The 58,519-nt window shown below is 42.2% G+C and overlaps 1 protein-coding gene across 2 annotated transcripts; it reads right to left on the bottom strand.

Moving 5' to 3' along the window:
• Positions 1 to 9,967: 9,967 nt before the first annotated feature.
• On the bottom strand, positions 9,968 to 46,848 carry LOC109530240 (leucine-rich repeat transmembrane neuronal protein 4-like). Of its 2 annotated transcripts, none has more exons than XM_019893857.1 (3): positions 46,696 to 46,848; positions 32,372 to 33,996; positions 9,968 to 12,213 (listed from the first exon to the last, which is right to left on the bottom strand). In XM_019893857.1, exons 1-3 carry the CDS (start codon positions 46,697 to 46,699, stop codon positions 12,148 to 12,150), a joined length of 1,695 nt encoding a protein of 564 aa, XP_019749416.1. In that variant the 5' UTR covers positions 46,700 to 46,848; the 3' UTR covers positions 9,968 to 12,147. The 2 variants fall into 2 exon arrangements, 1 of the variants encoding a protein (XP_019749416.1); XR_002170984.1 differs by having other exon boundaries at positions 12,145 to 12,213; positions 32,303 to 33,996.
• Positions 46,849 to 58,519: the final 11,671 nt, after the last annotated feature.

The following is a 58,519-nucleotide window of genomic DNA, read 5'->3' as shown; positions in this document are numbered from 1 at the left end:
TATATACACACACACACACACACACACACACACACACACACACACACACACACACACACACACACCTGTATACAATGCTCTGTTCAAAAGAGCATCAAGCAACTGCTCCTCATTCGGAATGCGGCACCTCTGGTTCTGACCAGAATGTTTTACTCCAGGTTCTAAAGACTATACACTGGCTCCCAGTAAGCTGCACCATCAACAGGGACACATTGCTTCAACGATGGTGGCGGGGGGCTGCTTCACAGCCTTTACCGGGGTGGAGAGTCTTGTCTTGAAGGTTTACTGACCCGGTCAGTTGTTTTTTAGACATGTCACAAGGAAACGGTGACAGGTCAGACGAAGGCTGAAGTAACAGCCTGAAACTCTCAGCTAGGTAAGAGTTTTTTTTTCCTTCACTAAAAAAAGACCATCGCCTGATAGCAAAGAAACCTTCAACCTATTTCAACTCAACCTATTTCAAGACAAGATGAACTACCCTTCACCATGTTTTCTTCTCAAATATATCCCTTTCATGCACCCTGTAACCCACAGGTGTCAAAGTCAAGGCCCCGGGGCCAGATCTGGCCCGCCACACCCTTTTATGTGGTCCGCCAAAGCAAATCAAGCATGTCAAGTTCCATGATGCCTGCTCAAGTCTGAAACAAAATTTCAAATTGCCATATGTAATCCGCAATAACAGTCATTATTATTGACTTCTAGTTGTAAAAATAATTATTGATCAATTTGTTGTGTGCTGTAAATGTAATATGTGGAGGGGATTAAACATTTATATGGTTTCCCAAAATTCATTCGTGTTTGAAATGTGCAATACAAATTAGGTTGCCTTGCCTAGACTTGCCTATTCAACCGGGGTTCCACCTGTTTTAAAGAAAAGCTCATCAATCACAAATATGTTGTTATGCAACATGGCCCCACATAAATAATTCGATCAGCAGAATGTCTAGGAGGCGTGGACTTGAACAGAATTAAAATTTGGCTCTGATGAATAGTTGAAAATCCATGACTTTCTCCTTTCTAAAAATCTATTCATTTTGGATTTTACCTCAGGAATAGTGATTATTCACGCAACCATGAAGCGAGCAAGACAAGACATTGCTGTTGGCTGGTTGTTTAGGTTGAAGTTGACTTTTTTTTTCCGGTTTATGCAAAGCTAAGTAGAGTATCAATAATTAATTTCATTTCAATTCACTTGTAACTTTATGCCATTATATTGTTGCATTTAGTACCAACTGAGGTGACAAATGCTTGCTGTGTGTGAAGTTTACGACAAGCTTGAGGACTCGCAGTGAATAGAGTTTACAACCTTAGCGCTTGTAACACTTGCTACTGGCATTCTGCAACTAAAAATAATCATCATTCAAAAAGTTTATTTTGGTCTACTTGTATCCAAAGCGAATCGTGACATTTGCGTGTAGAACCAAATCCTTACCAATAGAACACTAATTAAATGGTTGGAGGAAAAAAAAAAGGTCGGCAGTGGCAATCACCTTTCTAGTTTGAGCCTAATAAGCCAAAGCGGAGCCAAGTTCTTTGGAAATCAATTTTGTTCATACACCATTATAATATCAAGACTGCCTACTGGGAAATGTGATTAAAATGACAAAAGCACTGAGGGTTTTTAATCGACACAGGTGAAATCATGTCTCATTCCCTCCGCATGATCATTCGAGGCTATCTTAATTCACACTTTTGCAGTTCGGATGAATCCCATAATTGTTCACGTCTGTTAGTACCTAATTTGCAGTTAAGCCTTTGCGTCACTGTATCTTCATGATGTGCCGCTCTCACCGTACAGAAAAACAAAGCGCAGATTCAGGTGTGTCATCACATTTAAATGTAGCATGAAATTAAACAAATTAGTCCGATTGTCATCAAAATATAGAGGTGAGCACACGTCTCAGGTGAACTTCGGGCAGCAGGCGTGGTCCAGCCTCATTTGGTTGCCAGCCAGTCACAGGACACACAGACATTTGCACACTCAATAACACTGACGGACAATTTAGAGGGATCAATGAACCTACTATAGCCATTTAGCTATGTCATATCACTTTTAAACGCCTAGTAGAAAGTAGGTATGATGGCCAGTTCCTTAGGTTCGTCTCGAGGAGGAATAAATTTGGTAATTTGGGACAATAAATAAGTACACGCACAATAAGCAACTGGAGCCATGTGGTAAATGAAAAAACATATTTACAAAAGTGAAAAAAGGCCATCTCCTTCGTCAGGGACAACTCAAATTCCAAAATCCAATTGCATTTCTCTCTCTCTCTCTCTCTCTCTCCTGTACAAACAAATACACACACACACACACACACACACACACACACATACATACATATATATATATATATATATATATATATATACGGTATATACATGTATATATGTATATATATTTGTGTGTGCGATATTCAGAGACTTAACTATGGAGTAAGGCAGGGGCTGTCAAACTAATTTTCGGCATTTTAGTAACCATACTGTTTCCCTTGTAGGGCCGTTATGACTGAAACCATATAAAAAGTCAATAATTACGGTTTATTCCACTATAGTTTAAGTTACTGTCATGAGGGGTTTGGTAACAAGAAAATGCTTACACTCTGCCTCTTATTTATTACAAATGAGAATTTAAAATTTTGGTACCGGTAGAGATTTTAGCAAGCATCATGGAAGTTGACATGTTTGCTTTGCTTTCGCGGGCCACATAAAATGATATGGCGGGCCAGATCTGGCCCCTGGGCCTTAAGTTTGACAACAATGGTGTAAGGGAACCTAACATAGCACTGGAACTGACATTTCAAGGTTACCCTATTTGCTCATTCCAATTTTAATGAAACATTTACCCGCAGAAATACTGAAACAAATCAATTCACCAAACATTTGCTTTGTAACATTTTTTTTTTTTTTAATTCCATGAACCACGAATCTAAAATATGTTTGTAGTAGCTTAGTGATGCCTTACATAGGCGTCCAGAGAGACATATAAATCTGCTCGGAGCCAAGCCGCATGGGTAGCCACAGCAACCATCTATTGAATGAACGCATGAGCAAAGGATGGATGAGGCTCGTCGTATGATGATAATGTCCTGAGGACAGTGAGTTAATCGTTATCACTTGCAGAGTTGACTGAAAGGATTTCGATTTTCGACTGAGGCGGCGGGTTGAGATTTGTCTTTGTTATCTCTTGTTCGCACTGAATCAAACGCCGAGTCTCTCTGGTTTCATTTCAACCAATCTAGGCTGAATCAAAGCCAGCAACCTCACTTCTCTATAGCGGACACGTGTTGGGTTAGTTATTGCACCATTTGCTGCTCACTGGCTGATTTTGTTCCAACCTCTCAGGAGTAATGGTTCACATGGATCAGAGCGTTTTAAATACATCACACCTAATTGAGAAAATAACATCTATACTTCCCCTCTTTCTCCCTTGAGAGGAAGGGTAAAGTGAATGAGTGTGCTATTTCAGGGACTCAGTACTGCTCGGGGGTTACTTCTCACGTTACACATCATCGCCAGCTTACGGCATCTATGCAGTAATGTGCCATCTAGGGGATTGGCAGTTCGTGGTGTCCGTTGCTGTTGAGTCTTTGTTTCATGTTGTTTTTTTTTTTTTCCCAAGTCTGCTTGAGTGTCGTGGGAAAAGATTTTAACACCAATATGACTTGCAGGTTGCTGTTTTTTTTCAAGGCCACAGTCACCACACAGCTCGCCATGTTGCAAAGACACGAGGAAATCAAAACAGACCAATACTGTGAAAAACACATGCCTTGATTAAATTGGAGCTGCAACTGAATTCGTGAATGTTTTTTACACTCAGGCTTTACCTCATCTCTGTCAGTCTGTCTACACAAGTACACTATACGGTACATTGGTGTATGGATTTTTTTTTTCATGCAAGATGTTAGTTTCAGGCAGCATCTCTAGTATCTTTCTAAGCACTTTTAATTCTACTTCCTTGAAGTGCCATTGTCACGATTTCAGGGCACAAGCTTGAATTGGGGAAATTTTGAAAAAATTGGGATTAAAATCATCATGCCAGATGCGTAGAAAATGCATCTGGCATGATGATCCACGAGGAAACACCAAGAACAAAACTTGACCTTCTTGCCAGTAACTTACTATTGTTAAAATTAGAAAGTGTGCTGATTTTATTTACCGTATTGGTCGGAATATAAGACGGCCCTGATTATAAGACGACTCCCTCTTTTTCAAGACTCAAGTTTGAAAAAATACTTTTTGAACACCAAATTAATTTTTATACAGAAAATAATTACAGTACATCTGAAACAAATGATTATAACAATATATTTGAGAGAAAAATCATGTTATTTTGCCTCATTCAAATCTTAATATCTGAACATTTAAATATGTAAACTAAAGTGCAATCATATTCGTAAATGAATGGCTTCTGGTTTTTGAAATGTAAATTACATCATAACTTGTCCTGAGCTGCCGGTTAACCTGGCCGATCTTCGACCCACTTTTCTCCAGATTGTCGCTACGTTTCTCCATTTTCTGTTATCTCTTCGATTATTTTCTTTCTTACTGCTATTTTTATTTTTATTCTTCGTGCTACCGCTATTTTTATTTTTATTCTTCGTGACAGGGGTTCACTTTGGCCTGGGGATTCAAGTTCAGCATTCGCTTCAATGATATCTGGCGCCATCTAGCGTCGTGAATGGGTATAATGTCTAGACTCCGAATATAAGACAACCCCCACTTTTTCAGTCTTATTTCAATGCAAAAAAACACTGTCTTATATTCGGGCCAATACAGTATTTAATATAAATTGAGATAAAAAAAATGGATCAAGAAATCAAGTGAGAAAGCTCTACACAAGTCTGATAAAACATCCTGAACAGTCTGGAAAGGAGCTCTCCATGGATGTGGATGGCCGTGTTCTTCACAAGGATACCAATTTAGCAATAACTGGACTTATTGGAGCAATTGTTCACATACTTTCATGGTGTCCATTGTGTCACAGTAAACATTCTGGTAAAACTGAGGTGGAATGCAGAAGCTGCTTTCAGACGGAACCTTGAAAAGAAGAAAAGATCCCCTTTTGTCCGTCTCCAATCCATTATTTTGTGTGCTGCTCTCATCAACAGGCACTGCTCTTGACTTGAGAGGGCATCCGTGCCCCTTCAGCTAACTGTGTTTTCATTTCATAGTTGTTCACAGAACTCCTCGATTGTTCAAAGATGTCAACCGTGATGGCATCAGTGCAGCTGATCTCAAAGGTGTGTTTGTGCTGGATTTGTCGGTGTGCTCCGTGAGTGTTTGTTTGCTCTGACAGTGACTTGCACGATGGGTCTCAAGCTTTGGGCATCTCATGGCTGGGGCAGAACAGTAAGTAGCGACATGATCAGCAACTTAGTTTGGCAAAATGAAACTTGCCAGTGAGGTCGGGATGTTTCGGAAGGAGATACGGATTTGCCATGATCAGCAATTTTCACAGAGAGACAGGCACAGCAACAACTGACCAGATATAAGATCAGCGTTCCAGTTTTTTATGTGTACTTTTTCTGCCTGGTCCATTGTTACTGTTATATCCGGATATCCAGTGAGAAATATTGAGGTGGTTAAATATTCAACTTTCAATGTTCAGCGTCGAGGGAGCAGAGGCATCCGACCCCACCATGTTCCTGTCGATAGGATAATTGACTTGAAAACTATTACCCCCCACCCCCCCCAAAACAAAACAACAAGAAAAAGAAGAGCATGTACAGTCCTTTTTTTTATTTAAGGAGAAGGCACAAAAGTAGGAATTGGTGTTGAGGCTCTCAAACGGAATCCTGTTGGGAGCAGATGGGGAAAGCAGATGATGCTCCTTGTGTGGGTTGCAAAGAAGTTACATCACTTAAAAAATGCGATCATCTGCTGCTTTTGCGGAGTAGAATTAAGCACACGCATGCACACACACATGCACGCACGCACGCACACACAGACACAGGCACACACACACACACACACTCATATTTTTTGCCCGTCATATTCCATATTTAAAAAAAAAAAAAACTGTGATCTCACACATGACAACAAAAATATTGGCATGCGGCTCTTATCATGTATAGCGTAGTCAAGATGACCAACACATCACTCTGTGGGCCCTTGATTTATATACAGTACATTAGTGTACAAAGTGCAGTCTTAATGTGTGCATGGGTGGGGTTTTTCGTTCTTTAGCCTTTGCGCTGTTGTTGGAGTCAACACGGCCAACAGTGCATCAAGACTGCTTGAAAATTAAAAGAATGAGAAGCAAGGACAACTACTTTTGGGGGTGAGGGGGTTGCTTCCCCTTGCTTGTCATTGTCATCATGGTGGTGAATGACACATAAACATGCAACACAGCCACACGCTGAGTTTGTGAATCATGTTGTTGAGTAGGACAAGCATTGTAAATAATGATATGGTGGAATATTTATGATGGTCATCCCCAAGCGTTTTCCAAACAGAGGGTGCTGGGTGGTTGGTGGGGCGGGGGTACTCAAACCCTGGTAATGACTAAGGATCATCTTTCAGAGACATTATTAATGATCGACTTTGATCGGAAGGGATATAGGGGATGCTCCAAGTTTTGGATCGGGACCGGGTTGGCCCTCAGTTAAGATTAAAACCTGGTAAGCTTCAAAGCTGGAGATTACACAAGTTTCCAGGGGTAACGCCCTCTCTGAGACAAGCAGGATGCCGTCCCTAAACTGAAAGAAATGCCACATTTAAGTGTCATATCAAATTAAGCTGCTTTCTGTGCGGAAAAAAAAATGACGGTGAGTCAACTCGTGCGTTCGGCAAGTTGATGCAAATATGAAGCAAAGCCCAGAAGCAGAAAGAGGAATATAGCAAATGTTATTTTTACATGCAATGATCTGTTTCTGCTGCAGTCCTTTCCTTGGAATATTAAAGTGTCGCATTTTCAATCACATGGCAGCTTGCATTTCCATTTAAAATATGTATCTTTTTAAGCAACACATTACTTTTGTAAGTGGTATGCATTTTTACTGGTCATAATTTTAGCTGACTGCACCTTTTTTTTGTTAGATGAAGAGCGCCCGCCCCCAAATTGTCACGATCCCCCAACATGTTACGATGCGAAATTCGATGTCACCATTTAGCTTAGAGCTTAACATCCTCTTCCAGGGGCATCTCTGTTGAAGGGCTTCAGAGCGGCAATGGTTATTAGCCGGGGAGCGGAAGCCCCATGAATAATGCATCGTATCTGCTGTGAGGCATACAGCACTGTCTGCTCTGCCACTTCACATGCCACTGATGGCGAGTGAGTTGTGGAGATCATTGTGAACAGCAACCAATCTGACAGTGACACAAAAAGAATGAAGGGGTGTTGATGCGATACGAAGCAAAGGCCTGTATAAAATGTCAAAAAGGTAATGTTGAAGAGTATGTTTCACTCAGATGTCACATGATCAGCGAAGCTACAATGACCCCCAGCCAGGGAGGAGAACATGATGTGTGCCCGGAACACTGCCAGGATGGACCCCTGTAGTGGAGGGGGGCTGTGGCTGAACTGGGTTAAGATTCGCTCTGGCGCGCAGCCCGTCGAGATGCCACTTTTTGCTTGGCAGCCATGAAATTGAAAGTATACACAGTTACATTTCACTTACTTTCCTTTCCCTTTTGTGCAGTTTTAACTTTATGGGTTTGCAAAAGACTGTAGAACTAAAGTGCCAGATCTATGCATATGCATTTTTCTCCAAGCAGGAGAGTTTCGGTCATTCAACATTCGTGTGTGTGTGGTTTTTTTTCTCATTTCTGTCCTAAAATGTGCTCTTCATTTTACCGAGGCACAATAAAGATTTTTTTTTTCGCTAATGGATGAAACTGACAGCACTTCACCATCAAGCGCACACTTCTCAACATGGTGTGCAGGTACATGCTTCTGAGAGGTCAGACATCAAATTTCAGCATCATTCGTCATGAGAATCATGAGAACATACCATTTAAATCTGGACAGCACCTCTTGAAACAAAACGTACGGTTTCTGGGATCTGTTTTTTGTGCTGCAATGATATCAAGTTGCAGTATTTACATACCAGTGCCATATTTACTGGTTTGCTCTTGTAAAATAATGAGTTGAGTCAATGGGTGAACCTGGTTGGCTGAGTGAAGGTACAATTGACATTCTGTGAATAGGTAGTTCCACCTTTCATTTAAAGAGCCGTCGTTTGAGAATACGCATCGCCACAGCCACTTGTGCTCTCAAGCAGTATGGTGGGTGTCCCCTGAATGGTGGAAAATCATATTTGTTAGAGTTGCAGATAATACAATGTACAAGTCACTGTGGATAATCCAGAGACTTCACGCTCAGCACTTGCATTGGAGGCAAAATATTTTTTGTCTGCTTCCGGCACAAACACAACACCATCCATTCCCATTATAATGCGGTGGCAGAAATCCCTGTGCACTAAATGATAACACAAACAGAGTTGTTACTCTAAAGGGTACCCTTCACTGAAATTGATGTCGCCATTCACACGGCCAGATGTTATTGCAGAGAGGAAAACTTTCCATAAAGATTGGAACGTAGTAAGAAAGCAAAATGGAGGTCGTATCTTCAGGATAAGAATTTTTAGGGTTCCCAAAACTTGGTGGCTAGTAGGGATTGAACTGATTAGTCGCCTTATCAACTTTTATTTTCCTATTTTTATTTTTTTTTCCAATTGAAAAGCTGTTTGGTGAATGCAGGAATGTAAATTGCATGGTTCAGTACCTCCAACATGGTGAAGAAACACCTTTAAACGATAGCCAATGACATAATTGTGAAATCTGTGTTCCTCCTTCACAGTCTGTTTTTTTGGTGCCACAAAAAAGGACAAATTCCGACTTCAACGGACAGTTACGACTGTGGAAACAATTCATCGGTACCCCTCAAACCACTGTTGGGGACTTCCATGCCCTAAAAACAATGACGAGGGCAAGCAAAATTCTCTCTGACCCTTGACATCATGGTCACCACCTCTTCCATCTCCTCCCTTCAGGTAGGTGCAATCAAACCATGCACACAGACATTGAAATAGCTTCTTCCCTCTTGCCATTAATTACATAAATAGTCGACTAAAAATTCCACAGTAGCACTTTGCAAATGTTGGCCAATTTTGCATCTCCCTGTGTGACAGTATATTACTGTATTGATCATTGTAGCTTCAGCTCTCTACATATTCGCACAAGTGCCATTGATCAATACTTCACAGCACTAGACACTTGCTCGCTGCACATTCAAAAGTGTTTCGTAATTGCTGCGCTGCTGGTCTCTGCATTGTTTGCACAGCTGGCAGTGGTTGGGACGACCGCAAAATTGGTATCCTTACATTATGTAAAGTCTCTCTATACTTTTGTTGGACCATCTTTTGCGCCTGTTTAAGAATGCTCTTGCTCCCTCTCCAGATTTTCGTTGCAGTTTCAAGGACTAAGATGCTTGACAGATTGATACTATCTTTACAAGAAGCAACTTTTAGAAATGTGGGTTTGACTTTTGAAAATCACATCACAAGAATCTACTCTTAGCACTAGAATATTTTTTGGATCCGGGCCACGTAATGCTGATGAAACCAGGGCCAAAAGTGAGTGACAAAACAAAGGAGAAATGCAGTAGAAACTAGGGAGGAGGCGATCATGTCATGTCGGCGAGATTATTGAAGAGATACCTTTGGGGGCATTCTGAATACCAACCATCTACTCTTACAGCTTGATAGGTTCCGAGCACAGTGAACATGGGGAGGGATCAATAATCACGAGCCCCTCTTGAGTTATCCACCAGAAGCATAATTAGTGCCGTTGCAGCTCGCGACGGGCGCTGCCGTGAACAAGAACTGTTGAGCAGGGATCAATGTTCTTCCCCTCTAAATTAATGAGGCTAATGCTGATGTGACAGCTTCGGCACTGCGAATCCATCGGGAATCGGGTGTGCATACATGTGCAATGCTGAAAGGCCTTGACAATTATGGAGCAGGTACAGGGTATGGCTAAGTCATATTTTATTTGAGCACTTCATATTGCTGACCAATCAAGTCGATAGTTTCATTTTAAAAAAACACAGAGTTGAATGTGAACAAAAACATACAGCCGCTTACTAAACATCAACAGTAAGGAAAGCAGAAATTTACATTAGAAAACAGCGATTTTTCAGTCTAGAAAGAGGGACACATTGAAGGGGTTTGAGAAGCATGTCACAACGCAATATACAGTACCGTAAAGATGAAACACAAGCACACAAAGAACAGCGCGCAGGATGTCCGTCTCCGGAAGGGAGAATGGGATGGCGATTTGAAGGAAAGTGAAACAAGTCATTTGATGTGAAAAGGGCTCAGTTATCTCAACAGGACAGGTCTGAGTGAATGCCATCTCTGCACGAGTCATAAGCCGCTTTTGAGAATCTGTTCTTGGGAAAAAACTTGGTAGAGTGTCAATTTTCGAGCAAATGGGAAAGGAAGGTAAAAGTAGAAAGAAGAAAAGCAAATGGAAAACCAGATGGTAAGCTGCTGTGCGATTTCAGACGCGTGGTCAATTTTCAAAACTCAAGGATGGGGCCGCTTGCGACAAGGCAAAGGGGGGACAGTTCACACACTTGCAAGAACTATCTAGGTATAGACTGTTTGGATGAAATGTTTTCCTTGCTCAAATGAAACAAAGATGGGGCATGCACGTTTTTCACTGTCGAACAACACTAAAATGTCTTTATTGTCCTGTTAATATGTCTGTATACTGCTAACATGTCATGATTGTATAGTATTGCCAGTTTCACTGATGCATGAGCTACTTGCCCAAATCCAAATACAAGACTCCACATGCAGCGGGCATATTCTGCTAAATTTCGCCGCAAAAACTGGGGAAAATTAATAATATTGAATTGATAGTTTTTTAGTGGGTGTTAGGGAGATGAGGCACCAAAACAGAACAGCCTGGCCTTTCCATTGGCATTCAACTTTTGCAAACGGAAGCATGTCGTGTCCGCATGTTAAGATGTTCTAATTCCCATTTGAAAACATTGTGTGTCCACACAAATCAATACCAAGAAGTTCAAGTCTCGCGTTAGATCAACGCATTGATGCCTAGGAAAAAAAAAAAAAAAAAAAGGGAAATGCACTGAGAAGAGGAAGAAACAATTATTTCTACTTCACACATGATATGTTCATGAGATGTTGCCTGATGGCAAAGGAATCGAACTTGTTTTGTGGAAACAGATTGCTTCATTGACATTTGGGGCGAGCGATGGAGCCATGATCAGGAGAGGCCAACAGCAAATTGGGGCATTTGGTTAAGGTTAAAAATGGCAGAAAAACAATAGCCTTAAAGGATATCATTAATTACATTATACGCTTAGAAAAGTACATTTCATCCATTTTCTTTTTTTTTTTTTCTTTTTTTTTTCCCTCACTACTTCGATTGCATTTTCAGTTCATTCAATCCAACCAGGCAAGGTCCGAACGTCATTTCAAACCACACTGAAAGTCAAACGTACAAAAACAAATCAAATAAATTACAAACACACAACATCAAAAGTCACGGGACTTGGGATAGTCTCAGCTCTGGCTAATTTCCTTTCTTTTGACTTGTCTCTTCTTACGACTGCCTGCAATCGGTTCATCTGAAACAACAGGTTGCAAAAAAAAAACCAAAAAACAAAAACAGATCCCGTGAGGCACATATACACCACCCAAGCCTTGATCGGAGAAAAGTCAGTTTTGTACGATGACATCCTGCTTTCTTAAGGAATCAAAGTGGGCTTTGAAATCGCATACTGTCACTGTCAGCGAGGGACTCGAAGCTCATCGATGAGTGCGTGTTCTTCAATAGGGTTTTAAAGCAATCTGGCATATGTACAGTCTTGATCCTCGAAACTAACCGCGTTGTCCTCATAGAGACAATAAGCAAACGTGGTTGAGATCAGCCGTTGCTGAGTAGTTATTGTGAGGTTTCCTCCATTTTAGGCCCTCAGTACAGAAACTAGTATTAAGTAGATGGTATCACAACCTTTGATTCTGGTCACACCGTTTTCCAGTAAGTTCCAGCAAGGTTTTTAGTGAATAATTTCAATAGGATCCTTATGCTGTTCTCCACATACCACCCTCTGTAATTATATTTTATATGTTGGGCGATTAAGTTGTTCCCAGCACGATCCATAAGCAGTTCCTTCTAATGGATGGTAGGCAGCTCCCCCAGCCACGTGCCAGGTAGTGGGCGTCGACATGTATACTCGTTCTGCAAGGACACAGATGAAAAGATTGGGTTAGAAACATTTGACAGCGGTTCTATGCCTTTCAGCGGTAGATGCCAAAGTGTTCGAGTAATTGCAGTGAGTGGCGATTACATTATAGCGCGGTGAAAGCAATGCAAGACAGGCAAGGTTAGTCAGGCACCGAGTAGAGGCACGCCGAAAAAGGGAGAGAGAGGGAGAGAGAGAGAGAGAGAGAGGGAGAGAGAGAGAGAGAGAGAGAGAGGGAGAGAGAGAGAGAATAATAAGTAACTACGACAAAACTATAAAGTTCTGCAGCATAACAATAGTGCGAGCCAATGCACGTCAACATGCCCGCAACCACCTCTGTTACAAGAAGACATTGTTTGTCATACCATCCACAGTCAAGCACATATATCCAGAACCATCCTCAATCCATTCAAAGTTCAATTATTTTTTTCCAAATACGAGCTCGCAGAATCCTGAACAACGGTTTGGATTCTCGGTGTAGATTAATGCTTCCAAGTGGAAGAGCATTGATGCAGTGGCGCCACCCTTAACTGACATTGTGTTGTTGCGTGGATTTTGGCATTTCACTCTCATCTGAGAGACAAACAGAGGGCTTACTCGACCCGCATACCAATATTTGACGCTGAAAATATCTACTCGTAGTGCGTCTGCATTTGGCCCTAACCTTTAAAAAAAGCCCACTTGGGACTATGCAGGGGGTAATTCCACCATTCAGTCATGAAACAAAGGCTGAGAATCTTTTAATGTCCGCTTTGAATGATCCCATTTCAGCTCTTTGCTCCACCAGCGGAGATTATTGTCAGTAAGGAGCAGTGTAGATTAAGAAAGAAGGGCTCTGACGTGATGCCCTGAGCTGAACTTTGATTTGGATTTATCACACGGCCGAGTCTTCATCTTTACCTTACCTACTATGTAGGCTGTTCTGAGTAAAGCTAAAAAAAAGCTGTGATATTTGCCAAAATATTGGATCATGGACAGATTATAGCTAAATACTGCACAGAAAAATAGGCACAAGCATTTAATAATGCCACGATGCCATGATTACCATGACGAGTCTTGTGCTACATATGAGGCAAGGCATATCAACATACTCATTGATACGTGTACACTTAATAAATGTACAGAGAAAAAAAGTAAGTACAGAAGTCAACCTTGTTTTTGCTCAGTAAATATATTGCTAATGCTGCTTACCAAATGCTATTCATACATACTAAGAAATGCAAAGAAATGGAAACATCCTGTATATGTCCGAAAATTATGTTCCTTATAAAAAAATGCAACTTCTGGAGAAACTGCATGTGAATGTAGCACGCAGCCTTCTTGATCTAAAGCTGATCGGGAAGGCTGTGGAATTAACTGAAATGTTAAGTGGATGAGACTTATGTATGTACTTATATAATACTGTATTTAAAAATGTCTTAATTTAGGAATTTTTCTGAGGTGGGTTTGGTGATCATGAATGAATACTTTATTGTCATTGCACACTTGTTACAACGAAATTCTGCAGGAGCCTCCACCCCCAAGTGCGTCGCAAAATATAAAAATATAAAAAATATATAAATACATTGCACTCCCCTAGACCCACACACAATCACACGCACACGTTTAAAATTGATAGTCAGCGTTATGGAATGGATTTTTTTTTTTTTTAAATTGTGATAAGAATAAGAAATTGTTTTCTTGATGGCTTGAATAAGCTTAATAGGATTAAAAAAAGCGGAATGTTTTAAAATGGTCAAGAAATGTGGAAGGAGGAAAGAGTAATGCGAAAAATCTTGTAATTTGGGAATTTTTGTGAAAAAAATAGTGGAATGGGAATCGTTTGCAACATTTCCTGAATGAGCTGAGCATTTTGAAGTTGGAATAGTTTGGAGCAGTCAAAAAATATGTATGGTAGAGAGAACAGGCAATGCAGCAAGGAATTCCACTGCACACGCTCACGCACTACCTCACTTTAAACCACAATAGTCACAAGTGCTGTTGTTATATTGTTTAGATTTATATATTTATGTCTTTTTATACAGTGTAGTTTGCTGCCTTATCTTTAGCTGTGTGTGTTTTAATGCACAGTGTGTTTGCATGTTTGCACTGAGGATTGAGAGGAAAGAAATTTCATCTGTGCTGTATGTTGTACATGGAGCATATTTGACAATAAAGATGACCTTGACCTTGATTTCTTTATTTGAAGTAAACAAGAAAGGCCACCGAGATATAAAAATACAGCATATACAGTACACCTATACTTTGTTTTACAACAGTACAGTACCATTTGCCTAATTTCATATCTACCAGTGGATGAAATCATGACGCTTGTGCAATGTGCATTTTTCAGCACTCTTCAGTATTTCATCCATAGGTGAAATTGTAAATATGGTTAAGTGTTGTTGTAAAATATATGTGTGTACTTGCATAATTTAAGCCTTGGCTGCTTAAACCCAATAATTGATGTTTTTCTTCTTCGTGAATATGTGCATTATATTGGCTATAATTTTATACGGTGTCACTTGATGCAACTGTGATTCATATTTTAAATTGCCATAATGCCAGTGGCTGAGACTCGGCCACTCATGAAATCAGTGGCAGAGCCCTGCATGCTGCGGGAGTTCATTGGAGGCTCGCACAGTTCAATTAATCCTACTCAAATGTTCATGAACATTTACATTGTCTTCTTCTGTAGTAATTATCTTGTCTTGCCACTATAGTTAAAAATTGATATTAAATATTAATATTCTTCTGGCCTTCTTTAGATTTAGTCAGTCTGCCGCCTTGAATAAAAAGCTACCATCATTGATGAGGTCAGGGAAGCCTGCCCATTATTAAAGACGTTTTTTGCATCCGTCACTAGAGATTAGCTTGACTTTTGCTATCTTTGCATAAGTAGATGATGCATTTCACTTTACTTTAGCATTTAGAGTCTAGCTTCCAAGCTGGCAAGATCCCAGGAGAAACTCGGCAAGGCAGATGGGCTTGGACCCTTGAGTTACAACCAATGCAAGGTGACAGCTGGTTGGCCATTGATACCACTGATGATCTCAGTAATCATGTTATCAGGTCGTGTCAGGGATATTTTGCCTCGAAGCACAGCAAGGCATTTAAAAAGGAGTATGATGTCCGGAGACAAGCCAACAGCCGACATGATACATCGATCAAAAATTTGAGTCCTGGAGACTCTACTGACCGCCTGATCCTTCCCCCTCCCCATGTTCATATGACATTTTCCCCCCGAGTCTTGGCTTCAAGTAGTTGTGGTTCAAAACAAAAGATGCTAACAGAGATCATGGTGCTTTCAATTTAAACTATTTTGAAAGCGCCAGGATCAGTGCCTCATTTATTCAGTGATGACTTGGCTTATGCAGTACTGTAACACTTCCAATTCTCGAGCGCAACTCTGTACTCTGCGATGAACCGTTTAAAACGTTTAAGATGAATATGGCTAAAGTCATGCGCGAAACAGTTTGAAGACCAGCACACCTAGAAAGTTAGGTGATACTAATAAGGGGCCTGGCTTTGGTCTGAGACTCAACAGGGAGGGATTGGTGAACTGAGGCTTCATTCAAATCTTGCTACCAGCAGCCTCCCACTTTAATGAAACAGAATATACAAAAAAAAGAAGAAAAAAAACAGATTCCTAAAACAAATCAGAGGTCAACTAGCATCTGAAAAAAGACTGTTTTGAAACTTTGCGATTCTCGTAAAATGAAAATACCTAAACTAAGATTCAATTTCAAACCGGCTCCTCATGGAGACAAAAAAATATATCTTTAAACTTCTGCAGTTCAGTTCAAAAACTGTAATTGTTGATTTAGGGACATGTTTCTGTTCTACATAGTCAACATCTTTTTTCCCCCCCTCTCTCTTGGGATCCATCCAGTATTTGTGATGAACTGGCACGGTTGAAATGACGTGTCATCTTTTGGAGGCATCTATGCAAAAACAACTTCTGTCTCAATCCACCACAATCGAAATGAGAACAAGCTGACATTTGAGAAAATTCTCAATTTTTTTCCCACTGCGTTCCGGTTTTCATTAGACCAGTACAAATGACATTTAAAACAAAAGCAAAGACTACAAATGAAATAACATTCTGATGCATTATTATTTGCGATTGGCTGGCAACAACTTGAGGCTTCAGCACGCCTCGTGAGGATAAAGCGCCCCCGGTAGGCTAATGGAATGGATACATTATCACTGACGCTGACATACCTGGACATCAATACGATACAACCAATAGACAGACTTCATTCGGTAGATAAAGCTGCTAGCGTAACTACTTTTTGATAAATAGGCGTACTAATCACATCTGATCTGGAAAGCCCAGTGAGCCAATTGCTTCATGTTAGTTTTTCCAAGTGAAACCAAATCAGAACGTTGTCCTCTTGTGTATGCCGTCCTATCTTCTGATTTCGACAATATCTTATGTGATCACTTGAATAGACACAAAAGGCAAAGAGTGTGCGTGTGGAAGCACAGATCTTTAATCTTCAAAAAGAGTTGTGGTTTTACAGCTAATTCCTTTTCAAACGTTCTTTTATCTTTGGGCCAAATATCTGATAAGAAGGGAAATTAATGAGCCAGGGCAACAGAATTGAGCGTAACATTATGATCATAAAAACAAAAAAAAGTGGTGAATTCCTTATCAAGCAAAAAAAAAAAAAACCACACACTGAGGATTATCACTGGTCAAAATATTACGGGAATATCGCACCATGTCATCGAAATCAAAGAGCACATTATTCACCCTTGGAGCTACAAAACAGAGTGGAATATCTGCCACTAAATCACTGCAACATCATTTCCTCCGTTGCTACGATGGTTTAAGTTTTGATCATCTTGCAAATATATAAAACATGATCTGTTCATTTGGTTCATAAAGGGAAAGCGTTCAAGCCCTGGCATGTATTGATTCAAGAAATTCGGGGAACACTAATTCAAAAACCATCAAACAACTCATTGGGTTGAATGGACATGATGGATATCGTGCTGGGCTTTCTGAAGGATTCTCAGTATTCTGTGGTTTCCAAGATGAGAGGCATCCCTACTTTCAACCACTTTAAGCATTTTTTTTTCATCTTAGAGATGATTGCAGTGAGGTTTTTTTTCTAGTGAAAAGCAAAAATATATGCATTAGCGGTATACATATGTAGTGTGCATACACGGTCCAAATAAATCATGCATGCCAGATGAAGGATGAATGACGCGTTTACAAACTGCACCTAATGGACATGATTGATCTATGCCGGGGAGTTAATGGAAGACACGGGTTGGTCAGTTATTTCAGTGAGACCTTGACGTACTGCGAGCCGCACTGAGCAACTGAGGTGGGGCCATAATTTGTAAATGTGGTACCTTGTTATTGAGCCGATCTTCTCACTTGGGAGAAGCAGGGAAATAAGCATCGTATCACATTTGGAAGCATCCATGTGCTTAATTAGCACGTGTATTTGCACATTGCATGTCTGGCTGTTGCGAAACTCAAACAGACAACCGCTTTAATGTCATTGCATAAGGACAAAAGACATCAGGTTTAAGCTCTACTATGAACCATCCGTTTGTTGAAGAAACCTACATTGTTTTACAAGAAAAAAACATAAAAACAGAAGAGCCTGTATCAGCACTTGTCGGATGGTACACAGCAAGTCACACACTCTCCGGAGCGCCCGCTGCCAGATACACAAGCGCTCAAACCTCCGATTAACAAATGACCAAGATGCATCAACATACTTTTATACATTGGTAAACAAGGCCATATCATCATAACATGGTGTGAAGTAAATGAAATTGTCCTTTTGACAACAATATTAGTTATAAATGAAAGAAACGCTAATGGCCATTTCACAAATTATGTGGCTTCAAATTGGATTACCAGTTTTTCTTGATTTGTTGATATAGTGTTGGATGCGTGCCAATTGCAGTCTGGAATGGGCCTCCCGAAATTCCCCACGGCCAACCCGCCCCTGCACACGAGTGTCAATAATTGGTCTGGAGAAGTTGAAAATAAAACAGCCATCGCTATCAGCGGTGGGCCGGCAACGCTACATGCATAAAAAATGAGCATACTATACAGTACAGTAATATGAAGACTATAATTATATAAGAAGTGGACCTCAGTGCATATTAAAATATAGTATGTACAGCAGGAGGGCCCATTACGTCGATCGCGATCCACCGGTAGCTTGCTGGCTAGTCCCAAGTCCATCGCGAGGGGTTTAGAGGAGAAAAAAAAAAAACATTTGTGTGTCTCTGTGCACGTGAGTAATATATTTTTTGTGTTCATGCAGACTGCACCCTAATCATACTATCAGTCTCACTTTCACAAAAAGTATTAAAAAAATAAAAGAAAATGAAGCAGGTTATCTTTAACCTGCGGTGGCGTGTGACTTGCGTCACCGGAAGTTGTTTGCGCTCAGCAGTCTGCAATTGCAGCTTGTGATCAGAGCTGTTGCACTACATCTTTTATCATTATCATTACTCTCATTCAGAGTTTGTTTCGTGTACAATTCACCGAGGGCGTGGGCAAAGAATGGGAGTCTAGAGGGCCGTGAGAAGCGTTTTAAAACGGTACACGTGAGCTACAATAGCTAACAGGCTGCAAAATGTGCGTCGCATGCCTCCGCGTCTGGCTGTTGCTCATCATGCCGCACGTGTCTAAGTGCGTGCGTATGCGCGCGTGCGCGGTAACGAGTCGCTCGCGGGAGGTTGCTTGATCGAAAAGTAGATCTTCGGTCAAAAACGTTTCGGCACACCTGATGTTCAGTAAAGTGGAGTGATTATCATGTGTGGTATTAAACAGAATATTCCCCCTCCCAAAAAAAAACAACAGCAATGTTGTGTGTTGACATAGCTCCCAGATTTCCCAGAGGACATCATACCCGACGGGCTTTGGATAAGAGCAAAGCCAGCATGTCTGTAAGCAAGTGTCGTAGTGTGTGCACTTATTTATCCAACGTGGGTGAATATGTGCATGTTTTATCTGCACTTTGGCGTTGTGATTTATGGTGCTTGTGATTTATTGGGGTGATGGATGAGCGCATTAAGAGCTACAGCTATGCCAAGCCTCTCTAAGTCTCTGTCACCGTAGATTGTGTGGTAGCATAAAAAAATAAAAGGAACTCAATGCAATATTTGGTTATTCTCAAAAGTTAAAATAAATATGAAATAAGGTGGTACCTCTAAAGTCAGTCATAATCCATTCCGGGATGCTGGTTGAGCTCCCATTTTTTTTGGAATCCCCCATCCATGCATATCAAAGGAGGCACAAGATCTGTTCCATCCAGAAATATTCATTCACTCAATGTTCACATTCTTTCAAAGAGGCAAGCTGCTGTTCAGAAACACATGGAATAATCAGCCTTATCATTGCTAAAAAAAAAATAAAAAATAAAAAAAAAGCTGGATTCTGTTCTCCATTTAACAATGTAGCTATATTGTGCTGACCAGTCAGGACAGAGACATATGTTCTGTACTTGCTAGCGAGCAAAAATAATGTGGCAAAACCGCATTACCCAGACATCATAGCTGGTAACAATTCACCAGAAAAATAGCAGAGTGCATGACTTTGGCACATTTCTCCAACGAAAATAAGAAATACATTCAGACATCCATGCAAGTATTTACTGCTAATGATCTAAAACCAAAGATGTGCCTGTTCAGTCTACAACCTTATCTGTCGACAAGCCAGTGTGTGCCAAATTATTCTGTGCTGTTAGTATGGAGTGTGTTGTTTTAGCATAATTTGTGTCTTCTGTTTTGAAAGACTGAGGGTGACATCAGACAGGTTTGATATTAATTGGTTTCCTCGGTGAGCCACAGTTAAAGAAACATTTCAGAAGTACAGGATAAGCAAGTCATCGTTTGTTTTCAGCACATGCTGGGGGGGCGGGGGGGAAGAAGGTTGTTTCTGCTGATGAAAAGTACAGAATAGTCCAAGGACTTGTGAATGGAACGAAAACACTTTTTCAGAATAAAAAAATATTTTGTGTGGGAGAGCAAAGAGTCTCATTCTGCTAAAGGTGTATTGATGAAATTTTCTGTCAGGTATTTGAAGATATGAAAATGACAAAATCTCTGAAGCCTCTTGACCCTTTCTAACCATCCTTTCAAAGTCAGTGAGACTTCTGCGGTAGAAAAAAAATCCTGCAAGGCAATGCATTCTCCCATGCTGCAGAAATCAAAAAATAAAAAAATGAAATTGTAGTTGCTATGGTTATAATCAGAGAAAAAAAAGCATGGTGTGCCCAGCGTATTATTGACGCTAATACATGCTGATGATCAAAATAAGTCAGGAAATGAAAAAAACAAAACAAACTAAAAACAATATAATCACAGACAGAGGGGGGCGCCAGAGAGGAATCTTGCCTTTGGTGCTACTTTGCTTTGGTTATTTTTTTTTTATTGTGAACATAAATCCATCGTGAAGGTCCACTGTTTATCTGCTTTCACATCGTTACTGTCATGACAAGAATACAAAAATACTGTCTCTTCATCGAAAACGGGATATGAACAAGATCGCTTCCACTGAGATATGTGTCAAATCTGCTCCCTTCATATACAAGTGAATGCTAATGTCTTTCCCTGTCACACGATAGATATCACTCTACCTACAGCATGAGGGCCTTTTCCATCGCTTCCATCTCAAGATAGCGAATGTACTTTGACCTCAACAGTGGCCAGAGTCTCTCTTGCTTTTCTCCTGCACTTCTTACTGTCACGTTGCAAGGTGGTGGCGGACCCCAAAAAGCAGGCAGGAGGGAGGAGCAGGGTGTATTTGAAAAAGTGTATTGATAAAACACAAAAAACTAAATCCTAAACAAACAAAGTCCAAAGTATCAAACAAAAAGCATGACTGAAGCTCAAAACGATCAATAACAAAAACATGACCAAAAACATAACCTAAACATGACAGACAAACAAAGATGCCAGCAGCAAAGAGCAACAAACAATGACCCGACCCTGAGTGGTCGGGAGGGAGTCCTTTTATGCTACTAATTACATAACGACCAACAGGTGTGCAGCTGCAGGGAGAGCCCTACAGTGCCACCTGTTGGTCACAAACCGAAACATGACACTTTCTGTGGATTAAGCAGGATATCTGGACATTAAAGGTGTGTTTGTGGGTTGAATATTCCTATTTGACACGCAGCATTCATTACTTTAGCTTATCTTTCCACAGAGCCCCACCAGATCAATCTGACGACACTGTTTTTCTTTCATTTCAATGTCATACAATTTAGTAGGATTCAAACAGAGTAGTGCTGCAGTCGCATAGCTAACATGTTTAATGTGCTATGTGTGTGTGTGTGTGTGTGTGTGTGTGTGTGTGTGTGTGTGTGTGTGTGTGTGTTTGACTTTCTATTGCTCTTCCAGTTGGTTGATATTTATGGAATAGCCCCCACAAATGATTGTCAGAACTATGTGGAAATTCAACAGTACTTCTGTGGGGATGCTTATTATAGACCTGACAACAGATGTGAATGCAGGTGGCAGCCCCACGCCTGCTCCTGGATTTGTGTGCTCACGAATAAAACGGAAATACGATTTAGGTGAGATGACAGCACCTCAATTTATTTTGAAGGTGTCTGACATTAAATACAAGCAGCTGTTCCAAAAGGACAGACATGATGAAAACATAAATATGCCAAGTAAATGAATCCTCGCTGGTGTGCAGGAATGATGAAGGGGAAGCGGAAGCGCTTTGCAGGGAGTAAGCTAGCATGGGAAAACTGAAAACGGATTTTGTGAAGAGATATGCAACATTGTTTTGTTGTGTTATCGGCATGAGCAAAACAAAAGATCCAAGACTCGAAGAGTCAAACTTTGTGACCCTGGGCAACCCGCTCTGTGAACTGAGTCATAGCCACCTTGAAAGTTCGGCCTGTTACTGGGGCCTAGTCAAGAGCTGGTGAGAGCTGGTGACCAGCCGGTTTTGTTGGTGTCCCCAATTATCAGCAGGGCAACAACAACACGTTGGCGTTGCTGGGTGGCTGTGATTCGGGTGCCAGAGCGGGTTCCCTAATGACCGACGATTCCGCAGTTCGAATCTTAGCTCTTTAATTTTGATTTTGCAACTGCTGCTGTTTTGCTCTTGCTGGGGACACAAGCAAGACCGGCATGCAAACTTAACAAAACCTTGCTGCTCAATGCTGTTTTTTCTAGCAGGGGAGATACAAATAAGACAGATATAAAGCACAGAACATTTGTTCTCATTCACATTGCCATCCATCATTCTATTTTCTGTACTGCTTAACATGTTCAGGGGGCGAAAGGCAGACTACGGTACGCCCGAGTCACCAAGCAGCTACAGAACACACAGAGACAGAAAAACTTTCACACTCGTATTCCCACATTTACTGAGTGGAAAGCCATATGCAAATCAGTCCAGTGAACCACTACATAGTCAGTGACTTTTTAGCAATAAGCCATTATTCCAAATGGTTAAACATATGGCATCAGTTGACATAAGTCTCATTTTAGAGGGGCGGTGGGGGGAGTTCGGGCATTCAAAATCTTCGACATCTTACTGAGTCAAGGCTTTGCGACACTGAGATAAAGTCATGCCCACAAGTCTAATGGACCAAAATATTTTGTTTTCCTGGAGGATTAAATTTAGTGGACAACCAAAGGAGTTCAACGCACTCCCCAATGAATCGATTGCCCAGGTGCGCTCTTTCAAGAGTTGTGCTCCATGTAGTTTAAGAGATGTCTCGCTTTATACGAAACCGCACTGTCCTGTCTCCACCATGCCAAACCAGACGTAAACTCATCCTGTTCCCAATTAACCCACCCCTAAACACACACACACACACACACACACACCCACATCCACACCCACACACACGTCTCTTTCCTGCTGTGGGATTTCAACCAGACAATTTGTGCTTACTGACAGCTCACCTGGTTGCTAAGCTTTCAGGATTTCATTTTCAACCGCAAGTCAAGCGTACAGCCCCGGGAGAAGTTCCTCCGACAATTTTAGACAGAGCAGAACACATTGAGACAACCGTCCACGCTCACATCTTCTGTTATGGAGAAGTGGGAGACTTCAGTGAAGAACGGGGAGGACAGACAACATTTTTTCAGAGATGGTGTTGGATCTCCTAACAGCGAGGAAAAACATGCTAATCACTAATCCACCAGGTTGCCGACATGGAAGTAACTAAACTCAACCCTGACCCACAACGTTACTCGATGTAACTGTGTTAAGGCGTGTTAGTCATTCGATCGTGACTCACTCTCGCTGTCACGTTAAGTGGACTCACATTGAAGCAAATATGACGGCGGTGTCAAAATACTGAGTGTTCCAGTGTCATGATCGTGAGAGATGTAACCATGTGGATGACTGAGCAAAAGCGGCTCTGTTAAATGACATTCAGCATGCGCATAGGTATATTTTTTTCTTTGTTTTTTTTTTTTTTTACATTAACATTGGTTTGATCGGAATATACTTTTTTCAGTGAATCTATGCTATTTGCAGTCTTGCAGCTGTGTTTAGTTTTTTTTAATGTAAATTTCCACAGTGATTTGCAGAAAAAATGAGTATTTCTTTGGTGCCATGTTGTGGCGTGTTGGTATTTACAAATTAGTTGCATTGCTATCTTTTGGCATCTATAGGTAAGGATATATATATTTTTTTCACTATCCCCTGTGGGTAGCGAGGAGGGCACACTGCACTGAGCAGTTTTTTTTTTTAACCCTTTCATGCACCCTGCAACCTGACAACATGATAAGCTGTCACTGTTGTTACCGCTGTGCCTGAATTCATTTGCGGTTGATTTTCTTTTGTACTTGTGAGAGTATGGGAAAAAAAATATGCTTTGCAAGAAAATGTTGGTTGGTTTTACGCCTTCTTTCGATTGCTTAAGGTCTGCTGATACTGTTCTTCATGATAACATGCAAATAATGTCACATTACTTCAGACGTTGCGTGTACAGTGCGTACATGTTTTTACTGTGGTGGCTATGTTGACAGTTTGGACTCTGGAATTCCATCTAGCAATGCATTTTCTATATTTGGGTTTACTATATGCTTGTCCTTCGGAAAAAGGTTGCCGGCTATTTGCTGAGTGACTTTGGATTTTTTTTTTTTTTCGCTCAGCATTTATGGGGACAAAAAGTTCTGCAAAAATGACAAAAACAGCTGGAAATGCATAGCCAAAGGTCAAATTAAATTGTCCTGTACAGGTTATAGTCTATTAGAGGTTCATCCTAAAATTGTGTTGTTTTGAATAACAACCAGTTAGTTAGCTTCCATGAAGAACCCAGCCACTGGGGAGCAGTGCCCTCCCCTGGGGGTGCACTGTTCCCCAGTGCCGGTCCCAAGCCCGGAGAAATGGGGAGGGTTGCGTCAGGAATGGCATCCGGCGTAAAACTTTTGCCAAGACGACCATGCGAGTTGGTAGGACGGTTTACAGGGGCGGATGGAAATTACTGACTCGCTGTGGCAACCCCTGAATAGGGACGTGCCGAAAGGAGAAGAAGAAGAAGTTAGGCTTTCCCACCGGTGTAAAGTGTGAATGATACCTCACGATTATTCTGAAGAATAATTGATCGTCGTCATGGTGAAAAGGGCTCAGTCCCACATCAATAAAGAGGCTTACTACATCATCAATACATCTTTGCTAGGTCACAGTCACCTGCATCCTATCCAAGATTGACACCGGCACGAAAATGAGTTTGAATTGGGTTCATTAGTATTATAATCACGAACATACAGTAGCGCTAGCCGGTGGACCGTGCACTCAATTTCCCATTAATAGTCCAGTCACAGTCACCTTGTGTGACAGTCTAATCCAAAATGTAGTGAGTGACTGACTCCTCAATGTTCCATTTTTACCATTTTAATCCCTAATTGATATGAAACACATTTCTGCTCGCAAATTATTCTCCTCAGATGATTCAGTATTTCACCACTCACACCATGTGCATGAATATTTTGTCTTCTCCCTGATTCCTAATTGGTGTGATTAGAAAAAAGTGTGTTAAAAGTCCACGGTATCTTACTGTTACGCTACTACTGTATCCCATTTGTCATCATATTTTTCCACAGCTTTACGAATGACATAAACGCCAAAGTGTGCTGGTGATGATGTGAAAAGCAGCACGAATGGGCAGAGGGCAAATAAGAAGTGATTCAGTTTCCACCGCCCTTGTCATGGTTTTGCTCTGTCTGTGTTTTTTTTTTTTTTTTTTTTGACCAGCCGGAGTAGGCAGCCCTGTAGTCCAGTGGTTAGTGCGTCAACCTCACGGGTTCAATTCCAGCTCCGGCCTCCCTGTGTGAAGTTCGCGTGGGTTTTCTCCGGGTCCTCCGGTTTCCTCCCACACTCCAAAAACATGAGTGGCAGGCTGATTGAACACTCGAAATTGTCCGGAGGTGTGAGTGTGAGCGCGGCTGGTTGTTTGTCTGTGTGTGCCCTGCAATTGGCTGGCAACCGGTTCAGGGTGTCCCCCACCTACTGCCCGAAGACAGCTGGGATAGGCTCCACAACCCCCACCCCCGCCACCCCGTCTACCCGCCCCGCAACCCTTGTGAGGATAAGCGGATCGGAAAATGGATGGATGGATGGACCAGCTTGAATAGAAGGCGTGCCTCTTGAGCAGTGTACCTGTGTCTGCTTTGCAATCAAACCTTGCCAAGTATTTATGGACTGCCAAGTAGGCAAGTCTCTCTCGGGTTATTGACCTTGCTCGCCGTTTATGCGAAGTGGTGTTTTCTAGACCGCTTGAGCTCGTTCATAGTCTCGCTCTCGTTTGTCAGCATTGGTATTGTTTCGTCTTTTGTTGTGTAAATTGGACTCTTGTCATTTTATTTGTATTTTCACTGCTACTATTCCCTTGCCTTTTGCAGGTGCTTTTTATCAATGCCTTGTTTTTCCTGGCTCCTTGACACCAGCGATTTCTGTTTCGACTTTGTCGGTTTTGTGTTTTTGATCATAAACATTTTTGTTGTTTGTGTTTTGTAGGTAACTGCATTTTGGGGATCCAAATCATTATTCGGTTCATTCCTGAAGCTGACAGCCCTCAAATCTGAAAACCTGCTGACCTTTTCGCTAAAAGGCTGCTGTGAGTAATCAATTAAATTTCCCAGAATGCTATTCCACTCCGATCCATCATTTTCAACTTGGTTTGAAGTCACTTTAAAATGGGCGCCCCACTGAATGAACAATAAGTATCAATACTTATTGTTCATTCAGTGGGGCGCACAATCGCATATAGCATTATTAAATAGCACATTTAATCACATTTTTTTTCTTTTCATGTACTCAGATGACACAACTTTTCTCACTGTCCACGCTATTGGCTCAGCGAAAAATTTTGTGTGTCCATCGTCACATATTATTAGCTGTGTGACAAACATCAATGATGTGTTTTTCACAGGAGCTGCTTCAGGGCATCTGGCGCCATGTGTAATCTGTGCTGTAGACAATGAAGTCTATAATCACAACAGCATGTTCGGCCAGGTCAGTTTCATAACTTTATTTCTCGAATAATTATCGTGAAAGACATGATTTTTTTTTCTCAATTCTCAAAGTTTCAAGGCATTTATATGACTACTGAGGGTCTTTAGTTCTTTCAAGCAACAGTGTCAAACCCATTTTTGTTGCAACTCACTTTCTCTTAGAGGGCCGCGACTGTGAAGCCAGATAAATGTTTCATCGCCTCATCATACACTGAAAAATGTATTTGTTAAATTTACTCCATTTTATTTCGTCAAGGGGCTGCACAAAATAAAGTAGTCTGGATTCTGACATTTTTTAAAGTCGATGTTAAAAAAAATGTACCTTGATGATTTCATTTCCCGCAACCACTTGACAAAATAAAATGGAGTCAATTTAAAGAACACCATTTTCAGAGTAGTTGCAAAACTACGCAATGAATTGATGGATAATGAATTTTGAAATCCGAAGTCATTGTTCAGGCTGCTGTGAAAGGGGGCTTGCCCACCCACCCCCCCCCCAAAAAAAAAAAAAAAAAACAAACACATTTGCTCCATTAATTCGTCAAGGCTGAATTTTAAAAAGTCCTTCTCGTGTGATGGCCGGTAGGGAAGGTTTGGTTGCGCGTCATGACTTTGCGCACCAGTGAAGAAAACAATTACGTGGTTTCAAAGAGGTTAAGTTGAACGATGACATATTGATTTCATAAAACATGTTGACAAGAAGCCCAATAGCTGCAGGAGGCCTTTTACCACCACAATGGCAGTTGACACTTGCCCAAGGGTGCAGCAGCGCAAGTCAGCCTCCAATGAAACTGTCATGCGAAACCTTGGATGCATAACAGGCGGGGAAATGCATTTAGCTGGAGGAAAATTCCAACATACCCTTCAAATTCAACTTTACAAAGCGTCAGTGATCAAATATTAAACTTTAAAACAGCCACCGCTCTATACAAAGTGCTGTACATGGAGCAAAAAAAAAATGCACACAATCAAACAAATTAATAATGAAGACAGTAGAAAGCACAAAAATGGCAATACTGTATTAAAAATCAAGTCTCATGCTGCGTCAAAAGCCAGAGAATAAAATGAGTTTTAAGATGAGTTAGTGAGGGGGCTTGCCGAATGTTCAGCAAGAGGTCATTCCAAACGGAGGGACCAGCAACGGAAAAGTCTCGATGCCCTCAGAACCTCCGCTTAGTTCTTTATTCCTCTAATAGTGTCTGGTCCGCAGACCTGAGGCAGGTGCGAAGCGGGGGAGGAGCTCAGAGAGGTAAGGTGGGGCGAGGCCATTTAAAGATTTGAAAACAAATAACAGGAGCCTAAAAAGAACTCTAAAATGTATCGGGAGCCAGTGAAGGGATGCCAGAGTCGGAGTTATGTGCTCCCTCTTTTGAGTACCAGTCAAGAGGCCAGCAGCAGCATTCGGGACCAACTGGAGACGCTTCATGGAGGACTAGCTGACTCCAAAGTAAAGTGCATTACAGTAATCCAGCCAGGTTGTGACTCAGGCATGAATTACTGTTTCAAAGTGCTCTTGGGAAAGGAGAGACTTTACTTTAACCAGCTGCCTAAAAGACACTGTGTTTCGCAACGGCACCAATTTGCCCCAAGTTTGAGACTATTGGTTTTAAGATTTCCCATAAATACAGTCGCACCGAGGCTCTACATTATGCTGTCTTTTCACGTGGATTTTTTTCACATTTTGCGCAGGCACTTCAGTTCGTCCTCTTTTGAAATCAGTTGGCCTTCTTTCTCACATTGAGAACATAACTGTAAAGCAAATGAGGAATGCAGAGTCCGACAAGGGCATATTTGAAATGGCAAAATAAAATTGTGAGTAAACTTTTGGCCCCGCGGGAATATTGTTCCACTTGATTTACTTTCGAACCATTTGGTGTGCCGCTTGTCCTCATTCGGGTCACAGGTGAGCTGCGGCCTATCCCGGCTGACTTTGAGCTAGGCGTGGGGTCTTATCACTGCGCTGCCTTTCATTCAAATCAATTACACTGGTCTGCAATTTTTTTTTCTTTTTATTCAGCAAAGCAAATAACATTTTTATCTATATTTTTTGAGCTGATTCTGAACCCGCACTCGGTTTTTACTCGGGCACATCATGTTTTCACAACAATAATAAATAACAAGAACATAAAACGAAAGCTAGTAAAATGTTTCGTATTTATGAATTCAGCAGCAAGCGGACTTTTTCGGAAATGCCATCGCTGTAAGTTATAACGCCACAAGTTTTTATTGGGTAAACTTAAAAACAATACCCTGCGACTGACTGGCGACCAACTCAGGGTGTAGTCGCACAAAAAAAGGTTGTCTTTTAAATGAGGAAACTAGAGCTCAATATTATATTTGATAAAAACTGAGGTTTTTTTTTTTTTTTTTGCGCCACAGTCCGGTTTCATAGGAAGACATGATTTGACAAGCCTATGGATTATTTATTTATTTCTTAAATATGAGCTAACCCTAACCCCAACACCACCAATGTATAATCTTACCACTGCACGTGAAGTTATTAGCAGCATGGCGCATTTGAGAGTCAACGTAAACAGTAAATGTGTGTTGGCAATATCATTTTGTACCACATCAAAATGACTTTGCATGAAAGGTGGGTGGGTTGATGCTTTGATCCAAAGATGAAGAACACAATTCTACCCCAGCCGGAGGCAAGAAGGAACATGGGGGTAGGTAGAGGATTATAAAATTCAATTTAGACCAGTAGCGGGGGTGGCTCTTTTGTGCAACTGAGCTGCTTCCCCACATATATACACTTTGAAAGGAGATTAATCTTTCTGTTTTGAAGGCACCACATTCTACAGACACAACTCCAGAGGCTGCCAATGGTACACTCACCAGGGTTTGTTTTGAGTGTGACAGTACTTCTGCATGTGCAATAAAGGCAACTTTGGGTAAAAAGCAACAATTACAACACACCACCGCATGCATCATCATTCGGCTCATCCTCTCCGGGGACTTATTTTGGAGAGTGACCTAGCAATCGAGAGACGAGGGCATGAAATTGGCCCTCGGTTATGGAGAGAGATTGTTGCGATGAGTAAGTGGGAATCCTTCTCAACAAGGGGTAGACGTGCTTTGTCGCCCGAACAGCTGCTCTCACCATGTGCAAACATCTGCTTGCGGTTGTTATTTGCCGTTTGCTTTGAGAACAGCAACAGCACAACAATCACATTTTATTGACGCGGACCAGATGAGATACCGAAAATGTAAGGTTTGATGGATATCGGTTAATCTACTGGGTCGCAGGAACAACCGATTTCGGCTTGAATAAAGAGGTGTCTTACTTGGATGGAAAATGATGTGAAAATTCAGCGATGAAATGACGAGCTTCAAAGTCAGGATAGCTTAGAGCGGTTGCGCGCCTGCTTCCACCTCGGCTCCTAATCCTTCTTTAAAAGTGACACCGTACAGGGGACAGGGAGCGGAAAATGAAAGCGTTCTTCTAAATGGCTTGTGGAGTGATGCCTGTCAAGTGGAACGAGTCTCGCGGGGAAATTAGCCAGAAAACATGCCAAGCGAGCACTGCGGTTGGCTGTGTGGCATCGTTTCCCCCCCATCAAAGGGGAAGAGGCTACAGAGGCTACACTCACAGGATTCCCAAACACAAGGAATGCTTAATGAAGCGACCAAAGAGACAAATGTTTTCTTTTCCATCCCTGACAATTCAAAGCCACAATGTTGGCGACCATGTGCTGAATTATTTTCGACTGTCATTTGCATTGTCTCATGCAACTACAAAAGTTTCTTGAAACGCTTTGGAAACTGCATTTTGTCTTTGCGTGATGAAAGCTTTGTCACGTTTCTGTTGTCTTTCAGTCACAGTTTTATACAGAGAAAAAAAAGTTCTACCTGTCGTCAAGCATTTCATGAAAATGCCCAACACCAGCAGATTATTCAAACACGTTTCAGCACCACAAATTTAAATTTACACCATTGCGACCCTCACTGTATTTTCGATGGGAATGTTTCATTCTTCAAGTAGGCTTTTTTTTTTTTTTTTAACTTTGGAGGTATTTTTCTTTCTAATTTTGTGGGAATGTTCATAAGCTTCGAGTACATTAGCGCTGGCTCGAATGCATCATCCAATAAGCCAGAGAAAAATTAAAAATGGTGTTGTCTTGTTCAAACACAGCAACTTGTAATCACTTCAAATGCGAACATCAATTGCACCCAAAGCATAATTCTTTAGACCTGAGGCACAAAGCCATAAATGGAGGCATTGTTCAGCTTTGCTGGCGAGCAAGATACCACTTAGCCTTTTCAATCATTAAACATTCAACACTTACTCAAGGCAATTGTCAGACTATTTGTCCGTGTTATTAAATTGTGAATTCACTCAGACATCGTCTTGAGAAATCTACATCTTTCATCCCATGGATAGCCTAGATTTATGTAACCTGCCGGAACAGCTACATTCCAGCAAAACCACTTCATCAGAAGGATTCACTTTCCGACATGCTACCTGTGTGAGGCGGGGCTTTTCTGCAGCAACGGCGACTAAACCAAAATTACGAAGTAGACTTGACGTAAAACACACACTTGAGGTGTCATTGTCTCCTATTACCCCAAGATGGGACCGTCTGGTGGCAGAAAATCAAGCTTGGTGCTGTGGTGAGTCGTCATTTTCATGCACTTTGAATTTGCATTGTATCGTATTTTGAAGGCATTAAACATTACCATAGCGATCAGAGTGTTGCGGCCAGATTAGACGCTCCTTGTGTTTATTATTATATTTCGAAAACACCACAGTTTTCATGCAGCTCATACCATATTATTTTGTTGTATTATTTCCGCCACACCTTAAATGCCGGTCCCTGAAAATATTGTCTGATATAAACCGGTCCGTGGGGCAAAAAAGGTTGGGGACCCCTGCTGTAGCCTATCCCAGCTGTCTTCGGGCAGTAGGCGGGGGACACCCTGAACCGGTTGCCAGCCAATCGCAGGGCACACATACACGAACAACCATTCGCGCTCACACCACGCCTAGGGACAATTTAGATTGTCCAATTAACCTGCCACGCATGTTTTTTGGAATGTGGGATGAAACTGGAGTACCCGCAGCAAACCCACGCAGGCACGGGGAGAAGATGCAAACTCCACAAAGAAAGTCCAGAGCCGGAATCTTCCCAGAAACCTTTGCACCGTGAGGCTGATGTGCTGTCACAAGGTGTTACATTGTTGCTTCATATGCTGTTGTGTGATGTGAGATGAAAACATTTCCTTCAAACTCAAAATTTTAAAAAAAAAAAAAAAAAAGGGTGTAAACATGTTGTCAAAGCAGTCATCGTTACTGAAATTGTGAGTCATGCAACACTGATGCGGTATAATTTCTACTAGTGTTAGTGTCCAATTATTCATGGTTCCCTTAATATTAAATAAATCCCAAATTATTTTTAAAAAGGTCCTCGATGACCTCAATACATTAAAACAATTACGCACTGATCTTCTTTTTTTGTATTCTAAGCTTACCATGATAATCGAAAAACCCTGACTTTTGAAAACAAATTTAGAAAGATGATCTTAAGGTTAACTCCTGAATAATTGGAGGCATTAAGCAAAGTACCAAGTCAAAATGTGAGTCAAGGTGAGTTAATTAGTATTTTTACAGGGCATATTTGCTGAAATATTTACCTTTCTGATGAGCCTTTGTATTTTCAATTTGATTTCTAGTTTTTTTAAGGCTGATGCGATGAATCATACCTCACACTCCCTGGAGCTAGACATTGTGCAAGTGCAGGAGCCGGTGCCGTTGCCAAGCACTTCCATTGCCTCCGGAGTGGCAGCGGGGTTGTAGCTCATGTAATACTCTTGCAGCTGGGTGCTTAGGTCCTGCTCGGGCTCGGGACTCTTTTTGCGACACTTTCTCCCCACCATGGATCGCTGGTGGAGCAATCTGGTCGCACCCGGGTAGCGCCGCCACAATACGTAGATGATGGTCAAAATTAGAGACATGCTGAAGAAGAGCGCCACACTGCCCACCACCACTTTATGTAGCGTCATATGCTCCATCTCCGGGGGTAGGACGTGAGTGGGCCGACTACGTGCGACCGAGTCGCGTGGATCTTTGCTCATATGCCCCGGGAACGTCGGATGAGGAAGAGGATGCGGTCTGAAAGGTGGCTGCGGACCGAAGGTTGGCGGTGTGAGCGGAGACCCGCTTGTGGGGGCAAATGTCAGCTCGTTGGTGGCTTCAGAAAAAAGCTCGGACATTGGTGATGGTGTCTCAGTCAGAACGTAATCGGTTTCCTCGCAAATGCCGTGGTTCCTTGTGGCCTCCATGATCTTTTCTCCTTGGAGATACTTTGGGCTGCTGCATATCATCGTGGTGTCTTTGGTGCCGCGGAAATTTCTTAGCCAAGCCACGAGTGGACATATACCGGTGGCACAATCCCATATGTTGCCAGCGAGGCTGATGGAAGTCAGCGAGATCCACGCCAACACCGCCTCCTGTGACACGTTGGACAGTTTGTTGGATTCCAGATTGAGCACCTGAAGGTTGGGCAAGCAGTGGAACACTGCCGGATCCAGGCTCTGTATTTCATTTCCAGACAAGTCAAGTTTCTGCAGAGTATACCATGTCCAGGGAAGTCCCTGGTTGACCACCTTGATGCGGTTCCACTGCAGATAGAGTGATCTCAGATTGGCCAAACGAGGAAACAGGAAAAAGTTTATCCGGGTGAACTGGTTGTGCTCGAGATGCAACTCCATCAGCTTCTGTAACCCCAAGAAGGTGGTGCGCGTCAGAGCTTTCATTCGATTGTAGCCCAAATCCAGAAACTCCAAACTTCGGCACTCAAGGAACGCTCGTATGGGGATGTTCGAGAGACCGTTTGATCGGAGGTGGAGGTTTTGCAACTTTCGCAAGCCATGGAATTGTCCCGGCTGCAGGATTTCCAACTTATTGTACGACAGGTCTAAACTACGAAGATTGGGAATTCCGTGGAACGTTGAATTGTGCAGAGATGTGATCTGGTTCGAGCTCATGATCAGCTCTTTAAGTCGACGGACTCCCTGGAATGCCCGACTGTCGACGGCTGAAATCTGATTGTGATCCAAGTATATCCAGAGAAGCTGACCCAAGTGAGCGAACTGATACGGCAACAGGGTGTGCAGTTCATTGTAGCGCATGGAGAGGCCCTGACACCCAACTGTAATGTTTTCTGGGACATCCAGGAAGCCGGATGAATCGCAATTAACAGTTTTCCCTTCGCACCGGCAACTGTTTGGACAAGTGCGCTCACCAAAGCTGAACAAGAAGGGAACTCGCAAAAGGAGGAGGAGCGGAAAGAGGAGGTGTGTCACTCGTCCGTCATTCAGCATCGGACCTAGAACAGAAAGAAATACATTTCAGTGATTACAATTTCATTCAAGTCACATCTATGACTCAGGATGCATAAGACCGAATAAGGATGATACCAAATTAGCATGAACCTTTGATTTTGTCATTACCGAAGTAATCCAATGTCAGAACATATGATCAATGTGCTAAACTCTACTTCAAGATGAGAGTGACGTAAGCAAGGCGATGTCAACAACGCTACACCGGTAACATCTTTTGTGGAATTTACTCGCCTTTATTTCGTCAAGTGGTTGCATAAAATAAAATAATCCCGATCCGGGTCATTTTTTTTTTAAGTCAACTATCGATCTAAAAATGCATTTAGGTCCTTATGATTTGAGTTTGCCCAGCCACTTGATGAAATAAAATTGAGGTAGTTCAACACACCATTTTTTTTTTCAGTGTGCAGTTGACTAATGATTTTCAACACACATTTGATATTTGCTAATTGACGTCGATTGTTTCAAGTTTTTTTTTTCCTGAAATAATAAAACATTAGTATTGATTAATTATAATGGTGAATTCCTGCAAAAAAATATCAAACACACACTGCACGCAGCACAAACAAATCGCTTTAGCATCGCCGACCGCAAGAACAAAGAAGCGTTATTACTGTTAAAAACCATTAAAGATGATGCCGGGATTTTCCGATGGCAGTGACAGAGATGTAATCCTCCTCATTACAAAGTAGAGGACCGCGTAATATGCAGCAGTTAGTTCTGGTCGAATGACCACATATTCTCCGGATAGATTAAATTGTGGCATGGTTCTTGAACAGTTTCCTGATTAATATTTCATCTTTCTTTTGAGAAGTACAAAATAGGAAAGAAAAAAAAATGACACGCAAATACTGTGCTCGTGATGCGAAGTGATGGTGAGTAAATGAGAGTAGAGACAACGCGCCGTGTGAAAATGCGTTCTATTAATAAATCTCTTGACTCCTCCAAGCCATAAAATGCAGTGGCGGCTTCCATCTTATCCATTAGCTGCTCTGTGAAGTGGCTAAGGGTTCAATGCGCCGGACCCATTCATTAGTTTTCTTAAAATGATATTCTCATTGGAGCAGTTACAAGGGTCTTGCTGTGCGAACCGTTTTCCATGTCCTGAAACCTTAGGCTATATGATGTGCATGAGCGCTATGGCACTGAGCCATTTTCTCATCGGCGTCATTGCTTGACAGCATATTTAATTAGGGCACATTAACTCGGTATAGATCCCCGCATAAACAAAAGAGGAAGAAACAAGTGTATATCAGGTCCCCATGAGAGGCTTAACGGAGTGGCAAATGATTTTGCCTCCTGTATGGCTATTTTACCCATGATTCAGTCTTGTTTTTTTTTTTTTTTCATGATGCAAGGATTAGAAAACCTTAACACCTCTTACTGGCTGTTATGCAGTATCAAAAGCTTCATCTCTGTGGAGATGCACATGAAAACAGAAAAGAAAAAAAAAGGGCTATAAAAAGTGGAAAAAGACTGGATAGTTTTAGCAGGCAACCCAAGAGATTTAATCTAATCCACGACACGAACATCTGATTATCTCACTTTTTTTTTTTTGCTTCTTAGCAAAGCTTGACCAATTGTAGCTGGAGGCGTCTGAGGCTTTCTATACAAAATAACCCTTGAACATCTTGACAAGTGTGAGTCTTCTTGCATTAAAAACATCTGTAATATCGGAGCGTGTAATTTCCACCGGTTTATTTGCGCGTAATTGTCAGCGAGTGGGTACGCAAGTTAACGCTCTCTAATCTAGAGAGGAAGTAGAAAATAACCAGATCACATGATATGACATTGTTGTCTGTTCTTAGCGTTGGGACAAACGAACCATTTAGAAATGTTTGTAATTTCATCTCTCATGGTTCCCGGGTAGATCTCACACGAAATGTTGCCTCTTGTCGTCTTGTTGTCTGGTTGAGAGGGATAAAGTTGTACTTGACTTGAAATGGTGCTCAGACGCTAGCAGCTCCGTTCGTGTAGCTTTGAAAAATAGCGAGAAGTCAGCATACCTCCAAAAGTAAAGACAACGATTTTTCAAAATAAAGTTTTAAAATTTTGTTTCTATCTTTTTCCATTTTTCAGCAATCGGCATTACAAAATGGCTCGGTTTCATGAAAATGGCGATTCCTGGGCAAAAAAACGGAGAAAAAGAGCATTTTGTAAAAGCATGCATTTCAAGCACGTGAGTCACCACTGCCACCTACTGGTCGTTTTTTTACATGATTTACAGTGTAAACGACTTATTCTCATTCACAGATTGCATCAGACCCTCCTCCTCTCTATGACGCAAAAAAAAAAAACTTCGACGTACAAGTACGTCCTTGGTAGGCAGGGCCTAATTTTAAAAAGACGTACAAGTACGTATTGTGGAATGAAAGAGTTAATTAGGATTAACTACACAGAAACTATAAAGTTAATGTTTTGTAAAACATGATGAGCTTTATGTAGAAAGATTGATTCACTTGAATACTGGTCATCCCATCCTGACGCTGAAGAGACTCAAAACATCCCTGGGCTGTTCTGCTACTGTGTGCGCATGTTTTGGAGTGTCTGCTTGAGCATTTCAAAACAGGTACACATTTGCCGCTTGTTGTGATCTTAATTGTGTAAAAATCATGAAAATATTATCATGGACGCCACGCTATGATATATCCATCCATCCATTTTCTGTTCCGCTTTATCCTCACATGGGTCGTGGGGCATGCTGGAGCCTATCTCAGCTGTCTCCGGGCAGTAGGCGGGGGACACCCTGAACCGGACGAACTACCATCCGCGCTCACACTCACACCTAGGGACAATTTAGAGTGCTCGTGCATGTTTTCGGAATGTGGGAGGAAACTGGAGTACCTGGAGAAAACCCACGCAGGCACGGGGAGAACATGCAAACTCCACACAGGAAGGCCGGAGTCGGGATCAAACCCACGACCTCTGCACTGTGAGGTCGACGCGCTAACCACTCGTTCACTGGGCCGCCCCGGTATGATGTAGCACAGCCCAAATATTATGTGTGCCTCATTGATTTGTAAGCCTGACACTGCACTTCTATACTGCCATGTCGTTGGTGTTGGTTTTTTTTTCGTTGTTTTTTTTTTTTATTCTGCCTGCACGATTTTAATTAACAAATGAGGAATGACATTCATTCATTGATTCAGTGTGATGTACTTGTCAGTCTGCAGTATTACTAGTTAGCCTTGGCTTTATTTAATTAATTTTGAATTCTTTTGGGACTCCTTTACCTATGTGTTTCATAAAGATGCCATTTCATGCATCCCTCCATCCATGTTGTTGTCACGTTGCAAGGTGGTGTTGGACCCCAAAAAAGCAGGCAGGAGGGAGGAGCAGGGTCAGGGTGTACTTGAAAGATTGTATTAAAACTCAGAAAACTAAATCCAAAACAAAGTCCAAAGTATCAAACAAAACACATGACCGAAGATAAAACATAATGACCAAAACCCGACTGAAACAAACCTGACAGCAACAAACAAACATGACAGTAGCACAAAGCAACAATGACCCGACAATGATTGTTTGGGCTGGGAGTCCTTTTAAAGCCACTAATTACCTAATGACCAACAGGTGTGCAGCTGCAGGGAGAGCCCTACAGTGCCACCTGTTGGTCCCAAACCGAATCATGACAGTTGTACTAATTACATTTTGCGGGTGAAATGCTCTTTCCCTGCGGTCTTAACATTGAACTAAAAGATAAAGCAGTACCTCGACTTGAGAACTCCCTAACTGAACCACTAGCTCAATTTACATCTATTCTCAAAAGTGCAAGTGGCACGCAGGATGCCGGGCTGAAGTTGCTCATAACACAAAGCCAAAAATCTAACAAGCCATGGCTCATAACTCGCTGATTGACCAACTCTTATGGCCTGTATTTCCGACTAAAAATTAGTGTGCAAATGCACCACCCAGCATTGTTTCCAGATGCTATCAAAACACATCTTTTCATATGTCACCGAAGGTTATGCACTGATGGCAAGGTTTTTTTTTTTCCATTTAATCCCCCAAAAATTACTTTTCAGCCTAAGGGTACAGAAAGTTGTGCCAGTCCCCAAAGAGTCAGCTGTCGTGTTGCTTGGCATCGCGACGACTTGATATTTCATTTGAATGCACAACGCTCAAAGCACCATTGCAAAGGCTATTAGCCAGAGTGCCCGAGTGGGTTGGCCAACAGCGTGCAGGTCAAATTTTGAGGCACTTCAAACAAATGAAAAGATAGCCAAAAAACCAACTACAGCCACTATTTATTATTAATATTTCAACTGTGCAACAGCTTCGGAACATTATACAGTCGTTTGCGTTTCAATGCAGAGGACATTTTAGGATTACGAACCGGCAAAATAGCGCAATCGACTCCCTCCATTATGCAAACAGCCATTTCTCCTTTGTGTTTTCATTTCACCGAGTCGTTATGCAGTAAGGAATGCTATACAGGGTGCATGTTGATTAAATCAATTTGCAGCAAAACCAAAAAAAGGAACGAAAAATGTCACTGCTGCTGTTTTAGTAGTAACCATATTTCAGAGTTCAAATAACTGCAGCGAAAGAGCTCATTAAAACAATAAAACCAAAGCCTTTGTGCGGTATCCAAAATTATGACGACTTGGAGCGAGCCTCGTTTAATGTGTTTGGGGAACTTAGCAAATGGCTCTGCGGGGCGTTGTGGCATTCCGAGGGCTTTTAGTTTTACACGCTGCACGATTTGGTGGCCTAAAGTAGACTCAACTTTAAACCTGCGGCAACCATGTCTACACATTGGCGCAGATAGTCTAATGTGATTTTGGTGAATTTGATCAATTCATTAGGCGCTTCACAGCAGTGATCCGCACTCTCCCTATAGCCAACTTTACATAATCTGCCGACGGAGGTCTGCTTGCGGTTCCGAATCCGATTGTGCTTGCTGCATTGTCAAGAACGATCACCACGCCTTTCACGCAGGGCATTTAAAAAGGGAAAAAGAGGAGCCGCTTTGATTTGCTGTGTTCACGCCCACAACTGCGCAAACTGCCCATTCGTTTCTGCTCTGATTTGGTGTTTGCCAAAACATCCGCGCACAGTTAGACCACACTTCACACTTGCGTAGGGCACGAAAAGAGAGCCCATAATGTAAATTAATTAACAACGGTATTGGAGGGAGGGGAAAAAAAACTCAAAGTACTATTGGTTTACTCTCGAGAGTTTTCAATGAATAGTTTTATGTGGATCAAAACTGAGAATTATAAGAAAGCTCAGATTCATTCGATCTCTTTGCCAGTGAGAGGAGCTGTGAGTGTGAAAGTGGATGATGTGTGACTGAGCTTAGGCAAGCAGAATCTGAGATGGGCACTTTAGTATTGTGATTTACGACAAAACTGACCCCGCGCACTTAGATTTAGGGCACATAAAATGAGAAGCACTCCCAGGGCTTAAAGTACGAGACATATTGTAAGTCACGGGGACCATCTTAGGCAACGGCGATCCACCGGACACATGCATGACTATATAAAAATGAAATCTGTTTTTCGCCGACTAAAACCGATTATTTCAGAAGCAATCTGATCAAATTTGGAAGTCAGATCAACTAAGCAAGAGCAGGCAGTTGTTTAAAGTGGCTGATTCATCATCAAGCTTATTTTACAACAAGTGGAGCTGTGCATTGAATGCACTGTTTTCGACAAGCAGGTCAACACGGTTCTGCGTGTGAAGGAAAAAAAATTGGATCGGTCAATATAAATGATGTGATGAACGGTCAATTTTTGTGGGCTCAGTTTCGCTGACAGGCTTAGTGGGGGATGTTGTAATAACCAGGCTCTCATGGGTGCCTTGACCTTCTAAAGTATAAAAGTAGATAAATGAAGGTCTGCCTTTCAGCTGCTCGTTGGCTCTTTCGTCAGAAAAGAAGCAAGACTTGAAGGATTACCTCTCCAAGGCCTTTTGCCACCTTAAGATCATTATGAAGATGCAGAATATGAAGAGTAGAACCCCAATAATAATTCCTCCCCATAATTAAGTGGCTTCAACGTATGTCGCTTTCTCACACACATCAAGTGCGGTGATGCAGCGCCGGTTTAACACGTCTATTGATTGCAGCGTTTATCGTGGTCATTTTCGGTGCGATATGGCCATTGAGCCATCTCGTTTCTGACTGGTTGGTGTGCATTGATTATTTACTTTTTAATCTCAAATATAATATATATAAATAAATAATCTCAACTGTCATCAAATCTAAAAAAAATATAAAAAAAATGTAAAAAAAACAAACACCATTGTAGTTGGAAATGAACCCTTTCAGGGACAGCGGTTACTACAGTGGACAATTGTCATAATGCTTGCTACAGTCTGTACCAAAATTTCAAATCCTCATTTGTAATAAATAAGAGTGATACTGTAAGCATTTTCCTGTTACCAAACCCCTCATTACAGTCAATTAAGACAATGAATAAACCGTTATTCTTGACTTCTTTGTATCGTTTCAGTCATAACGGCCCTCCAAGGGAAACTCGCTAAAATCTGGCCCGAGACAAAAATGAGTTTGACACCCCCGCTCTAGGGTATCATCTCCTGTATGGTCCACATTATCATGAGTGAAATAAGACGAGCCCAACTAACAAAGGATACGGTATTTGTTGGTTTTGATATGTTTTGCGTTCTTTTAAATTGAGTCCATAAACTTGTTACGACTGCGCTATAGCTGGCTTATAAGACAACAACAAAGCGTGACGAGCGCAAGACATTTTCTGTGCTTTGAGGCTCAATTTAGTTGACAACTCTGTTTTGGTACTTCTGCTACGTGTAGGCTATTCTGCGATTGTTGTTGTTATGTTGTTGCATGACAAAGGCAAACGTATTCTCCTCGTTATCCCTCCACGCTGAGGATGAAATCAAAAGGCATATTCTGCAATTTCAAGATGAGTTGAGAACCTGGGCTCAGCAAATATAGCGATGGAGTTTATTAGTCGATGCCCGAGAAAGCCAGCAGACTTTACTGTGGCTCTTTTCACTCACCATGTGCGTATTGCCCTTTGAAATCATCGCAGTCTACTGATCAGAACTCGGGAATATCAACCCCTTCTGACATTACTGAGCGCATTTCACATCTTGTTTATAATTGAAGTGTCACGGAATGCAATGCATTCGCTTGGCAATATGTATTCAAATGCAAGCAATCAAGATAGGAAGCAGACTGTGCAGGATTCTGCTCCCGCAACAAGATCCAAATCTGGTTTCCAGCAGAGACAACTGTATCTGTTTGGTGCACACAGTGTCTCTTGTCACGCACACAGACTCATTAGTGCTGTGCGATTGTTTCTCTCCCTGTCACGTTGGAATCTCTGACTTTTGGTTATACTTCTTCCGTGTCCTGCCTGCAGCCTTCCCTCGGACTCGAGCAGATTAAAATGCGACTTTTGTTGGCTATGCTGATTCATGCAATTCAAACTGCAAATAGCCGTTCCCACAGAAAATGCACGACGATACAAAAGAAACAGATGAGCGAGGAGGATTTTTTTCATCCATCACAAAAATCACAGCAGAGCTGCAGCTTTTCTGACAAACGGAAAAAGATTTTTTCTCACCATCAGGCATGAAATCTTGTGACTTTTCAAAATAAAAGGTGTCAAAAAGGCAAACAGCAATGAGTAAACAATATTCCGGTGACCAGCTCGAACCTCAGCGCCGACTGCAACGCACTTGGCATGCACGCGCTGTGCCAAGTACTGGCGCTAGTGAACAGCTCCCAGCTTTCCGACCCTTCAAGGCCTAACTAATCATAACACACAGCAGATGCGCGCTGCAGGCTCAGCCCGTCCACCGGACCAGAGGACCGGAAAAAATATGTCAGAAAGACTTAAACACAAACGTCGGACCTTGACAGGCAGGTCATCGATGCAAAATAGCACGCAGAGGTGCTGCGCCATCGATTAGATTTTGCTCGGACTCAGTAGTCGGAAGAAAACAAATGGTCACTTGTTTATTTATATTTTTCCATTTTCTTGCAATACCAAGGCTTGTGGTCGTGTCCGCGTTCCTTCCATAAGTTCATTGAAGTTATTTAATAAGAGGTAAGTCCAATATGTTGAGGCCTGGTCGATTTGTGGAGCTCAGGTTTCAAAGCAAACATGGTGAAGTGGCATTTAGCTGTTACGCTGCACCTCAAAGGCTTCCACCGAAAGTCAAGTCAACAATGAGCTTAAATGCTTTTAAATCCAGGTTGAATATCAGCCGACCTATGGCTGGATCCTCCTGATCATCGAGTGCCGTACCCTGATTGGCTGAAAGCAGTATCGGGTTGACGTCAGAGCAATCTGACCGGACAATCATGCAGGACAAAAGAGAAAATTACTGCGATTACAGAACTCACAAGAAACACATTTTCCAAGTGAGAAATTCTGGCAGAGATCAGATTTTCCTTTTCCAAGCTTCTTACGCAGCGATGACTAACGCAAAGTCTGAAACCCACCTGAATTGTGCCAAGAATCAAAACGATTTCAGCCTATTACGATGTGAGTCACCTCGCATTGTCTCTTGCTTTCGTGTTACGATCAATCATGCTCAGATGCTCAGAATGACTGTGACGACGACGTAGATATTGCGAACAGGCAGACACAAAGACGGATCCATATTAGAAGATAGTCGACAGACTTTTCAAGGTCCCACCACAGTCCGAAGTGTGCCTGTTTCCTCTAACTTTTTTTCAATCTCTGCCCGTATCTTCCTGCTCGAGAGCCATTGGTATTCCACAGCCGGCGCTTGTTTCCTCCTGGCTGCCACGATCATTTCAAGAGGTCACGGATCTGAATTTTACTCCTCTGAGACGTGCTGCTTCACCTCTATTCATTCTTGCGTGTTTGTGGTTGGTGTGTTTCGTTCGCCCCATGAGTGGTTTAATTACCTGCGCCAAGGAGGTTATGTTTTCATTACCACCGTTTTATTCCATTTTGTTTGTTCGGTTTGAAGTCCTGTCCCGTAACCTGAAGTCCTGCATACTTGGAATGGGTCTAATGTTAAAATGGTTGATTAACTGGTTGTTAAAGGAATCTATTGATTGTTTGGAATTCATCGTTCCTTCGTGTGTCTTGAAGTAAATGCGGCGCAAGGGAAATCACGGTCTGGTTTGTCGAAAAACAGTATCTGACTGCGTGTGAATTTGAGTGTGATTGTTTGAATCACGCTGAAGTGGGAACGCTTGAATCCAAGCCTTTCAGCGCATCCAGCAATTGCATCGAGACCTCTCAAAGAAGCGGTCTCAGTGCACTTAAAGTGAATTTCAGCGGTAAGAACTGTTTCAAAAGCAGCAGGAAGCATAGGGAAATCAAATATGGAGCAGGAAAAGATTGTCCTCGGCACCACAATGGCATATTTATTCAGCATGTCTCTTACTCACTTGGTTGTGACTTGATGCATCCACTTTTTTTTTAAGTTCTATGAAATGCCCATAAGGAATTGAAGCGCACAATGCCCAAATAAGTGATTCAAAAAGTGCGTTGGTCCTAATTAGATTTGCAAACTACACTAGTGAAAACCGCGAGGGTTTCACTTGTTGAAGTGTGATAAGTAAGCTATTATTTGGGGAGGGAATAACTAATGAGGTAAAAAAATGAGTGAACATTTCCACCGCTTTGTTAAAAACTGCTGAGTATGACCACAAAGCGATTTTTATTCATATAGTGTCGCCGATGCGCTCTGTTAGGATGACAATAAAGCATCTGTGTCTCCCTGTTGTTTATTTCGAGGCATCTTAAATGAGAAGCTTTTTATATTTGAGGCTTTTGAGAGAATTTGAAAATGACAAAAAAAAACACAAAATGGAACATAATGGACCAAAAACATAACGGTTTTCCCTCAAAATGGTGTTTGGACATTTTCCATTCATACAATCGTGCCGATTGTCTATAAATCATTGATGCTCCATAAAAAGTTTTTGTTTTTTTTTTCCGTTCCACACAAATATGTATCTTTCCAAAATAATTACTTCTCCACCAAGGACCAATTTCAATCTCTAGTCAATGAAGAATGTCAATTATGGGATAAATTGTCTTTTTATAGTCAATTTCATTTTATTTTATAGAATAGAAATGCTCCTTGAATGTACTTTTGGAACAGTTTGGCTGCTATTTGAGGCAAGACAGCGTGCATAAACTAACACGGATACGTCACATACTGCGGATGTAGATGGCTGACAAGAGACACATAGACGAGAGAACATTGGGTACGCTGGAACAATCTGAGAGCAAATGCAAGACCGATTTGAGAAGATTCTGCTTTTTACAGAGACAATTATAGGGTCAGTTACAAATATAAACAATTACAGTATGTGTATATATTATTGCCTGTTGATTGTGAGGCAAATATGCCTCTCCCAGCCCCATAGTTCTGCCCAACATATTCATTCGCTTCTTTCAGGAACTCCAAAGTCTGCATGTCAAAAGTGTTTTGCAACTATTTTTTTTTTGCAGGTATTTACCACACTCGCGAGCATTTGAAGGGCATGATACCTGAATTGACATCAGACTTGTTCAATCCATCAAGCCCGCTCAAATGTCCCAAGCGTACCACATCCATTTACTCTGAGACCATCCATCCATCCATTTGCCAATCCGCTTTATCCTCACAAGGGTCACGGGGGGTGCTGGAGCCTATCCCAGCTGTCTTCGGGCAGTAGGTGGGGGACACCCTGAACTGGTTGCCAGCCAATCGCAGGGCACACAGAGACAAACAACCATCCACGCTCACGCTCACACCTAGGGACAATTTAGAGTGTTCAAACAGCCTGCCATGCATGTCTTTGGAATGTGGGAGGAAACTGGAGTACCAGGAGAAAACCCACGCAGGCCCGGGGAGAACATGCTAACTCCACACAGGGAGTCCGGAGCTGGAATTGAACCCGGTACCTCTGCACTATGAGGTCGACGCCCTAACCACACTGGGCCACACTCTGAGACCCTGAGTAACCAAAATCCATAATTGAAGTGCGTTCACCACCACTGCACCAGACATACTATTTTCTCCTGTACTATCAATCAGGGCTTTGGGAATAGAAATGCAGACATTATTGTGTTATGTAAATCATTTTGCAATGAATACATTCCATTTAGAGAAACATAAATATGCCACCGGATATTAACATGTGCAAATTTATTTATTCAATTTTGTGTCATGCGAATAAATAAAATATATCTTTTTTATTTCATCATCCATCAAGGATGGGGCAGAGCGTGGCTCGGCCACATGCAAAAACACAAAAAAAAAAACCTTTTACCACGCAGGTGTCTGTGGTTGGGGAATTCAGTTGGAAAACTCAGAGATGGGTTCTTATTGCTGGATGGACTTCATTTATAGAAGCAATTGTGATTTTGTTGGGTAACTGTTATAATTAATTCATAAAAAAAAAGCATAATTGCGGTTGCTATTGAGCTGCACTAAGCTGCTTATTAAAACTCAGCCAGTGTTTATGCATGTATGTGTGGGCAGTGTGGATGGCCTGCTGCTCTGGGTCATGTAGACTCACAACATGTGGAACAATATTATTAGAGCCAGCATTTATTTTGCCTCTACAAACTAATAATGCTCAATTTTGATTGACAGTGTCAAACGGTTTCCATTTTATGACTGTGATTGTACTTTACAAGTGTATAATGCTTCACATGGTCGTGAAAGTTCACATGATTGAAATCTGGCCACTGTTGTGTAGTTAAATCGGAGGATCCAAATATTTATTTCAGCCTCAATAAAAGTATGACAGAAAGCCTTTAGCGTCGCGCAGTCGTCTACTTACAACAAGCACAGCATCTCGCTAATGAAAAACCTCAATATAACTGAATGTTACCTTGCACCATCCTTTGCACCGTCTTTGATACAGCGCATGAGATGGATCATATTTATCCTTACCTGTTTTCGTGCAGGGTGACTGTATGTTTGTAAAAAATAAAGAATGGGAAGGATGAAATGGCAAAGGGGGACTAATTTAATCAGTAAACAAATGGAGCTCTTTCAATACATAGGATTGACATACGTGTGTGTGTGTGTGTGTGTGTGTGTGTGTGTGTGTGTGTGAGCAGACATGGAAATTCATATCCAACAGCATGCATGGGCACACAAAAAAATTGATATATTTTTTATTCCCAAACTCAGCACTGCGTTTTCACCACCTTTCCCCACAGAGTAAAATGAAGATTGATTGAAAGCTGCAGAAGGCGAGGGAAGTGTGGGTTTGTGGCTCCTGAGCTGTACCTTCTGTGCAGTAAAATGGAGGAGGCGTGTGGGATGAGATTGGAGAAGCTGTTTGAGGGGGGTGGGGGGGTGCAGCAGAAGTTAGAGGAATGACTCAAATCCACCACAGCTTGCAATGCTGTCGTAAAGTGTTCCCTGTTGTTTTTCCATTTGAAAAAGCTCATTTTTTTTAACATCCTCTTGTGATTAATTCCACATTAGTACGCTGCGCAATTACACCCCAACGCTTGACTCGGTTTTTTTACACGTCACAATGTGACAATATGTCACCTCCTCGATGGAAAAAAAAATGTGTTTGGTTCAGGAATGAACCCGTATTACTGATTTTCTGACGCATTTTGGAGCGCAAGCTGGAATTGTTTTGGTTAGAACAGGGGCACACTCACAGATGATTAGGGGGCCACGGTGTTATCGAGAAGAGCACGAAATGCACCTCACTACATTTGGTACACGTTTTCTTGCCCTCACTTACTCACCCATGTTGTCTCATCCGCGCGTCGGCTCCGTTGTTGGTTCACAGTCGTGCAATCCTTCAGCACCGATCACGACTTCCCCCTTGCGTCGCGTGTCCAATCCAAACAACACAAAATCGGCGGAACCCCTCAAGCGAGCGGTGACTCGCCTTCTATAATTTCTACAAAAAAAAGAATTTCAAGGAAAGTCTTCCGGTGATTCAAGCGTTCAAAGTTTGTTCCAAATGCGCACTGACGCCGCGTAACTTGCTACGCACATGAGAAAATGTGTCCTCAAAGCCCAAGTTGCGAATGGCTCTTCGGATTTGAAGCATGATTTTTAGAACTCGCACAAAAATTCAGCACGTTTCAAAAGTGTCAAAAGGCGAAAGAAAGCCACACAGTTGTGGCGCAGAGATGGGCGCAGCCTCTTTCCCGAGCAGGTGCTCCATGCGAGCGCTCGTCAGCTTGTGCTGGATTTGCAGAGGCGCGTGCTCAGCCTACACTGGTACGTGTGCGCGCACGAATGCGTGGTTTACGCGTGCGCGAGGCAGAACGCCAGCCAGTGAACGTGAAAGTACTCGGTTCGTTGTTGAACAGCTGCGGGCGCTTATGGTCAAATATGAGATGTGTTGTTTGTTCAATAATCAATTGGCTCCCGAAACTCAGTCGTGGTTGTGCTGGAGGGGGGCATGCTGCAGGATTGTAATTATTACGGTTCGGGTGGGTACAAGCTTGATCCAGTCTCGCGTTGCATAATTATTACAGCTGAGTGCTAAATTGAGTGATTTGTAAGAACAAACAAACGTCTTCGAACACATTAATATAATGTCGTGAAACGTTTAGTCTTTGTGACGAGGTTTGGGTTTTTTTCACCAATTCACCACTGACTCATAGCCGACCTGACATTTCATTTGGTATTGCTTCAGAAAATGTTGATAGAACTGTGAATTTTAACATGAAGCGTCAAACCACCTATTTGGAAAAGTGGAAGAATACTTTTTGAAGTCAAAGATGACTCACAAAGTCAGGGCAAATGGAAAGCGATGACAAAAATGCTATCGTTGCTTCCCGCAGCAATTTCAATGCCTGAAAACATTCAGAAAATAATGATTCATATGTGAGCTGGATCCTGTCCAAGCTAACTTCATACAGGGGTACACATTTAAACAAACAAAATGAGCTGTCCAGCAAATTGTTGTGTACTCCTTATGTAATAATATGAAGAGGTGATTAAACATTTACAGAATATGGTCTCACAATAGCAACGGCGCTCTGAGGTAAACTGGAACTACAACGTAGCCTTCGACAAAATGAGTTTGACACCCCTGATAACGAGTCATCATTAAACCTAACATGCGTGTTTTGGTAATGAAAGCTCAATCATCTGGCTAAAACGGAGCACGAGACATTTTGGTGGCCTCAGTATTGCATTTCTTCTTTTTGCAGATGATGTGGTACTGTTGGCTCCTTCAAGCAGGGCTCTCCAACTCTCATTGGAGCGTTTCGCAGCCAAGTGTGAAGCGGTTGGGATGAAAATCAGCACCTCCAAATCTGAAACAATGGTCCTCCAGGTCAGGGAGGAGATCTTGCCCCAAGTGGAGGAGTTAAAGGATCTTGGGGTCTTGTTCACGAGTGAGGGCAGGAGGGAGCGAGAGACTGACAGGCAGATCGCTGCAGCGTCTGCTGTGATGCGGACTTTGTATCGGTCTGTCGTGGTAAAGAAGGAGCTGAGAAGGTCGAGCTGCTTCTCCTCCACATCGAAGACAAAGGGCGAAGCTCTCAATTTACCAATCGATCTACGTTACAACCCTCAGCTATGTGTCGTGACCGAAAGAACGAGATCGCGGATGTCAGGGCTCTCCCTTAGAGATAAGGTGAGAAGGTGAGAAGCTCAGTCATCCGGGGGGGGCTCAGAGTCGAGCTGCTTCTCCTCCACATCGAGGGGAGCGAGATGAGGTGGCTCGGGTATCTGATTAGGATGCCTCCTGAACGCCTCCATGGTGAGGTGTTCCGGGCATGTCTCACCGGCAGGAGGCCCCGGGGACACGACCCAGGACATGCTGGAGAGACGATGTCACCCAGCTGGCCTGGGAACGCCTCAGGATCCCCCGGGAAGAGCGAGAAGTGGCTGGGAAAGGGAAGTCTGGGCTTCCCTGCTAAAGCTACGCGAGAGGGTATCTTGGCTTCCCTTCTAAAGCTGCTGACCCTGCGACCCGACCCCGGATAAGCGGTAGAAAATGGATGAATGGATGGATGGATGGATGGTGAAGATGGCTGACAGATAAATAGTGTAAAAATAGCAAATCGATACTGAGCAACAAAGGGCCCGGTAATGATCCCTGTGCCCCTTCACAGATGACATCACAAAACTTTGACGCCACATTGCCATGAATTATTCCCGATGTCTTTCCTGAGAGGTAGCCGTTCATACTGATACTTGTTTAAATGGGTTCTACCAATATATTCTATATCACAGACATTATTATGGGCTGTGCTGAGTTCAAATAATGATACTATTGATTATTTGATCCACGGGGCAATGCTAGCTGAGAATGTATTTTTCAAACACAAAAATGCCACCATGCTCATAAACCAGATTATATCCACACTCAATCAAAATAATACTCCGGCCTTCGTGCTTTCAGACCAAGGTGTCATAGTTCTAAATTGACAACCAGCCCGGAGGAAAAAACACGCTGTAAAACCATATTTCCCATCAACAAAAGCGGTGTTGGTGTGTGGGTTTTTTTTTTTTTTTTGGTATCCTTGTTTTCTGTAACAAAAACGACGAGTTCTTTTAAAACTGCTTCTATGAAATACCCAGTTGTTATGTTTATGATTTTCCTCCTAATCTTCTGTAAACCAAGCTTTCTGTATAACTGCGGCCCTGATATCCCCAGAAGACACTAATTTGTCCCGTCATATTTTCACAGGCCACCAGTGTATCACTTGGAACCTTGTCGTGACAGATTTGTAAAATGACATCTCATTCGATTCCCACATTGTCATCATATTACCGGTACACCTTTTAAACTTAGTGTTCCCGGAAACTGTAAGATAGCACACGATTGTTACGCTTGTATGTGCCTTCTTCCTTCTACATCGTCACCATTGGTTTAGTGGTTTACTCACGTAACGACAGTGCAGGCAGTGCCTTTTCAGTTCACGCTCAATAAATGGTTGTCTATTTCAAGGGATGCCCTGCGATTGACTGTCAACCGACCAATTGAGGGTATACTGCCGTCTTTGTTTGAGATTATATAGCACATACGAGAGGTGAAATAAATCCTGTCAGTCAGTGCGTTGAAAGTAAAATATCAAGTCGAACAACCCAACAGATGAGCAATAGGAACATGCTTGAATGCATCAAAATAACAAATCGCTGTTTGGTGTCCAATGTGTGCCGTTCTCGTTTTCGAACAGGACATTTTAGAAGCTTTACATGAGATCAACAAGATGGCCAGTACAACACGAGTGAAGAGATCCGGAGCAGTAATAAGTTGATTGTCATCGCTGTGGGCCAAAAAAAAAAAATCTTTCTGGGTCAAAGCTCCTTTGGATGTCAGTTCAGTTCAGTTTGTCTGAGACAGTCACATCACTAACATCAGCATGTTCCCTTTTGGACGGATCTCACCTAACGAACCATCTGTGGTCCCAATTTATTTATTGGTCGGAAGAGCCTCAGTCCTAAGCTGGACAGCAACACTTTGGGGGGCTATGAACAGTTCTCGATCGGAATCTTTAGATAGCATGTGGTGTAGTGTGGCTAAATGTGGAAAAGGATACTTGATACTTTTATTGAGAAGAGCCCCAAAATATCAGTTGGAGCACAGCCCGATGGAGGTTTGACATTGTTCTTGTAACTCAAGGCTCGGTTCGTCCAAGGTTTGCGCATGTTTAACCTGGTTTGAACATGATTGCTTGATAAAAGACACGTGAAAACTCTCATACGAACTGGGCGCACGCAGGATTGCATCTGCCAAATGCGCGAGATAGCCATGAAATTCATTATGCACGTTCAGGGAGGAAAATATGCCAATCGATACATTTTGCACGCGCAAGGTGATTTATCAATTGCGATGGCTGATGTTGCTTGTTAAAGCACTGGCAGGTGGGACGCAGCGTGTACTGGAGCGTATCGGGGATACTTGCAGCTGGGCACAAGAAGGACCCCTATCCCAAGTTTCGAACGCTAGTTCCAAAGGATGGGCAGACACAGCCCATTGCCACATACTCAGGAGAGTTAAATCAAAGAAAAGATGCCTTTTGCGCACATGCTGACTCCCACAAAATGATCCGCGTGACGGATTTCTTCTCCCAGACGCAGTAATACGTTTGTTTGGCTCCTCCAGTAACACTTGCAATTCCATCACTTTAATTTTCATTTTGAGCTCTCACAACTTCTCCCTCTGGGAAAACCATCAGAGCCACCTAAAGCTCAAAAACCTCTCTTTCAAAAATAGCGGCCTCGACCACTTTTACATGTCTACGACAACATCTGCAATTTGTTAGAGTGATTGGACATGCAATTTAGTGCCCGCAATTTGGGTTCGGAGCAAAATCCTGCCCTGAGATTACAGTCATGGTCAAGACATAAATAACCAGGGTCAGGCCGTCCGTGTGTGTAACCAAACTACCGCAGGCTGGTAAAGAGGGTCGAACTGTATAAAATTGCAGTGGCCAGCAATCCATTCTTCACGGATGTGCAGCTCATGCGTCACAACATTCATCACTGATACGCATATCAATACAACTGGCTATGATACGATACATTTCAATTTGTAATACTCATCGATTTTCTTGTAGGAGACACGGTGGGTGAGAGATGGTTTTTTGCCACTGCTCTGTTTTCAATTGCGGGAGGATGGATGAAGGTAAAAATACGAGCACTTTAGCTGCCAGAAAAAAAAAAAAAAGGAAACATATATGAACGGTGAGTGGCTCAAATGAGCATTGCCGGGTGTCACTTTGCACCCGATCAAGTGGCTCCATCAGCAAAATCTGCTCTTTGCACTGATCGCAGCCAAGTGCAATCCCATACGGGTGCGCTCAAATACGGCTTTGTTGGCAAAAATGTGAAATTTCACAGCGCTTTTGAAGCTACCGCAGGTACCACAATGATGTGTGTGGTGCCATTTTGTTTGGCGACAGGAGGATTTCTTTGTTTTTTTATTTAATTTACTGCACACATAATAATCTTTGGCGAGTGGTTAGCGCGTTGACCTCACAGTGCAGACGTCATGAGTTCGATCCCAGCTACGGCCTTCCCGTGTGGAGTTTGCATGTTCCCCCCGGGCATGCTTGGATTTTCTGCGGGTACTTTGGTTTCCTCCCACATTCCAAAAACACGTGTGGCAGGCTGATTGAACACTCTAAATTGTCCCTAGGTGTGAGTGTGAGCGCGGATTGTTGTTCGTCTCTGTGTGCCCTGCGATTAGCTGGCGACCGGTTCAGGGTGTCCCCCTCCGACTGCCCGAAGACAGCTGGGATGAGCTCCAGCATGCCCCGCGACCCTTGTGAGGATAAGCAGATCGGAAAATGGATGGATAATAATGTTTGAGGTTTTTTTTGTGTGTTTTTTTTTTTTTTTTAATGAAACCGCAGTCGAAGTCCTGTTTGTCTGATATATTGAGGAACTTTATACAATATCCCGTTTAACAATTTTCACATTTCACATTTGTCCGTGCCGTAGACGACAGTTCTTTCAGATAAAGGTTGAAATTACTTTCAGGAAGTCCAACTTTCAAGCGTGTGCCCGTGATTCATGTGTACTGTGCAATCCAGCTCACGTCCGCTGTCGTTTGTATTTGTCACCATGGGTACCTACCAGCCGTAATTTGTATGGCTATGTGAACATTTGAACACAACAATGGATATCAGATGGTTTAATTTGCCTTCGGACAAATTCAATCCTTGTGAGACTCGTACTGGGCTGTTTACTCTGCAAGGCAATATGCAGACAGCTGTTACTAATACTGTATGAAGCCCTCCAGCATTACATGAGAAGAAAAGATATTACATACAGTAGATAGCAACTTGGAGGGACTCAATCCACTGCTGATTTGAGCCGCGCATGGCCATTTTGTGGAACTGAAAAGTATCCATCAAATTAGATTTATTCCTTTTGGGGGGGGGGGCGGTTGAAGCGGTCGTGTGAACAGGAAGTGAACTGGATACGAGTTTGCGGATCACAAAGTTCATGATTGCAGGTGTTTACCATCCCTAATTAGGGCGGGGCAAGCAGTTGGGAAATATTTTCTACTCGCAAGTGAGAACAATTCTGCTGTTAAAGAACGTTTCATTTATCTTTCTCACATTTTTCTTCCAAAAACTTTTCCGAGCAGCAGATTCAAGAGTGTAAAATATGTAATAGAACAAATGCATGAGCCTCCCAGAAAAGGACGAATGCTCTCACAGCAGGGGTGAACATACATTAGTAACGTTTCCAAAAACATATAATTCCTCTCAAGAAAATGGCTGCATTATTGAAGCCGTGATGATGATGACGACGATGACGATAGCAAGGATCGGTGTGTGGTTTTGTTGTCTACAAGTTAAAAACTTTCTGTCATATCTAGGACAACCCGACATTGTGCGGTGAATCGCAAATGGTAAAAGTATCAAGTTGGCAGCCATCTTTCGTTATCACATCACTCCTGCTGTTACATTCCATTACTGCCTGACAATTATCCCGGGACGCAGGACGCATTGGCAGATGTCGGGGTTACTGTGGCTTAGGAAGATTTTGGCGACATGGGAAGTCCACTGTTGCATAACGTGAGAAAAGCAAACATGTCAGTGTCATTGTGGCTCAAGAGAAAAAAAAAAAAAATCACGTGTGAAACTGTTTTCTTACGTTCATCCGAAAGAAACTTCCCTACTCAATTAAGGGTTTGAACAGTCGTTGATTCTCTGCCGAGAACCAACTGAGCCAAACAAACGCTGAATAAGTTATGTTACATATAGTATACCCTTAATGGAGGCTGTTCTAAATTATACATCCTCTCTACGGTGGAATCTCTAAACGATAATTTCCACATTGATTCAACTTTTTTTATTCATTCCCAGAGGGGAAAAATATTGTAAATTACTTTCTTGCTTCCAGGCTGAAACTATTGCCAGGATTAAACCTTCATTAATCGGAAATGAAATGAGCATTTTTACATTCCTAAGCGCCGTGGTGGGCTGAGCGTTTTTGCAAGATCATGAGGTTTCATGTGTTTCAGCTTTGTTTGCGTGAACGTGTAGATCTGTCTGCAGGTGTGTTCAAGATAGCGAATCGGGGACTTTCTTTGTACGAACTGATAAAAAAAAAAAAAAAAGTGAACCTCTAGCTTAGTGTACTTTATTTGTCTCCATTTTTCAATTTGTACAATTTTGTGCAGGTTAATCTTAATAGAATCTTTGTGTGTGTGTGTGTGTGTGTGTGTGTGTGTGTGTGTGTGTGTGTGTGTGTGTGTGTATGAGTGTGTTTGAACGCGTGAAGACAGAGAGTGTCTCGGGAGGGGAAAGATGAGAGAGGATGCTTATTCTCATCTTTCCAACAGACTTCAGATAGATGACTTTGGATTTGCTCTTGTATACCAAACAGTGCGAGTTTAGTTTTTTTGTTTAACCATCAGTTCATTCACTGGTCATGGGTAGAGGGAAGAATATTTGAGTTGGAAGTGTGATATTTTTGCATTGAAAAGGGTCACCAAAGACTCTCTTTTCCCCTTATCACCGTAGATTTTATCCTCTGATTGGGTCCTACATTAAGTGGCCTGAATTTCAAAATAACACCCAATTTAAAATTGTCCATCTTATTCTTATGTTGGCCAGGCCATTGTTTTTCTGTTTAACTGTCGAGACTCTCTCCTCGCAATTCAGAATCTGTTTAAGGGTCGGGGGCTCAAAGCTAACCGGCTGGCCTTGATGCGATCCGGGTTCCGCCAACATTTTACAGCATTGGTTAAGAATGCTTGTGTCATGTTTTTCCTTCAACAGAAACCATATTAAATCAAAAACACATATTTCCCTCCCCCATCTTTTTCCATTTTCGAACATTTTTGAAAATGCTCCAGGGAGCAACTAGGGTGGCGCTAAAGAGCCGCATGCGCCTCTGGAGCTGTGGGTTGCCCACCCCCGGGTTAGCACATATAGACTGGGACTCTTCTCAGTGCCTTCTCACAGTCCACCTAATTCCTACGCTGCATGAGCCTTTGCATGAATTTTGGGAGCAAATTCAGCTTTGAACCAATACCGGCGTTTTGTTGCCAACGGGGTTTTCCCTGATTGAAATGATCTGCTCATCATCAAACCCTGAGAAGCCTGATCACAATCCTGATCAAGCGAATCAGGTCTGTTGGAAGAGGGCGACATTTAAAACAGGCTGGATATTGTTTACCAATATTTCATATCTGTGCTGAAATGATTAATTAGTACGACCAGGTGCTCGGGCTCGGGGGCAGGAGCTACCAAGAGCTCACTCCCCAATTGCTCGAAACAACTGCACACTCCCCGTCTGTCCCCTCACTTGCGCTCCGCTGCTGAAGGTGTTTTGAATAGCCGCTCACAACACAGCCAAGTCCAGGTTCTTGTTGGCACAATATTGTTAATTTTTCATTGCGCAGTACTCTAGCTTGTCTCTGCTCAATGCTGTTGCACCTTTCATTGACAAAAAAAAGGTACTATGAGGAACTGTTTTCCGCAGCTGGTCAGCTGGGCTTAAAAAAAAAAAAGGTACTATGAGGACCCGTTTTCCGCACCTGGCCAGCTGGGCTCCCTAATGTGCTCATTTAATACCAAATGGGTCATGTCCCAAACCACATCTGGACACGCATTGTATTCCACATTCTCCATTTTGCTGCAATGTTCCATCCTCATACTGTCTTCAGTCTACTGTCAGATAAATGCTGGGTCTTGGCACCAAAAGCCTCATCCCAAAACATAAAAATGGAAAAAAAAAAATTCCTCCATTGATGTTTCTTCTTCTTTTCAAGCCCATTGCTTTGACTGACGTGTTCAATGCGGCATGTTTTTCCCAGAGTTACCTGCTGTGCTATTTTTAGTACCCAAATAATAGGGAGCAAAGGCAAGCCGGCGCTGTAAAGTGGAAAAGCAAGCATAATGACACTTTAGAGCTTACTCGAAAATAAAAGGGAAGCAAGTCAGAAAAAGCTTGGAAATGTCATACATTTCGAACACATTCAATGTGATAGAAAATGACTTGCATCTTGTTCGCTTCTGTTTGCTTCTCACTCAGTGTTTGACTCAGGACGCAAAGTCCATCCATTCATCCATTTTCCAATCCACTTATCCTCACAATGGTCACAGGGGGTGCCGGAACCTATCCCAGCTGTCTTCTGGCAGAAGGCGGGGGACACCCTGAACCGGTTGCCAGCCAATCGCAGATCACACAGAGACAAACATCCATCCGTGCTCACACTCACACCTAGGGACAATTTAGAGTGTCTAATCAGCCTGCCATGCATGTTTTTGGAATGTGGGAAGAAACCGGAGTACCCGGAGAAATCCCACGCAGGCATGGGGAAAACATGCAAACTCCACACAGGAAGGCCGTAGCTGGAATCGAACCCGGTACCTCTGCACTGTGAGGTCGACGCGCTAACCACTGGTCCACCAGGCCACCCGGATGCAAAGTCATAAGCTCCGAATCTGGTTGCTAGGTTGCACTCATCAGCACAGTGCTGCTCTAGGTCTGGATTCAGAGAGAGAAGCAACAATGGCGTTTGTTAAGATTTAGAATCTTCTCGGTTTTATCAAGAACATGACATAGAAAGTCATTTGTTGAAACATAGCTTACATTTTACTTAGATATTCCTGCATAAATATATATAGCGAGTGTCTCCTGACTCAAAGGAATCTTTCTCCTCCTCCTCCTCCTCCTCCTCTATCCTCCTCGCTGTTGAGCTGCAGTTTCTGGTTCCGGAAGTCTTTGATTGTCTTTGTCATGCTCTGTGTGCAGAAGTTGATGTAGGAGAGCGCAGCTGATGTGCAGACCTTCCAAGTCAGTTACCTCTGTAAATATGGCCCAGTCTGTAGTTTCAAAGCCAGGCACGGTTCCGGGATTTTTTTTTTTTTTGTCTCTCTTGGGGCTGAGGGGTGGGGGCTTACCTGATATGTGGAAGGGCTGAAAAAAAAGTAATAGACTTTTATCTATTCACTTTCTTTATTCATTTTATTTTTCTTCCCAATGAAAGCATGATAAGCAGAACAAGGACGCTCAATATGAAAGCACTTGAAACTGAATTTGGCCAAAGAACATTCAACAAAACAGTCAAGCCTAATGCAAGCGAGCACAGGACAATTTTGTTCAAAAAGTTCAAAAATCAAGGGGAACTCTGAATTACCCGTGGAGCCATGATTCGATTACATGGATGAGCATCAGCTCCTCCATTTCTTGGATAGTCCATTTTGTTTGCCTTTTCTAAACCCTAATTCATGGCTTTGCTCTTGGATCAAATACTTATTTCACTCAATAAAATGCACATTTTACAGGTCCGTTTTTTTTCCCTTTTCTAAACCCTAATTCATGGCTTTGCTCTTGGGTCAAATACTTATTTCACTCAAAACGTTTTTTTTTTTTCTCCACTGATCATCTGTTCCAATAAGAAATAATTAACCATGAAATGTAAAGCCTTCGTTTCTTTGTCAGTGAGCAAAGTTAGAAATTCAGCAGGGGATCAGCTCATTATTATTTCTCTGAGAACAGCATGTAGCATAAAACCGACGCAGCAATATATAGTCTACATTTTAACAGGTGATTATGAAATGAAAAAAACAGCAATCACTGATCATCTGTTCCAATAAGAAATAATTAACCATGAAATGTAAAGCCTTCGTTTCTTTGTCAGTGAGCAAAGTTAGAAATTCAGCAGGGGATCAGCTCATTATTATTTCTCCGAGAACAGCATGTAGCATATAACCGACGCAGCAATATATAGTCGACGTTTCAACAGGTGATTATGAAATGAAAAAAACAACAATAGAATCAGCAGTGGACCAGGCCCTATAGGCAACTCGACATGAATACAGAGTACAACGCATGTATATCATGCAGGGTTCAATACCAAGCAGACATGAATCTGAACATAAGAGCGGGCGAGGGATGAAGGCCATTTGAACCCTTTGAACGGAGAGTCGGCCAGGACTTTGTCGATAGTCCTGAGAGGTAAGCGGGTTCTGACAACTGCAAGTATATGGGGAAGACATAAAAGAATTCATCTTTGCTTTAGCCTACTGCTTATGGCCATTGTTCTCAGTTGTCCTTGTCAATTGCTGCTCGCTCTTCTCCAATTGCTCAAATGAAATGAAGGGATGGGAGAATGACGACTACACATAAAATGATCACCACATGTGTTTTGTTACCGGGAGTTAGTTAGAGAATCTATCCATCCATCCATTATCTGAACCTTTTTATCCACATGAGGTTGGCGGGGAGTGCTGGAGCCTATCCCAGCTGTCCTCGGGCTGTATAAATGAAGGGATGGGAGAATGACGACTACACATAAATCAATAAATGCTCACCACATGTGTTTTGTTACCCGGAGTTAGTTAGAGAATCTATCCATCCATCCATCGTAGAAAGGGTTCTGTCAGTCGTCATCTGTACCTGTGGGTAAAAAACAAAAAACAAAAAAACAAAAACAAAAAAGGACGTTTCGCTTCTCTCACAGAAGCTTCGTCAGCGGTCGACAACCCTGAAGTCTCCTTGAAGACTCCGGGAAGTTGCTCTGCGCTAAAGGGCTGAGCGTGGCCTGTTTGAGGACTGGGTGGGGATGGTTAGTCACGCCCCTATGGTGAAGAGGCCCATTGGTTTCTAAACTCCCTATCATTGGGTCTT

Source organism: Hippocampus comes, unplaced genomic scaffold, assembly GCF_001891065.2.
Source record: "Hippocampus comes isolate QL1 unplaced genomic scaffold, H_comes_QL1_v1.1 scaffold123, whole genome shotgun sequence".
NCBI lineage: Eukaryota > Metazoa > Chordata > Actinopteri > Syngnathiformes > Syngnathidae > Hippocampus > Hippocampus comes.
The sequence above is the reverse complement of the archived record's forward strand: the minus strand, read 5'-3'. Positions and strand labels throughout refer to the sequence as shown.

What these genes read in the sequence shown, in the direction of transcription:
- LOC109530240 (XM_019893857.1), bottom strand. An exon ending in CTAGCTCCAGGGAGTGTGAG is followed by an intron (nt 12,214 to 32,371) that starts GTATGATTCATC and finishes GTGTCCTTGCAG; the next exon opens with AACGAGTATACATGTCGACG.